Source organism: Silene latifolia, chromosome 11, assembly GCF_048544455.1.
Source record: "Silene latifolia isolate original U9 population chromosome 11, ASM4854445v1, whole genome shotgun sequence".
NCBI classification, from domain to species: Eukaryota; Viridiplantae; Streptophyta; class Magnoliopsida; order Caryophyllales; family Caryophyllaceae; genus Silene; species Silene latifolia.
Window position 1 is genome coordinate 166789909 of NC_133536.1, and position 60948 is coordinate 166850856.

Consider the following 60948-nt stretch of genomic DNA (forward strand, 5'->3'; position numbering starts at 1 on the left):
ATTTACGTTATAGTCCTATAATTTAAGGGTATTATACGGATATTACCCCTCAAGTGGTATCAGAGCGAGGCCACGTAAATTTTTCTATGTGATTTCATCAAACGAATTTGAATCGATAATTTTGTTTGCATAAAATTTCGTGCGGCTCAAAATTTTTTGGTCTCGGCAAATTTTTTTTGAAACCGTGTGGCCTTTTGTTCTCACGGCCTGTTTTATTTTTTTTGCCTTGAATTGCGAGCCTCACGGTTCTTGTATGATCAGACGATCTTTTGTTTTCAATCGTTCTTTGCATATTGTAATTTTAATCGATAATTATTGCAATATGTTAAAGATGTATCAATTGTAGTTTCAATTCTATACGGATTAGATTAAATTGCAATTGGGTTTTAACAAATCGTTTTGTTTTGTTAATTGTTGCTCACGTTTTTTAGCCGAGAAATTTTTTTTGTTCTTTTTGTCTCGGCATTCAGCAGCAGTAATAAAAAAAAAAAAAAAAAAAAATTGGGTACTGTTCACGTTCAGGCGTGAAGAAAAAAAAAAATTTTGTTTTGTTTTTTTTTTCGGCCATGTTTTATGCATAATACGTTTTTATGCATTCGCTTGATAGTGAAACGGTTCACTCACGTACCATTTGGTTATTTTAAAACGATTTAAAGTAACGGATTATCACGGATTAAAATTAAGTTGATTAAAGCGGTTTTGTCACATAATTTTAATCATTAAAGGTGGTTTGGATAAATTTAACATAATTACGGAATTATGTCACGAATAAATTTAATTTAGTTGATGCATTTTATATCGTTATTTTGAATGTTTTGAATGCTTTTAATTACGTATTTAATTTTTTTTTACAATCAGTTGTAACTTAGTGTGGCCTTAGTAGAACGTGTTACCGTAATGATGGAACACGGTCTTGGTTGTATTTTGAGATCTCGCATCTCCATTTTGTTTTTCTTTTATAATTACAGTTTTTATTTAGAATGTAAATAGGTATATATTTTGTAAATTTTAATTGTAATTTTGAGAAGACCAAAGATGGAGACCGGATGCTCACTCCCGCTGCATGAAAAAGATGGAACATCAAGACAAGCTTCTCGGGTCCAACGGTAGATTCCAAAGTTGTATTATGTTCTTTTTACTAGGATAGGCCACACTAGGAATTTTTATTTACGTTTTGCATTCATTTATTTATTTTATCATAACGATAGATTGCATCATATTCCGCCTAAAACCAAACCACCTAATAATTGCATGAAAACTGACTCATATAGAGGTCACGCGTTAGTTTTCTATGACATTCTTATGTCACACGATCAAGTTTAAGCCATCACCTAAGTTAATTCATTCACGTAATGCTAGTTATTCGTTCACTTAAAATGAATTAAAACTAAGTTGATGGGATCTTCCTCGTATAAACAAAAATTGAGAACAGTCTTTATAGGTCAAACTCCAATGAATCCCTTCTTCGTCGGTAGGCATAATATGACCCCTTCTACGTCGGGTAAGTTGGAACCGATTGACCTATTTTATCTCAACACTATGGTCACTCGTACGATCCTGTGATTATGGTGGACTATAGATAGGATTTACGGAAATCTATCGACCAAGAGTTTTTACGGAAGAACTAGCTAAACAGTTGGCTTATCAATTTACAGAAATTGAGTCTTGGGATCACTTGTATTATTCTTGAGGGAGATCAATTATGCAAGTGCAATGAGTCTACACGATTAAAATGAATTTTAATAGACTTAAATCACCTCGATGAGTTGCTTATTTCGTTTTTGTTTTTCTTTCTTTTTCAGCGTAGATCACGTTTTTTAAACTGCTAATAACATAATGGCTGGCATCCTCGATGACCCAATGCCAAGTGCCACGTGCCACATTGGACCGTGAGTCCTGGCTTCGGATCTTCATGAATCAGATGAATCAGTCCACTAGACTGAAGAATGATGGATCAAACTTCGCGGAATGGGAGGCGGCACTACGGAATGCTGCCACTGCTGACGGGAAGCTCAAGTATCTGACTGAGCCTCTCCCGCCAGCCCCAGGCCCCACGGCTCGAGTTAACGAGGTATCCACGTATAGCGACTTCGTCATGGAAGCGGGTGCGATTAAAAACGTACTCATTTTTGCAATGGAATCCAATTTACAGAAACGCTTCATAGCCCAAGGTGCAAACAAGATTTTCACCACGCTCACTAAGGAATTCTCGAAAGCACCGAGAATCGTGACCTATGAGCATACCACTCGCTTCTTTGATGCGAGACTTTAGAAGGGCCAACCGGTTAGCCCACACATTCTCAGCATGATTGAGAATGTCGAGAGACTGGAGGCGCTTGATTGTAAAATCAGCGAGAACATTGTGATTGACCGCATGCTTCATTCACTCCACGATGGTTTTGCGCTCTTTAGAGCCAATTACTATATGAATGATTTGAAGAAAAGTCCCCATGAACTGCACTCCCTTCTCGTACAGACCGAGAAGGACATGAAGTTCAGTGGGAGCATGAAACAAGATGTTCTCGTTGTGACAAACAAGGGCAAGGGTAAGGGCAAAGCTCAAGCGAGACCTAGCGAGGGCAAACCGAAGTTCAAGAAGTCGGTCGGGGTAAGAGTGGGCCTGGTGAGGCAAGTAACTCATCAGGCGCGACAAAGAGCAAAACCGAAAACATGGAATGCCATCATTGCCACAAGACTGGGCATTGGAGGCGTACATGTCCTGTTTATCATGAGGACATAAAAGCAGGTCGCGTTAAACCTGTTGGTATGTCTTCTTCCTCTTCTACTTTTATTCATATGATTGAGATTAACCACGCAAGTTACGGAACTTGGGTACTAGATACTGGTTGTGGTTCTCATCTGTGTAATCATGTGAAGGGGCTCCGAAACATCGAACCCCTCGTAAAGGGTGAGGTGGACCTGCGTGTCGGGAATGGAGCACGAGTGGCTGCCGTCTCGAGGGGAACATACGTGATCCAGCTTCCTAGCGGATTTGAGTTATTTTTATATAACTGCTATTATGTACCCAGTCTTTCTAAAAATATTATTTCAATTTCTGCACTTGACAAACTTGGTTTTTCATTTGTAATATAGAATAATTCTTGCATTTTCTCATTACACGATATGATTTATGGCAAGGCAGTCTCCATGAACGGAATTTATGTTTTAGATCAGACCACTGAAATATTACACGTAATGAATAAAAGGTTAAAGGTTGGTGACAAAGATCAAACGTATCTATGGCACTGCCGTATGGGACATATTAATGAGAAACGCGTAAAACAGCTCATAAAGAATGGAGCTATCTCGGCCTTTGATTTTCAATCATTTGGCACGTGTGAATCATGTCTCATCGGTAAGATGACTCGAATTTCCTTCAAAGGTGTTGGAATGCGCGCTGCTGACCTATTAGGACTCATACATACGGATGTATGTGGGCCTATGTAAATCACCGCACGAGAAGGCTATAGGTATTTCATCACTTTCACAGACGATTTAAGTAGATATGGCTATGTCTACTTAATGAAGCATAAAAGTGAATCCTTTGAGAAATTCAAAGAATATCGAAATAGGTACAGAACCTCTTTGGGTAGAAAGATTAAAACACTGCGTTCAGATCGTGGTGGCGAGTATCTTTCTCACGAGTTTGATCAACACCTTAAGGACCGTGGGATTGCCCTACGCTTAACTCCACCTGGAACACCTCGGTTGAATGGTGTGTCCGAACGGAGAAATCGAACACTACTTGATATGGTTCGATCCATGATGAGCCACACCGTGTTGCCGACTCATTGTGGGGTTATCTTTGTTGATCAGTTTGCTCTAATACTTAACCGAAGTCCGTCTAAAGCTGTTGACAAGACTCCATATGAACTATGGAAGGGAACGGTCCCTAACTTGTCCTTTATACGGGTTTGGGGCTGCGAGGCTTATGTCAAGTGGAGACACGAGGATAAGCTCGGCCCGCGATCGGTCAAGACATACTTTATAGGTTATCCTAAAGAAACACTTGGTCATTACTTCTATTCGCCAACCGAACAACGCGTTTTTGTTGCGGCTAATACGACATTCTTAGAGAAGGAATTTCTCGAGAATGCAAAGAGTGATAGAACCTTCGACCTGTCGGAGATTCAAGAACCAAATACCGAGCAACCATTGGAGGAACCAATTCCTTCAATCCCGGCTGCGGTAAATATTCCTGAGGAACCTTGGAGGTCGGGTAGAGTCTCTATTCCTCCGGACAGATACATTGGTATGGTCGAGGAACATGACATAGATGACATTCTACTCTTAACGAGTAGTGAACCCGCAACCTATAAAGGTGCCATGACTAGTTCTGACTCAAAGCTATGGCTTGAGGCCATGCAATCCGAGATGGACTCTATGTATGAGAACAACGTATGGGATCTTGTTGACTTACCTGCTAAGGTTCGTCCCCTTCAATGCAAATGGCTTTACAAGATAAAGCATTTTGTGGAAGGTCAACAAGATATCTATAAAGCACGACTAGTTGCTAAAGGTTTCACCCAAGTGCCAGGTCTGCACTACGATGAAATTTTTGCACCCGTAGTCATGTTGCGTTCCATTCGGATTATCTTAGCGATTGCCGCTTTTCATGACTATGAAATTTGGCGGATGGATGTGAAAACCGCCTTCTTAAACGGTTATTTGGAGGAAGAGTTGTACATGGTACAACCCGAAGGTTTCATCGATCCAGAACATCCTAAGAAAGTATGCAAGCTTAAGCGTTCTATTTATGGACTTAAGCAAGCATCTCGGAGTTGGAATCATCGCTTCGACCAAGTGATTAAAGAAAATGGATTTACTCGATCGGTCGAGGAACCATGTCTTTATATCAAGTCGAGTGGGAGCAAGATTGTCTTCCTAATATTGTATGTCGATGACATACTCCTGATTAGGAATGACATACCTCTCTTAACTTCGGTGAAAGTATGGTTGAAAAATCATTTCCGGATGAAAGATCCGGGTGAGGCACAAAGAATTCTAGGCATCCGTATCTATCGAGATAGATCACGACGGATGTTATCTCTCGATCGAGTCTTACATAGACAAGATCCTAGAGAGATTCAGCATGACTAACTCCAAAAGGGGTTTCTTCCTATGGCTCCGGGGTGCACTTGAGCAAGTCTCGGGCACCGAGACACACGGAAGAGAAAGAGCGCATGACACGGATTCCTTATGCCTCGGCTATAGGATCAATCATGTATGCCATGATATGCACACGTCCGGACGTGGCATATGCATTGAGTATGACAAGTCGATTCCAACAAAGATCCGGGTGAATCACATTGGATGGCTATCAAGAACATTCTTAAGTACCTACGGAGGACTAAAGATTGGGCATTGATTTATGGAGGCGATCAAAAGCTATGCGCAACCGATTCTGCAGATGCTAGCTTCCAAACGGATCGAGATGACTCAAAATCTCGATCGGATTCGTATTTACTCTTAATGGCGCTGCATCACCGGAAGAGTTCCAAACAAAGTGTTACAATTCTACGACGAGTCCGAGTACTATGCCGCGTCCGAAGGCGCAAAGGAAGCGATATGGATGCGTCAATTCTTACAAGGACTATCTGTAGTGCCTAGTTCGAATGACCCGATCACCATCTATTGCGACAATAGAGGTGCCATCTTCCAAGCTAAGGAGCCAAAGTCTAGCAACAAGTCTAGACATGTACAACGGAAAGCTCATCTAATCCGAGATTACGTGGAGCAAAAGGAAGTAGTGATAGAAAAGATTGCTACAGATGATAACATAGCAGATCCTCTCACTAAACCATTACGACAAGATAAGCATGAAGGGCACGTTAATTCCATGGGAATTAAACGTGTTCCTAAGTTGTAGTACTCTTTTATGGATTAGATTCATTCTCTTTTGTACTCTATACGACATCATCGTTTTGATATTTATATATTTTGTTTTTCATGTGGATTTGTACGACAATTTTGAACACCATAAAGTGAACTGAACAAACATTATATTTTTGGTCCTTAATTGCCCACGTGAGCTGATAACTCAAGGTAATTATTTTGTGACGTTGGTTGATGGTGGGTTCAACGAGCCATAAGTCAAACGTTTGACTGACCAATCACAGAGGCGAGTTATACGGATATCTCGTAGGACACAATTGTGACATCGACGTGGAGTCCTAAATGTTTTATAACATTCGGTGCCAGGTCGTGGATAGGACCTCCATGGTGATCCTAAGAGTCGATTCTTTTGACTATCGACTGTCTCTTGAGATTAAGGCATATTTTGGGTGACTTTGGTTTCTTTCTCACGGTCATCCGTAACAGGGGGCCAAGTAGATTTTTTCTGGGTCATTTCATGCTGTGCTTAGTTCGGAAGGAGTCGAGTTGAAGGAAATATTCAGCCTTTATCGGTACTCGATATTTCTCGGGGCCACTCGAGGAGTCAGAATCGAAATGCATGGCCATGCTCGAATACGAATTCGTTTTATCGGTTGAGTTACTCTCTAGTCGGGGAAACCACTCTAGATACAGATCGATTGTAAAATACGACCTTTGCGGATCCGGATCTGCAAATTGTTTTACATTGAGTGGGAGAAATTTTAAATGAATATGAGAATCGGTTATCGCGCATACACTTGTACGGACAAGTGGGAGTTTGTTGGAGCTGTGTCCTCCAGTTAGTGCGGATAACGTCATTGCACATACACTTGTACGGACAAGTGAGAGCTTGTTGGGGCTGGTGTCCTTTACAGTTAGTGCAAGGACTTATAAATCTCTAAAAGGATCAAAGGGTATACTTTTGTATTATAATCAGTTGGTCCACGTTTATCAATAACGGTTGGCTTGCTAGATAAGTTTGACGTTATTGTCATACAGATGGCGGTGATCAACTGGTCCCTAAAAGTCACACCTATAGGATACGTTTGAGAGATGTGACGGTATGAAAATACAGTCATGTTGATGCCAGAAAATTGACTAAGCAGTTAGTCCGAGTTATTTGACTAATAATTAGTCAAAATGCGATGTTGAGATATTTTATTTAATACGGATTAAATAAAATTGGCTAAGGCGAATTAAACAGTTAATTCGTAAATTAAATATTAACGATTATATTTAATTAATGTATATTGAATTAATTATACAATATTGTTTTTGTCGGACATGTATTAATAATTCAACTAATCCGTGTCATTAGTTGATGTTTTAATAACCGATAACCGATGACGATTTATAATAAAGACCGCGTCATATACATTTTAGCATCGGACCACGAGTTAAAATAAGGAGAAAATGAAAGCCCATTTCCTCCTCTTCCACTCGGTTTGGCCGAACCAAGCGAACAAAAGAGAGCTCTCTCTCTTTTGTAACCTAATTGTTATTCATTTGAAAAATCATTAGGGTTTTGAGAACATTGCCTCTCAAAAAAAATTCAGATCTCACATCGGAAAAAACTCACATAACAACTCTCTCAATATTGCAAGTCAATTAGAGAGTAATTCTAGCACAAGGGCATAGTCTCAGACGGTCTTGGGTGCAACGATTAGGAGGAAATCTACTTTGATTTCTGTTCATTACGCCGCACTACAAAGGACCCGAGGTTGATTCTTAATCTTTATCGTTTCATTGTTGTTTTTCGTTTATGACAATAAATTGCATATTAAATTTACGTTATAGTCCTATAATTTAAGGGTATTATACGGATATTACCCCTCACCCGATCTCTGGTAACCCATGTTCGCCGCACTGGTGCACTCATTTCTCTTGTGGCCTACACCGCCACAGTTAAAGCAGGTCATACCCCAACTACCACTACTACTACCACCGCCACGCCCGTATGAAGCCCCAGCACTAAACCCTGAACCAGAAGAATACACTCTAGCCTAATTGTGGTTGCCTTTCTTGTAGTTAGATTGGCCACCATCCTCGCTCTCAACCTTTCTTTTCTCAGTACCTCTCTCCCGGGCCATCTCTACCAACCTCTCAGCTCTCCCAGACCTCCCATAAGCTTCCTTAACATCAATAAGGACTCCCACGGGTAACTTATCCATTATCTTAGGGGTCAACCCCTTCTCGAACCTCGGAGCTAGGTTCTCCTCACTCAGTCCCATATCCTCAGCATATCTAGACTTCTCATTAAACTGCTTATAGTACTAAGCCACAGACATCTCAGAGGTCATCTTGAACCCATCAAACTCCTCCCTTGGCTTACTCCTCACATGTTCTGGCACGAACTCCCTCTTCATGGCTTTCCTAAACTCTTCCCAAGGAATAGCAGGCATCCCCTGCTTCTCGCACATCTCTCTAGCACTCACTTTCACCTTGTCCTACCACTCTCATGCTGCCTCCCTCAAGTAGAACGCAACTTGTTCTACCCTCATCTCATCCGGACAATGCACTAAATCCAGAATGTTCTCAATCTCTCTATGCCAATTGTCAAGAAGAATTGACTCCCCGGTCCCCTTATACTCTTTTGGGTTAAACCTTGCTATGTACAGGCTGATCTTAGAGTGATCAACCTCCTTATCCTTCTTCACTCTCTTAAGTGCCTCCGTAAGAGCATCTTGATGCTCCAACATCTTAACTATGTCATCCACGTTCATGCTCTCAGCTCTCGCATACAAGGCGGTTTTCTTTAGCGGCATCTTAAAACTATATAAGAAAAGGTAGATATAAACATACGTACTATAACTCAAAACACGAAAACAGCCTGCCCAGAACCCACTCGATCGAGTGCCCAAACCTACTCGATCGAGTGGAGGCCACTCGATCAAGTGCCCCACGTACTCGATCGAGTACCCCGACTCCAGACCCCAAACAAACCTTCTGATCTCTAACCCACTCGATCGAGCTGACAGGCCACTCGATCGAGTGCCTCCTACTCGATCGAGTGCCACTATGTACTCGATCGAGTACCCAAAAACACGGTCCTGATCATGGAAACGTCAAATACCCACTTGATAGAGTCAGACCCACTCGGTAGAGTACCTCACCCACTCGATCGAGTGCCCCCCACTCGATCGAGTCATGCAGACTCGTGAATACTACCCGCATGTTATCTCACATACCCCAACGTACTATGCATTCATATCATCTTAACATTATAACAACGACTATGCATGCAAATCTACATAATTCCTCATACAATCAACAAAAATAATCTACTTCATGTTATCTAGTGACACATTATAAACAGCTAACATGCCTTTCATTCAATTCCACATATAAAACACACCTCTTCAACTTTTAACCATACACCCAATCCTCCATTTCCAACATCCAATGATTCTCAACATATATCATTACGTACACACACAACCAAAAGATAACACACACGACTCCGACACATATCCCCCCATGTGACCGGTTCAAAACTGTAGGGCGAGTTCGCGACTTTAGGACGTCTCCCAAGCCTTTGCATTAGCTCCTACAACTTTTACCCCGGGTTCATTTTAATTGACTCCCTATGTTCATTAGATTCATTAGTTACAGGTTTTAGGATCGTCGCTCTGATACCATTTTGTAACACCCCCATACTCCAAGTGCCTTACCAGGACCACTCAGGTATAAAGTTGTTACCATGTCGGTTTCCCGAGGCAATGATAATCAAAAGACAATAAAGAAACAACGTTTAAATAGTATAAAGTTTAAAGTGAAATACAATCCAAAAACCAAACTGCCAAAAACTGTTTACATGTTCTTAAGCCAACTGTCTAAACAACTTAAACAAATGTCTGATAAACTACTCAAGCTACAGCGGAAGACTATATCATCTGAAGGTGACACATCCCAGCTGGCCCATATGTCTCGACTCATACCTGCTCAACAACTGATCACCATCCCCGAATGGATCACCACAGTTTTTAAAACAATAAAGCGGGGTCATTACTATTCACACAATCATACATATACAACTACTATAAGACAGAAACCAACATAACTCAACCATCACATAACCCAAACTCCACAATCAACTCCTCATCACCGACTACACACTAAAGTGTGTAGTCCTGCCAGAGCACCCGTCGCAACAGGTTACTCCACTCCGCCAGTGAGGGACCGTAGCCGTTCCCACCTAAGCCCCGCTCATACCATAGAGCGAATAACCCAAATCCATTAATGTGCACATCCCTTCTGTGGCGGGTTCCACGGAAGGCGAATAATGGGCGTGAAGCCACTCCCACAAGTGACCCCACTCAGCCAGGGACGCACCCTAATACCACAGACAGATACAATCAATCATAACTACCAGCAGTAAATAATTCCAACAACCGTCACAATGCTCGTATGATAATACTCAACAAACATAGATCACAACCAACACATATGTGAATAATACTGAGTAGGAAAACCCTACCTGGAATGCAAAACAATCAGACGATCTCAACAGCTGTTATCAAAAAGCCTCCTCTACGAATTCTCCTCCTAACATATGATCACATAATTACTAACAATCACAAAACCAACAAAAACCCCAAATCCCCAAATTAGGGTTTAAACAACTTTAATAAAATACTATAAAATCGGTACGCAGATCTTACCCTCGACGCAAGGATCACAAGGATGTAAAGAACGATAGATTCCGACCTCCCAAGCTCCGGGATTTGTCAATAATGCGAACGATGCGAAGAACGTAGTTTGAAATCTCTTTTGGAGTGATTAGGTTTGATAAAAGTGTATTATGAAAGTGACGGAAAGGTTTATATATTAATTCGCATTATTAACAAAACCCGACAAAACATTACCCGTAAACCGAGCCACTCGATCGAGTGCCCCCTACTCGATCGAGTACCAAGGCTACTCGATCGAGTACGCTACAGACAGAAACTGTTTTAAAAACTCAAAACACCCTTACTCGACGGAGTAGGGCCACTCGATATAGTACCCAGAGACTCATAAAACCGTAGTATTACACATACAACCAACCCATTACATACATGAATATTCGCATAAGTTGAAAATTAAATAATTGGTTTGATCTAGGAAATGAGGAGGACAGTTCGACTACAACCAATCTGTTTTCAGTGATTACACTCATCTATTTCGTCTTAATGGTGCCAGCCGCAAATCTTATCGATGGTGCAATTTGTTGTAAGTTTTACATAATTCATACAGTGGTCTCATTTGATAACTCAAAATTGGCTCATTTCAACATAAAACCCACGCTCAAAGCAGTCCCATTTCACGCCCCAAAACAGTCCTCATACACGCCCAAACAACCTAGGTAAGATCGTCTTAAGACAACTTTTTAAGCATGAAATGGACGGAATTTCTTACATACAGTCGACCCAATTCACACCTGCATATGTACATGACATGAGCTATCAAATTGACTCGAACCAACAACAAAATCAATCTCAAGGTCGAGTCCAAAACTGTCCCAGTGCAGCCCCCTTTTCACGGTTTCAACCACCATTTTTTTTGACACTGTCTTAAGACAAAGTTTTAAGCATTAAAATGATATTATTCATCCAATTAAATTACCCGACATAATTGCTCACTTCACCATGAATCCAAAGGTACCAACTTTTCTAAAAATGGATAAATAAACTTGTATAAAACCGACTCAAACGACACCACATGAACTCAGTCAGGACAAAATTTTTATGTTAAAAAAGAGTAAAAACACATTTAAGAAAGTATAAATTTCGACATAATATCGAGTAATCCCATCAACGTTACCTTTTTGCTCTTCAAAGAATGTATTTCCCACTCAAAACTACTCCGGGTTGTCCAATGGCACACCTACAAAGGAGAATGAGAAGAGGAAGCTAATACAACGAGAATTAGCAAATTTGGTCGAGAAATGAAGACGGGATCTGAGTTTTAGTGTCGCGTAAAAATGGAATCTATGGCTCCTGCGTATAATGCAATTGTTGTTGCTGCTTGCTGGGATTTTTCGAAAAGAAGAGAGAAAGGTAAAGTGGGTTAGGATTGGTCACTTGGTGAGTGTGAGAGTGAGACAAAGTTATTTATTTATGTGTAGAGTATAATGGGGTGTATATATATGTTGTCCAAATGTGGTTGGTCCGAGTAATCTAGTCTTAACCAGAGAAATGTGAAGGTTTTATAATAAACGGAAATATGTCTATAACTTAAGACGGAAATATTATTATTATTGCTATTAATATTATCCGACTACAAAAATTTATTTTTATATAAATAAGCTTATAAAAATATAGCTTTTGTTAAAATCAAGTTTAAAATAAAATTAATAAAATTAAATAATTTAGAAGTATAAAATAAAGTAATAGAATAGTTAAATAAATTATAAATGTCAAAACGAGAAATTCACGGGTGTTACAACAACACATGAACCTCAATGTTGAGAAGTTGACTCCTCCACCTACTATTCCCTACCAATTTCCTTACCTTGGTGACCAAGAAGAGAGTTGTCCAACAAGTGAAACTTATGAGATTCTGTTCCTCCTCCCACCTAGCTACCATTCCAAGTTTAAGGGTTCTAATTATCAAAAGGACCCAAGAGAGGGAGCCAAGGAGAGTAAGAGGAACCATGACAAGAAGTGTTGGAAAAGAAGTTGGGTGAACCTTGCTATGAAATGGTGTTACTTGTGCTTGTTTGAGGCTTTTGTTAAAGCTTTTGACCAGTTGCTTCGTGCCTTGAGTGACATGGATCACGCTACTTGGAAATTCAAGCAAGCAAAATTTTGGATGAGAGGTTTGGTGGAGTCCCTTAAGAACCATCGCATAGTATAAATTCTCTTCCTTTGCTTCATTTATTTATGTTTTGCTTGCATTAGCATTTAGTTTACTTAACCGAATACAAGTTAATCTAAATTAGCTATCTTTGCATTAATGTAGTGTAGTTTGCATTATCCTTTAAATTTAGCATATAGAATAATTCATGCATTACATTCATTAACCAAAAACCACTAAAAATTGAAAAATCAAAAAACTCTTCAAAAACATGTATTTTATTTCGAAATTTTCTCCACACATTTATTTCCATTGGAAATATGTAAATAAATAAGTGTGGGGAGGAAATTCCATCATTTAAAAATACCAAAAACATGTCATTTATTTTCAAATATTCAAAAAAAAAATCAAAAACATGTTCTTACATTTTGGAAAATTGAAAAAATCAACAAAAACATGTTATTTATTCTTCCTTTTCTCTCCCTATACTTTGTTCCATTGAGGACAATGTAAATTTCAAGTGTGGGGAGGGAAATATCCACTTTGTGCATATTGTTTATATTTGTATATATTTGCTTGTTAATTTGAGAAAAATACAAAATGCCTAAAAATTGAAAAAAATTTCAAAAATTTCAAAAAAATATTGCATTGTTTATACTGTATATATTGCATTTGTCCGAACCATTTTGATAGGCAATACATGAATCATCGGAGAAGACGCTTGGTAAAATTCTTCCAATCATTTCTCGTTTATCCTTCCTTTTCTTTTTGTACATAAACATGGAGGAGTACGGGATATGTGATGTGGGTGTTCCTTTTGGGAACCGTTTTGGATATGATTGTGTTGTTGGTGTGTTGTTAGGACTAGAAATTGTGTGAATTTAGACTAGAAATGTATATATGTGTTCACTCTTGCATTCACGTAGCTTGTTCATATGTTTAGTTGCATTTCATAAATGTTGCATCTTGTTTGTAAATTGTTGCTTAGGGGTCTAAATGTGGAGGGCACATGTTGCCAATGATGATAATTTGTTTTGCCCGTGTCATTTCCCTTTTGCTAGCTCGTATCTCTTGATGACACATGTTAGGGTTTTTGCTTGCAAAACCTGGAAGTCTAGCTTAACGACCAAGTTTCGACCACCTTGTGAGACCGTACTAGGCCCGAGACTTGACCTAAGTCCGACATAGCTACTAAAATGTGAGGATAGAGCCTCCATTTGGCAGGTCCATCAAACCAGTCCCGTTTAGGTTATCAGATTAGTTCTCCTTACGTGGTATGTCATGTCAAAACGCATAAGTATGGAACTCGTTCCTTGATTCTATAGAAGTGTCGATGTGCATGTTGAGACAATTTTGTTCAAATAAAGTAGCTTCTCATATCCAAATAAACTTATTTTTCACCCATTTGATCATCTTTCCCTTTTGTTTACCCAATTTGTGCCTAAGCCTTTTCATTTCATTTGTTAATAAAATAACTACATTCCATAAACATCTCACCTTTGTTGAGTATTCGTCTTTGTAGTTGTTTTAAGGAGTATAATTGGGAAGGAAATATGATTTTTATTGAGGTGAGCGGTTCGAAATATCACAAAAAGTGAAATGAAGCTTGATGGTTGGCCAATTTTGCAATTGTTTAAGAGGCTTACAAGCAAAAAGAAGAAAAGAAAAAAAATGAATGAAAATGGAGAAGAGAATCAAATAGAAAAAGAGAAAAATGAAATGAAAAAGAAAAAGAAAAGAATGTATATTTTTGTGTCAAATAAAGGGTTAGTAATTTGGAAATTGAGGTTGTTTTGCAGAGGATTGAGTAAGTTTTGGAGATGACAATCTTTCCCAAATTTTGTGGAAGAATTCATTTGCATGGGTTGAGTTTAGTGGTTTGGTTAAATGTGACGACTACTTAACCGATAGCCTCACATGTCTTAAAATGGTGCTTGCACCAAACCCTTTTCACCTAACCCAAGCCCCATTACAACCCGGTTGTCTCTCTTGTATGTGCATCAATTTGACATTTCTTTTGCGGATATTGGATGGAGTATCATATTAGAATGCGGGCATGCTTCGCAAGTCGAGTTAGGAGAGTGATTTTGGTTACATTTTGTCAGAAAAATCACCCCGTTCTTTCATTTGTGTGACTAGTGAAACCTGTGAGAGTCGGGCTTTGGTCTCCTTTTGATCAAAGGTTTGATAAGGAGTCGAATCTTGTGTGTGTCGTGTCAATCTTGGGAGTATAGCTACGTACTTCCCCTTTCCCGCCTAGAATTTGTTTCTAAGGCAACCCGTGTTGTCAAATTTTGGTTAATTGAGCTAGAATTAAGGAGTCAATACCTTGGTAGACCCGGAGACGGCATCCTCCACTAATGACACTCTTTGTTCGGTTTTTGAAAACAAAACGGCCGCTTAGATGAGGAAAGCGGTTTGGCTTTTTGTGATGCATCTTATATGTTTATTCATGCTTAAATGTTGGATGTGTCAAAATTTTCCACAAGCTCCCACTTGCCTTGCATCGGAATGCATACCTCATTGTGTTTTGGTGTGAGTTGAAGGGACAGAAAAGGCCCGTTAATTGCCTCTCATCGGATATTATTAGTTTAGCTAGTCTTTTATATTAGGGGTCTCGGTTTAGTTTAAATGAGCTTACTCGAGGACGAGTAAGGTTTAAGCGTGGAGAGATTTGTTGAGTCGTATTTTGGTTACATTTTGCCCCGCATTTATACCTAATTCCGACTCGATTTTGTGTGCTTAATTGTCTAATAAGCTCAATTAATTACTATTTTATAATAATTAGTCGTATTAGTTTATAATTAATAATTAATTGTATTTATGTATAATATTAGTATTAATATTATTATTATTATTATATTAATTTAATGTGCAGGCATGACGGGAAAGTGAGGCGGAAGAGCAAGACGAGATTATGAGAAGAAATGGCGGAGGCGAAAATAGGCTAAAGCATGGAAAAATAAACTAAGTAAAAAGCAGCTGCTAATTTCAGACGGTCTTTGCTGAGCTTTTACTACCACCTCCGGCCACCGTGGCAGCCACCACTCACCACCAATGACCTCCCCTTACGTCCACCATCACATTCCACCCACCCATGACCACCGTCTGCCATCACACCAGCCACCACGACCTCACCTTTCCCCCTAGCCATAAACGAACAAATAAAGCAAACAATGTTGTGACCATCTTAAGCCACTATCACCTCAGCCACCATGGACCACCAAGTCCACCACCATATCCCACCATCATGCCCACAGTGTCGACAACCCCTATCAGCCACCGACGGCCACCGTGAGTGGACCCAACATCCTCCACGACTTCCTCTTTGAAGCCCTCGCGCGCCTCCCTTGTTTTTCTATGCCGGCCCACCGGTAGCCATGATGGGTTAGATGTTGTCGGGTCTCCCAATCAAACACATTTATAATACTCAACAAACAACTAGTTAGTGGTAAGTCGAGGTCGATCCATGGGACGGTGTACTTTGGGTTCTAAGTCTATCTATCTCAATTTATGCTAGTGTCATAATTAATGGGGTTTGTAGTTGTGTTCTAAACTAATGAAAGTAATAAAGTAAAGCAAACAATAAACTAAGAGATGTAAACAATTGACTAAAAGCACTAGGATGTCATGGGGTCATAGGGGATTCATGGTGTTGATCATACAAACATGTTTACAAAGTTGCAAGCTATTAATGTTGTGGTGGAACCGAGTTGGTTTATGTCTTACGGTTCATAGGAAGAGTTGGGTCCCGGAGCCGAATCGATTAGATTGTACAACACCTACAAGTCGACTTAATTTCCTCCTAATCAACTTCTATGCATGGTCTAACAAGTCTCGAGTTGGTTTATATATTACAAGTCAAGTTGAGTAGATAAGAGATGGGTAAAAATGTAAGGATTCATAGGCTTAGCATTTCATCAAACATAACATGTGCATAGGTTTACATCACAACAAGCAAGCAATTTAATTATGAAAACATATTAGATTAAGCATGATTAATTCCATGTTTATTTCCCCTAATTACTCACTAATCCTAGTTAAGAGACTACTCACTTATTATCATGGTAAACAACATGTCATTAATGGTGTCAATCATCACAACAAGTGTAAACATGATAAGAGAATGAGGAAAATAAACAATAAAGAGTAAAGGGTAAAAGAATTATACCAAACTTGAGATGATTCCAAATAATAAAGCAAAGAATAAAAGAAGAGAACTTGATTGATTGATAAAGAGTTGTCAATTCTCCAATAATAACCCAATAATCTTCAATTACCCAATAATAAACTTGAATAATAAACTTGAACAATAATTAAGGAAAGATTAATGTGTAATTTGTGGAAAGATTAAAGAGTAATCTATTCTAATCTACTCCTAATCTAATCTGAGAGGGATTTCTAATATGGGAACTTGGTTAAGAGAGCTTGGTCCTTTGATTATTACAAATGGGGTATTTATAGTAGGGATTAGGTGCACAAATTAGGGTTACTAAGGGCTTAAATGATGATTAAGCCCTTGAGGAATCGCTCCTCTCAAGAAAAGATGCGGGTCTCCTTTTATCTAGTCTTTCAAAAATATGCGCATCCCGAGCGTCTAGGCAGTAGGGACGGTTGGCACTGGAGAGGAATCCGAGCGGCCAAGGGGTCGGGACGCTCGGATCACAAGGCTTCAAGACGAGTGTCTTGAGCACGGGACGCTCGGATAATAGGAAGGGAAGATGAGCGTCTTTGAAGGGGGGACGCTCGTCCTATAGCAGACGAGCGAATTAGGTCTCGGGAGAAGCGGATTGGCGGACAGCTTCTCTGTTTGAGCTCGGATTGTAAAACGGACGTCATTTTCTCATCCGGACTCCTATTAGAGTGATTCAAAAGCCTAGAACACTTGATTTTTCGACGCCGTTCCATCTAGAATACTTTCAGAGCCAAAGGGGCAACCCTTTGTTTGGTTCCGAGCAATTTCTTCTTGCATTGACTTCCTTCTCGTCATCCTTGCTTTTTAACCCTATGATCCTTCTATATACTCTTTATTCCTACATCCTTGGTCATCATTCTTGCCTCCTCTTCATACTAGTCCATCCAATATCATCAAAAAGCTTCCAAATATGTGCGAGAGACGAGAATTTCCGCCTAATTATCTTCCTTCCTACAAAACACACGAAATGCACTAGGAAAGCAAAATAGAAAGCATTTGACGGATAAAATGGGTATGGAATGTTATAATAGTATGCAAAATAGGCTGAATGAGGGGACTAAATGTGCGAAAATATTAGTCACATCAAGCCAAACACCAATTTTGCTCCTTTTTGTCAATGTCTCGCTACCGGCATAGGCACCGGCAGCCGACATACCGGCACGCAGCTCCCTTCTCAATATCTCGCATCGATTTTGGTTCTCCCTACCGGTTGCCTTGCTACCGGTCCACCGGCATACGACAACCATCATCAATTTCTGCTCCTCACTTCAATGTGCTCACTACCGGTGTCCAGGTCAGTGGCCGTCTGGCCGGCAGGCCCCCCTGCTATGTTTTTCCCCTGTTTTTGACAGGTAGGAGTATGTTGTGCGTGGATGAGTTTTGCTTTGGAGGATTAGTAGAGTGTTGACTATTATTATTATTATTATTATTATTATTATAGTTATTATTATTATTATTATTATTATTATTAGTTTAATAATATTATTATTCTTATTATTAGTTGGTAATGGTGGTAGTATTATACTAGTATAAAAGGGACTACACACAAGAGATCAATACACACCACCTTAGAATTGGACAACCAATTAGACTAGTTAGATTATTTTCCTTTCTAAATATTTTGTAGAACCCTAAATTTATTTTCCTTTCTCTCAATTTTCCTCTTAACCAAGTCGTAATCTTTACTCAAAAATTAATACAATTGTTCTCTTAGTTTATCCAAGTTCGTCATTCCATCAATTAAAGTTTCCATGTTGTTGGTATAATTCTCCCTCTTATTTCTCTCCTTTAATTTCATTTGTTTACATTTACCTTCCTTCAAGTTTTGTTTAATTATTTGTGTTTGATTTGTTCTCTTTTGTTGTTGGATTATAATTCTCCATCCCTTGTTCTTTTTCTTCGTGCTGGTAGTTGATATTTCTCACCCAAAGATTGAATCTTTGAGTTGTTGCTTGAGTCAAAGTTTGTCCCTTTTGCATTAATCATTTCTCATCTTAGCTTAATTTTGTTTGTTCATCATAGTTTTGTTGGTTCTATTGCTTGTTAAATTGTAGTATTTAATTTCATACTATGTCTATGGGTAAAGAATCCATCTTTACTAATTATCTTGTCTTACTAAAAATGATTAGCGAGTAATCCTTTAACTATGACTCGGTTTGACCCATGAGTAATTTACTTGATTGATACCCATTAAAAGGTAGTTGTTGGGGAGGATTAGTAAGGGTAGACTAGAGGGTTGATTTTGTGAAGTGGTCAATTTTGGGTAATGTTGGTTTGTGACCCTTGTCCACCAACGAAAGTTGGTTAGGTCGGGAATCGGGTACCCGGAAATTGGTCATATTGCTAACCTAGATTGAGACTGAAAGAGAGAACCAAGGGAGGGCAGCTCTAGACTAGCGTTCGAATTGGACCTTCGAGAGAAGGAGTTGGATGACCCGGAAAATGATGAGGGCTTGATGGACTTAGGAGATGCTAGGATACCTTAGAGAAGTGCACATTTATAGGGTAGTCGAGGCCTCTACCTTTGGATTCCGACCTCCAAGACCGAAAGGGAGGGGGGTTGGGAGAACTAGTGTCCTAATGCGAACCCGAGAGGGGGGTATTAGGCGAATTAGAGCCATCTCCTCTTTACATATCACCCCAATAACTAGCTAAGGGAATCATGATGATGAATTATGAATTGTTGGTGAAAATAGGGTCCTAGGCTTTTAACCTTTTTAATTACATCATTTTCATTTGATTTCTTTATTTCCATAATTAGTTCAATTGCATTTTAGTTTATTTAGTCTAGTTGATTAGCTAAATTTCCTTCTCAATTATTGTCGACTTAGCCAAACAAAAAGATTTAAAACGATTAATATTCTCCCATGCTCCTTGTGGATTCGACCCTCAATTAGTGCAATGAACTCGTTAACTTGCGAGGTTAAGATTTGATACCATCAGCATGAATAGGCTGGGAAGTTTCTGACGATGAATTATGAAAATGAAGGAAACAAAGTGTAAGAGAGTTCCCAGCCGGCCGTCGGTACATGCACGAGCTGGGAAGTCCCTGATTCAATTAATGAAAATTGTTGACAATTAATGTGAAAATGCTCCCAGCCGGTAGGCCGGCAGCCGGTCCACCAGCTGGGAAAGTATGACTTGAAAAAAAGAAGGAAAATGACGTGTGGAGGGGGGTCTGAGTCGTTAGGCCGGCACCCAGCCAGCCGGCTAGGAACACCTCTTTGAGGAACAAAATGATGAAAATGCAAGGAAGGGAGTCTCCTTGTCGGTAGGCCGACAGCCGGTCCACCGGCTGAGAGAACATTTAAGGAGGAAGTGAGAATGAGGGTGAGTTCCCAGCCGGGTGACCGGCGGCCGGTCTCTGCACCGGCTGGGAACACTCTGATTGTGTTGTTATTTTTTTTCAAAATATCCCTATCTCCCAGCTGGGGCACCGGCGGCCGATCGACCTGCCGGATGGGAGTCCTCTGCCAGTCATTAAACAACGAAAACAACACACAAGTCCTCATAAAATTTTGGCACTGTTCTCCCTCTAAACTCCTCATTTCTCTCTCAAATTTCCACCAAATCCCACCAAACATCAACCCAATCCCTCCCTTTCACTAACCCTCTCATTCCATCAACAATGGCACCAAAGAAAAGAGTTCTTAAGGGTAATTTGGCGTTTTAACAAGCAGAAATGGCGGCGGCGGCGATTTCCGATATGAGTCCCGATCCGGATTTTTCGGGACTCCAGTTTTGTTACGTCACAATGAAAAGTAAATTCGTTTTGTTTATAAAGTGTCCCCTTCACCCTATTAAATTTATTGATCGTAAATCAATGAGGGACCTAGGGTTAGACCACGTCACACTAGACTTATTTTAGGGAGTCGGGATGAAGAAAATGTATGACATCCATGAAAAACCTATGCCCGACTTACTTGGGAATTTTTGAGCTCCCTTAGGATTGATAAGCATAGAAAAGACGGAAAGGTGGCTTTTTTGCATTTCCGTCTTTTGAATAAGGATTAATCCCTTACCCTTCCCTCTTTTGTGGAGCATTTTGGGCTAGACCCGAGCCCACCTCACAAAGCACCGGAGAATTTTGGCCACGGTCTAATTTGGAAGGCCATCTCCATCTTGATGACCAAAAGGGGGTGAAGAGACCGGCTACTACTTGCCATAATGCCGCCATATGGATTTGGCCTCGTTACATGAGTTGGACCATCTTTGGGAGGGATGAACCTCCCAATTTTCGAACAGATGAATTAGAAATCCTTGGCTCCTACCTCCATTCCGACCCCGTGACCTTCAAAATATATGTGGCGCATCACTTTGCTCTTCACCTCAACAAATTGAGCAACTCACCGGCACAAGTGACCCCAATTGTCGTGGGTGGCCTCATCACCCACCTTGCCAAACGACTAATCCGGAAATTGAACTTGAACGGATGAACTACATCTCCAGGGAAACAGTGCTCACCAAAGACTATGTCCAATAATATATTAATTGGATCAAAAGGAACCTCAATGACCGGAATGAGTATTGGCAAATACGAGTCAATGGGGTGGACAAGAACTCAATTCCTCTTCCTAACCTACAAAAAATAAAAGTGGTGCCAAATTCACCGCACTACTTGCTAGAAATTTAAGCGGATGAAGACACCGCCACCCCCCCCCCCCAAACCCAAAACCCAAACCTTACCTATGGGCGTGAACGCTCGATCACCGCCCAACCCACCTTGCGTTATAATGCACCCTCGAATCCCTTCTTCTAAGGACCGTTCAAACAACCTTGGTCCTTTCAACAAGGCAAAGGGTCCTCAAGTCAACAACCACCGCAACATCCTCCACTACACCCCTCACTCATTGAGTTTATATAAAACATGAACTTGGGGATGCAAATGGCTGCAAGTGAGCGGCTTGCCATGCAACAATGATTGGACCGGATATACTTTTACCAATCGGTTGGTCAATTTCCCGTGTACATGACTATATGAGGAGGCAATACAAGCATCTTTCCGGCCCTCACCCTTATTAATACCTTGCCCAATATCGCAGGCATCCTACCGATAGGTCTTTTGTCTACGGCGATATCAACATCCGCCCGGACTATTTTAGTAAACCGATCTTTCCCACTCCGTCCTCCACTCAAGGAGAGGGGCATGACACACAATGTTTTGGAGGAACCCCCTCCATTTTCGATGAAGGCGGCAATGTTGGTGTCTCGGGAGCGGGGCGAGATGTGGATATAGACTTGACGGTGGAGGGGTATGATTTGGGCATCTCCTCTATGGCCATGAACACGGATAAATTTATCCGTGAGGCCGAGTTTGGAGATGGGCATAATGATGATGATGATGATGATGATGATGGCGCAGATTCCGACACCGAGGATGCTTAGTAATGATGGCTATCCTCACTCCCATTCCAATCCAAATGCAAGTATGATACCTTTAAGCCAAATCTCCCATGCACGTTTCATTTATGTATGCATTTAGTTAGTTGTAAAATATGTAGAATATTTATGCTATATAGTCGCATTAATTTTAAATATTTGTAAAATACGCCACATATAAGATTGCACTCATATAGACTATATTGCATCATATTTCAATTTTTGCATTTAGTTAAAGCATGCATTGCATTTTATTCAAAAAAGACAAAAAAATTTGAAAATTGAAAAATCACAAAAATATGTTTTTCCTTTTCAAAAATGTCTCCTAACCACATTTCATCCGTCATTGGATGTTGTAAATAATAAGTGTGGGGAGAAGGCCCAAAAAAAAGCAAGTTTTTGCTTTTAATAAAATCACAAAAACAACAAAAATATGTTTTTTTTTCATTTGAAAATTTTCAAAAATCCAAAAATATGTTATTTACTCTTCTGATTCTCTCCCTATACTTGGTTCCATTGGGGACAATAACTAATAAGTGCAGGGAGGGAAATATCTACTTCGTATATATTTATATTTGTTGTATATTTGTAAATAAATCTGTAAATTTCATAAAATTTCATAAATTTTCAAAAAAAAATAGAAAAACCTTCAAAAAGACAAAAAATATTGCATTATGTGTGTGTGTGTGTGTGTGTGTGCGTGTATGTGCGTGTGTGTGTGTGTGTGTGTGTGTGTGTGTGTGTGTGTGGCTAACAAAGTGGCATAGGTACATTGACTATCCAAGGCAAAAAGGAGACTAGAAGACCGCTTGGTATAGACGTTCTTATTTCTTTCTCCTTTTCCGTTCATTCACTTTTTATATTGTTGTATAATATGGAGGAGGTTCTTCTTTTCCGTTCATTCACTTTTTATATTGTTGTATAATATGGAGGAGGATGGGATTTTGTGCCTTGGATGTTTCCTCTGGGAACTTGTGGATTTTTTATGTTGACGTGTTGCTAGGATTAGTCAAACTTGTTGCACGTTTCAATTCATGTTTGTTTAATTTCCGCATGCATTTGTCCCGTGTATATATATGTGTCGGTTTTTAATTATAGTCTTGCAGTTAGTTTGTACATAAATGTTTTGCATAAAATGTGGTCAAGGGAGGGAAGTAAATACCCCAAGGATGAGTATATTCCAATTGTGCCTTCCCCCTCCCCGTGACTCGCACCCGTGACCACTTGGTTATTCATGGGAAAAGGAGTTTATCCAACGAGTCTAGACCGCCTTGTTAGACCATAGGCTAGACCTAGGTCTCGACCTAGCTACTCATATGTGAGAATTAGAGCCTCCTAGGGTCAGTGCATTCATACCCGACCCCCGTTTAGGATTGTGAGTAGGTCTCCTCGCGAGACGTGTTATGTCTAGACGCATAAGTGTGTCATTCTGTCCTTAGACCATGGGCTGCTTTATTTTTATGCACATCTTATGAAATGAATTTGTTTACATATACTTGAACCTCACATATCCTAAATAAGCCTTGTTTTGACCCTTGCATTAGTTCCCCTTTTGATTCACCCCTTTGAGCCTTAGCCTATTTCATTTGGCATAACCACAATACAAGCTAAATTCCATAAATGACCTTCCTTGATCAACAATAAGTCATGTTTATAGTAGTGAGCTAGGAAGTGTCTTGGGTCCTAGTTAGTGGATGACATATGCATTAATTTGGGTCGGAATATTGGTTTTTATTTGGCATTTTCACATAAATAAGAGGTTTTGAAAAAGAAATGAAAAACAAAAAGAAAATTAGAAAAGTTTTGAAAAATATCAAAAAGAGATAGTTTGTGATTATAAACACTTGTTTTAGAAATAGAGAAAGAGCAAGCAACACCCCTATTCATCATAGAAGGGGTAGAAAAAGCCGTTGCTAGAATAAGAGGCCCTATGATGTTTTTTCAAGTGAGTTGGGTTTACACAATTTTTGCATGAGTTTGGGATACAAATTCTTTGTTAGGGTTAGACGTTATTCTTATGTTGTAATAAAGGCCGAGATGGAAGGTTTGTATAAGGGTTTTGATATTTTTCCAATTTGAGTCGAGTTTATGAATTTTTGCATAGTTTTGGTAATTAAATCTATGTTATAGTATAGACGTGTCTCATTTGTTGTAATAAGAAGTGGAAAAAGCGGTATTTTAACTATTCTTGATTTGAACCTCACATACTCAAATGGTGCTTGCAACCATCCCGTTTTGCCCTTCTCCCTAGCCCCGTTACAACCCTTGTTTCATATTATGTGTATTATCCCATTTTTGCATCTCACTTGGTCATAGGATTGTCTTACACATTAGATTGTGAACACATTCTTATTACGAGTTATAGTAGGAGAGTGTTTCGGGTACTTTTTTTACAAAAAAACACTCGTTCTTTAAATGAGTGATGAGTGAAAACCATGAGGATGTCGTTGACCTAGGCCCTTTTAGTCATGGATCATTGGTTGAATCTTGTGTCGGTCTCGTAAATCTCGGAAGACTAGCTCCATTTTCCATTTCCCGACTCTTGAATTTGTTCTTGAGCTTTAGTAGTCACATTAGGGTTGCTTAAGCCACTCTTAGGGGGTTGGCACCTCCGTTGGAATTCTGAGACGGTTTTTCCCGATCAAGACCATGTTTTTGAGATGAAAACTCGACCACTTAGATGAGGAAAGTGGGCCCCTCTTGCCTTGCAATGAGGCACTTTATCTCATAAATGTCTCGTTGTGAGTTGAAGGGATGGAGAATGCCCATTAATTGCCTATCATCAGATATTATTAGCGTAGTTAGGTTATAGTTTAATAAGGGTATCATTTTTGCTCACTTACTTACTCGAAGACGAGTAATGATCAAGTGTGGGGAGGTTTGATATATGATTAATTTATACCATTTCTCCTCTTTATTCTCATGCATTTTGACTCCATTTGAGACGGTTTTGCGCGTCTTGCCTTGCATTTTGTATCTTGGTTCCCTAGTGTATGTGATCTTGTCCGTCTTGAAGGAATTGGGGCGGATATAGAGGAATTGGAGAAAGGGAGACGGATTGAGAAGATAGCATGGAGAAGAGAAGAAGAAATGCTGAGAAGAGGTTCCCAGCCGGTAGGCCAGCTGGGACCCCTCCACACTTGGCCAAGGAGCAGAATTGAAGGAAAGTTTACAGGGACCTCCCAGCTGCCCGGCCAACCAGCTGGGAATGCATGAAGAATAAAGGAAAAGAAGAAATGAAGAAGAAGTCACGGAAAGCTCCCAGCCGGCACCCCACCAGGTGGTCCACCGGCCGTGCACACGTGATGACTTTGTTTTATTTCAAAACGTACAGAGTATTCCCAGCCGGGTAGGGGACCGGTGGCCGGTCGACCGGCTGAGACACACTTCCGCTAATTTGACTTCCCTTTTAATTTTCAACCTAATTTCCATGTAAACTATAAATACCTCTTCCCTTAATAATTTTTACACACAACCTTAGATCTGAAATTATTTCCCTAATTTATGCAAATACTCTTAAGCAAGCTTTAATCTTTCCTTAATCAAACATTAATTACTTAATAAATTAGCTTAGAATTAGTTATTCTCAATTGTTTACATTTGGTATTGAGTTGTAATTTGAATATTGGTGAAGATTATTGCTCTATTAAATCCAAGATTGCAACTTTGTCTCTCAATTGATATAATTCTTCTTCTAGTTTTGTTTATCTTTCTATTGTTTACATATTTATGTTGCTTAATTAGTTTATCTTACAAACATGCTTTTCCTTATTTAATACATGTCAAAGCTTCCATCTTTTATGTTGTTTGTTACCAACATGTATGAGTAGTGCCTTACTAGGATGGAGGGGGATCTCATATAGAATTATAGGAGTGGATTATGACATAGGGAAATTGAAATCCTTGAGTTTATGCTTGTTGATTTTATCATGCACATAAGGTGTTTGTTAGAATGCTTGAGTGAGAATTTGTGCATTTGAACTATCTTTTTTACTTGTTGGGTGAGAACTTGACTAGTATATAGGAAACACATGATAAAATTATGGTTGGGTTAATTAAGTGAGGACTTAATCGATCTTAACTTAGGGGTTAGTCTCACATTGAAAGATTGGGTCTTTCCTTTGCTTATGCTCTTGGGTTTTATCGTTCTATGTGTATTCCCTTCCTTCTCTATATGAGTGAACCGGATATCCTAGTTCCTTTAATTATTGTTGTTCATCGCCTTAAGTATTTATTCGATTTCCTATTGTTTTCATCTATTTCCTTTAGTTAGTATTAAATCAACTCAATTTCTTATTTTGGGCTAAACTAGTAGTTTAACAAGCAATCCTAGAACCATAACACCGACTTTTGGGTTCGACTCTCACATCTACGACGGGCTTTCGTTATACTTGCAAGGTTACAAATATAAGATTTGTTTCACAACACAAGGCCACGAAAGCAGCCCGCAGCTTAAAGTTAACGAAGATTACCGATGGGTACTTGTCTACTTGAGAGACAAGCGGTTCTTCGCTTGATTGGCCTTCCTCCATAACGACATTAGCGCGGGTCCTCTTCTTAGGAGGTGCTCTTGGTTTCGGCACGCTGCAAAAATACAAGTTCAACAAGAATTTTTCGGAATTTATACCATAGTAGATGGAAATTTTCGGTTTATACACTTTTAAGACGGCGTTTTAAGACAGGTTTTTTTTTCTGTCAAAAGGTATGAAATATGAACTTAATAAAGCATTACCATTATCAGTCGAACCTTTAAGAACATCCTAGGAGTAATCTAAGTGACCAAAAATCAAAAATTTGGGCGGCAAACCCTAGAAATTTTCGGCATCAAATGGGGAGTTTTTGAGCATAGAAACTATCTTTTGCACTTTTGCATGCGTAAATCAACAAATAAGAGAAATTACTACTAAATAAACACCATACAAATATGAATATTTGAATTATAAGAGTTGAAAATTTTGAATTATGGGCAAAATTCTCAGTTGATTTGATTAAAAGTAAAGAGTTTTTCATAGTTGCTGATACCCGTCGTTGTGAGTACCAAAAATAATATTTATATTTCCTATTAAGACTAACAGAAGCTTGTGGTAACAGGGTCGCACCATAGGGAGGCGAATAGGCGAATGTAATTAATAATTGTCCAATTTAGTCTAAGGTAACGAATGTGGGGGTTGATTTGATTTGGTCTATAGCTAAAGGCAGTAAAGACAATAAACTAAATAAACGGATAAAATGGATAAAAGAAGGGTACTAGGATGGTCGGTTCACTATAGTTTCGGCGGCAGCAAACTAAGTAGGTCTAAATCAAACACATGAGGCGGGAAATAAGAGGTCCTCTCGGTCCACTCTTAACAGATAGCATCTTTCGATCTCGCTATAAGTCTCTAATATCACTAATACAGACTTTCGTCCTGCAAAGTGACTGATAATCTAAACTTTACCTATCTTTCGATCTCAGCATAGTTTAGTCATTTTAATTGGTGATCTAACAACTGTCCCTATCTCTCGATCTAATGGGTCAGTCATATCCTAAACATTCAACTAGTCGTGTGCACTCGATTCGTCGAATAAAGAATTAAAACAATTAAAACGAAGGTAAAAACCTCATGTGGCCAGTCGATCGACCAGGTATGGCGGTCGATCGACTGACTCACGATCTCAGTCCATGTTAATTCTACGCCGCCTAATCTATAGTTCCCCTACATCCTAGCACAAGCAATTTAGCTACTCATACTGAAATTAAAGGCAACAACAAAATTGGCTAAATAAACTACAGAATTCATGATTAATACGGAGAAATAAACAATTAACATAAGATGGCAATTCGGCTTTGGGGAAACTGATCTAGCAATTCTACAACTATGAATGAATGCAAAATAACTGAATAAAACCAGAGAATACCGTGTGAATTGCGAAGCAAAAGAACAAAGTCGAATGCCAAAGTGAATTGTATTCAATACCGAAATAATCCTTGAACCCTAATTAATATTCTAAAAACTGATGAAACTGAATGTAAAACTTGATAATTTTCTGAATGCTTAATCTGTAAACCTAGCTTACGTTATATAGAATACAACGTAGTTCCTATTCCAAAACCTAATGTATCATGGGCTTCAAGTTCCTCGATCTTTTAATTCTCATCTGATTAGCGGTGTGGTCGATCGACTATGGTGACCGGTCGATCGACTACATGTGCTGAACAGTAGTCTCTACATGTCATGGGTTGGTCGATCGACTGAAGGCAGTGGTCGATCGACTGAAGTAGCTGACACTTGACTTCTAACTTCTCGTGGATTTGTCTTTTGGGCCTTGAAATGCGCACCAAGCTCGTTCCTTAAGTGAATACTTCACGTCAAATGCAATGCAAGATACTCGGGGACGGATTTAGCTTGATTTCCGCTGAATTCTTCACATTTCTGCAATAATGTACAAAAACACGAAAATAGACGGAAATAGGGGAAATAGTAGCATAAACTACATAAATGAGCTCTGAAATGCGTGTAAAATAGGGTGTGAAACATCATATAAATGACACGCATCAAACTTCCCCAAACCAAACCCTTACTTGTCCCCAAGCAAGAACTAGACTCGATCTAATGACCTAATGGAACGAGTTCAATCTCAGAGCGAATTGCAAACTGTAAAGCCTAAACCATTTTAATGCAACAACCAACAATCAATTAGTAATGCGAATCATGCAACCGAGTTATGAAGTTGTTAAAAATTGTTGAACCGTTAACTATAGAGACTTATCAAATTGGACTCTCACGGGTCGCTCAAATCACAAAATGAATACGGGTGAGTATATGTAAAAGATAGAAAGAAGTAATATTGTAATGACTCTCACCTAACTACGACCTATAAGAATATGCCTGCAATCTAATATGAAAGTAATCTCTATGACCGTACATATGCATTCCAACCAACAAATGACCATGACACATGCCGAGGTAAATATGGATAATGTGAGGTATGGGTAATAAGAGGCAAAACATTTATGGAAAAGTGGAGGTACAGGTGATCAAGCTAGTACCCAAACGGAACCATATGGCAACATCCAACTTCTTGCTCAAAATCAATTGAAACGGTGCTAAAGCAAGCACAAATCTCACAATCTCCGGTATAAAAGCAATCAACCAACTCCCCATAAAATACTAACGCAACATGGGAGAAAAAATCGCCATAAAATAAAGACTTTGAATATGCGAATTGATTCCTTTCTTCTTTTTCTCGGATCCCAGTCGATCGACCAGAATTGGCAGTCGATCGACCATTTTGAACAGTACAAAACTCTTTTTTCCTTTCTTTTTCGAATCATTTTTCTTTCTTTTTTTTCTTATCTTCTTTCTTTGTTTTTTTTTTTTTCTTTTATTTTTCATCTTCCCATCAATATCTCAAAAGAGCATATGCCACCAAAAACAAAGTAACAATCCCAGAACGTAAACTACTAGCTTGACAAGGACAGGCTAAATGTAGGATGTAGTAACGGGACAAAAAGGCTGTTTTTGGCAGTGTGAAGCTTATGGGCAAAACGAATAAAGGGAAACCTCTACCACATGTGTCAACAAACCACAAACCGAATGCATACAGGTATTAAGCAGATTAAGTTCATATTTATGCACATTTATGTAACATGTCTCATAAGGAGTAACTACTCACATCCTAGATAAACTGGTCATGAATGTCACCAGTTATACGGCTCTAATTCTCAGAATATATAAGTAGTTTGCCAAAAATCTAAGTCAAGTCTCAAGCTCAGCAAATAATTAACGAAAACTCGTAAATATGCATAAGATTCTACTAATAACATGTCAATCAGCAAGGCTTAGGCAAAAACAGATGCAAATGCAATGTCATCATTGAAATACTACCGTTCCGACTCGACCTATATGCTAAAAATAAACGTGCAATTTGTTTGAATTTTTGAAATTTTTTCAAATTTTTTTTTTTTGAATTTTCTGTATATGTAAGAAATGAAATAAACGATGCAAAACAAAAATGTAAACGTGAATGCAAGCAAATGATATGCGACGCAAAAACCTTCCCCAAACCAAATCGCACAATGTCCCCATTGTGCAAAATCATGTAATGAAGAAAAGAGAAACGGGAATTTGCAAGAAAATAAATAAATACGACATGAAGTGGAAATCGGGAACTCACAAAACTTTAAGCGCAGCAAAAGAAACCTCCCCAAACCAGCGTAAGCTAGGAGGTTTCAGTAGCCAGCAGTGCTACTAATAAGTACCTGAAAAGACAAACAAAGTACCACGCATAAAATCGAGAAAGCAATAATGAATCGATATCATGTGCATAATTGAGAAAAACAGAAGAAATAAATAATATGACGGAAGATAAAGTGGAGTAGAAAACTCCCTTAATTCGTCGATCGACCAAACACAGAAGGGGAGAGGTCGTGAACAAGTACAGCAGTGGAGGGCGGTCGATCGACCACATCACTCAGTCGATCGACCAAGGTGAAAAGTACAGTAGCTCCTGGAAACTACAAACCAGTCGATCGACCACATAGCCCAGTCGATCGACTGAAAATACTGCTGTAACTTCTGATTTCTTCGTATTTGCTCAATAACTTGATCTCCTGAGGTCTAAAACCTTGTAAATGCACAATAATACGCGCCCAAATTTGCGCAAAACCCAAAGTAAAGTCTAAAGCACTTAAAACTTCCTAAACAAAATAATTAAATGCGAAGTCTCACGCACACAAAAGCAATAAAAAGAGTCTAAAAAGCAATAAAATGTTCGTAAAGCATGTGATCAACTAATAGTTGATCAAGAACGGCCACGGAATGGCCCACTTCGTCGGCTTCTGGCTACAAGAGATAGCCTCAACGGTGCTCATCTTCTCAGCTGCACCCTTCACAACTTCAGCATCCACAGAACTCAACGGGTCAACAGCTTCTATATCTCCCCAGTCAATGATCTCCTCTGGCTCATCAAAGTCCAAATCGGACTCTCTCACTTTGACCGGCTCGTCATCAACTTCCTCATCAGTGCCATAGCTAAGGCAACCAAGACCGCCTCGTGAAATGATTGGCTCCTTCACAGCTGGAGCAACATGCGGCTCTTCCTTCCCCAAACCAGCTCCTGCAATATCAAAAATAGACGAATCTTCTTCCAATTTGCTCCCAGTCTGGGGCGGAGGGGTTACGACAGGAATAGGAATAGAGATAGGGATATCAGGAAGCACAAAGTAGGATTTCTTTTCAGAAACCGTATTGCAAGTCACAGGCCACATGGGGTCTTTCTTCTTAGCAGGTTGGGCAAAAACAATGGAATGCTTCCCTACTTTGAAGGTCAAGGTTCCCGAGCCTACATCTATGACTGCACCAGCAGTGTGCAGAAATGGTCTACCCAATATAATAGGAATATGGGCATCCTCAGGCATATCAAGCACCACGAAGTCAATAGGGAAGAAGAACTTCCCTATTTGCACGGGAATGTCCTCTAAGACTCCTATTGGTTGGACCGCAGTTTGGTCAGCCATCTGTACTGTCATGTCGGTCACTGCAAACCTAGTCAATTTGAGCTTTCTAGCAAGACTCAAGGGCATTACACTTATACTGGCTCCTAAGTCACATAACGCCTTTTCGATAGAAAAGGTACCTATGCTACAAGGAACGGAGAAGCTACCTGGGTCTTCTAGTTTGTGAGGTGCAGTGTGGGTCAGATAAGAACACGACTCTTTAGTAAGTGCGACAATATGAACAGTTTCAAGTGACCGCTTTTTAGATAAAAGTTGTTTCATGAATTTAGTATAAGCGGGCACTTGGTTTACTAACTCGAGAAAAGGAACTTGTACATTCAAGCTACGAATAACTTTTTCAAATTCATTAAAAGATACCTGTTCCTTCGTCGGCACTAATCTCTCTGGATATGGGGCTGTAAGAAGTAACTTAGCCCTCTCTTCTAAATCACGCATGCCGGCATTGGTGGACTTAGGCTGGAAGTCCACAAATTTTTCCTTGTTGTAGCTCGAGCCCTCTTCAGACCGTCTCAAATGTGAGCCATTAATTGACATAGGGTCGAACTTCGGAACCGGGACTGACCCATTAGCACTCGGGTCTTGCCCCAATATTTTCGGGACTATCGTACCCCGAAACAAGTGATCCCTCAAATTATTAGGCATTGGAGGACGAAAAGGTTCACTATCAGCAGCGGCCTCAGTCGATCGACCAAGTTGGTCAGTCGAACGACTGAGTTCTACAGTTCCAGAAGCTGTTTCTTTGCGCGCTTCAGTCGATCGACCGAGTATGTCAGTCGATCGACTGATATACCTGGTAGACGCCTTTTTCTTTCCTTTGTTCGTTCCAGCTTTGTTTTGACTCGGTTCTGGCTTATCTTTTTCAGGGGCATCCTCAATCATAGCAGGCCCCTCCATGGTAGACCCGCTCCTCAAAGTGATGGCATTAAGGGTCTCCTTTTGGTCAGTTTGAGTCGGTAAGTGTCCCGGAGCTCGAGTGGTATTCTTGCTAGCCAATTGAGCAATTTGGCTCTCTAGCAGTTTCATCCCGGCCTCTCTAGCTTGGGACTCTTTTTGCAACATATTCTTCAACTCAGCAAACTCAGAATTTTGGGATTGTTGTTGCTGTGGCACATAGGGAGGTTTTTGGTACTGTTGTTGCTTATGAGGAGGCACATAAGTCTGCAGCTGCTGCTGCTGTGGAGGTTGAGTCGGATTCAAGACATTCTGGCTACTCCACCTCAAGTTGGGATGGACATTCGGCTCATAGTACGTGTTTGTCTGCCTGTAATGTTGAAAAGATGCACAAGACTCGAAGGGACTAGGACAATTTTCTAAAACATGTCCCTCAACTCCACATCTTCTACAGACGAAAGGACCGTCTGAAACAACATTCATATGATACATCCCTCCTTTTAAAGCTCCTCCCAACTCGTATTTGTCAAACCTCGCCGTGAGAGCCTCTAATGCAGCTATAGAAGGGGATTCAGCACTCCTCCTCTGATTGCCTCTCGAATTCCCATATTCAGCTTTATGGGTGGCTAAGTCATCAATGATCTTTCACCCCTTAGTCTCTCCCATATTCTCAGCAAATCGGCCATTGGCTGCAACATCCAAAATAGCCCTCTGATCGTCATACAGCCCGTTATAGAACTGATTGCAAAGACTCCATTTTTCGAACCCATGGTGCGGAATAGTTCGCACCAGCTTCTTGAAACGGACCCATGCTTCATGGAAGTTCTCATCAGGTCCATGTTTAAAGCTCGTAATCTGAGCTCTAATGGCATTCGTCTTCGAGGCAGAGAAGTATTTCTTGTAGAATGCCAGGGCCAAAGAATTCCAGTCGGTGATCCCATGAGCAGCTCGATCCAGATCTCTGTACCACTCCCTTGCAGCATCGCGGAGTGAGAATATAAACATAGTCTCCTTTATCTGGTCCTGGGTCACACCGGTCGGCGGGGGTATAGAGCAGCAATAATCAATAAATATCTCCATATGCTTGGCTGCATCTTCATTTGCAGCACCCCCGAACTGGTTTCTCTCAACCAAGTTGATATAGGAAGGCTTCGGTTAGAATTTCCTATCAGCTCCAGGTAATTCGAACCCCTTGTATAGATTTGCAGCTGTCGGCTCAGAGTGACTTGCTATGGTTGCTTCTTCAGCTATGACTGGAATTTCCGGAGATGTGACTGTCTCAGGTGAAGAAGTAGAAGCAGGAGATGTAGGTGGATCCTCCTCAAATAGAGCGTTCTCGTAGTAACTTGACAGAGTACTCAGCTCTTCCTCTGTCGGCAATACCCTTGATGATCGTCTCAACTCACGCAAGGATTTCTCAATCTCAGGATTGAACGGTACTAGTTCACCCCCCTGTGACCTGCGCATAGGAAGAAACTACAAAAAGAATATAAGAAAAGTTTAAGGAACGGATGTCCCTTAAACTAAGAAAGACTAAAAATAAGACAACTAAAAATTAGAACAATTGCCTCCCCGGCAACGGCGCCAAAATTTGATACCCGTCGTTGTGAGTACCAAAAATAATATTTATATTTCCTATTAAGACTAACAGAAGCTAGTGGTAACAGGGTCGAACCACAGGGAGGCGAATGTAATTAATAATTGTCCAATTTAGTCTAAGGTAACGATTGTGGGGGTTGATTTGATTTGGTCTATAACTAAAGGCGAAAAACAAATAAACTAAATAAACGGATAAAACAGATAAAAGAAGGGTACTAGGATGGTCGGTTCACTATATTTTCAGCGGCAGCAAACTAAGTAGGTCTAAATCAAACACATGAGGTGGGAAACAAGAGGTCCTCTCGGTCCACTCTTAACAGATAGCATCTTTCGATCTCACTATAAGTCCCTAATATCACTAACACTGACTTTCGTCCTGAAAAGTGACTGATAATCTAAACTTTACCTATCTTTCGATCTCAGCATAGTTTAGTCATTTTAATTGGTAATCTAACAACTGTCCCTATCTCTCGATCTAATGGGTCAGTCATTGATGTGACCATAATTAGCGCATATTTAACCCCCAAATTAGCCTTGTTCCCATGCTTTTTAGTGCATATTTGGGTCATTTATTGTCTTTAGTTCTTTGTTTTGCATATTCTTTGAGATTTTGATCCCTTGGTAGGAAAGGAGTGCAAATCTTGCATTTTCATGGCAAAACGAGACTAAATTGATTGAATTCAATGACCAAACATCAAGGAAAGACAAGATTAAAAGGCCTTTGTACATATGATAGTAGATGAGCAATGTTGAGAAAGGATCCTTGCATCCCCGAGGAAATCCCCAAGGATTTTATGAAGAAAAGGGAAGAAAAGAAGAAGAAACCGTGCTGAGCTACAATCCGGGCGGATTGTCCTGAATCCGCCCGTCCTCCACAAGCACAATCCATGCGTCTTCCTTCAAAGACGCCCGGGTTAGCAGCCACGGAATCCGCCTGGATTCCCATGAAGACGCCCGTCTTCCCCTGCCTGAATCCGCCCGTCCCGACACCAATACGCACGGATTCCAGTACAGCGAAATTTCGTCTTCTCCAAGCTAAAAAAGAAAGAATCCCTTCCTTCGAAAAATACCGGCTCCTCCCTCCTCAATCTAAAAAGTGTAATTACTAGTTTAGCCCTTAGTTAACCCTAATGCATCCACCTAATTTCCACTATAAATACCCCATTAGTCTAATTAGAAGAGCATGTTCTTCTTATCAATATTTAGAGTAGTTAATATCAATCAAATCTCTCTTTAGTATTGTAATCAACAATTAATCAAGTTCTAATACAAATTTTATTTCCTTAATCTCTCTTTTGTTCATCCTTTATTTTGGGTAATTGAAGATTATTTGGGTTATTATTGAGAGATTGACAACCTCTCAATCAAGCATCAAGTACTTCTTTTATTCTTTGCTTTATTATTGTAATCATTAGTAGGTATAATTCTCTTAATCCCTTTTTAATTATTGTTAATCACTTTCATTTATTCATCATGTTTCCTTTTGTTGGTATGATTGACAACCTTGCTAGCATGATCAACATGATAATGAGTGAGTAGTGACCTAGCTAGGGTTAATGGGTAATTAGGGGAAACCAACATGGGGAATGATTCATGCTTAAATTAATATGCTTTCATGGTTTATTTGCTTGCTTGTTTTTATCTCAACTCATGCACATGTTATGTTTGATGAAATGTGAGCCTATGAATCCTTGCATTTTTTTTACCCATCACCTATGTTTTCAATGAGACTTGTAAGACATAAACCAACTCGAGTCTCATTAGACCATGCATGTTGTTGAGTAGGGAAGACTAAGTCGACTTGTAGGTGTTGTACAATCTAATCGATTCGGCTCCGGGACCCTTACTTTCCTAGGATTGTAAGATATAACCCAACTCAATCCATCTCAACAATAATTGCTTGCTTATAATTTGAGAACATGTTTGTATGATCAATTCCCATGATTCCCTTATGACTCCATGACACCCTAGTGCTTTTTATTAATTGTTTACAACCCTTTCAATTCATCTTGCTTATTTATTTTCATTGCTATTTAGTTAGTGACCTTCTACATCAACCCAAATTGTGACATCCCTAAGACACCACTAGTTTCAATAGAAATCTCATCTCAATTCCCGTCCCTTGGGATCCGACCTTTACTTGCTTCTTTACTAATTGTAGAGTTGTTTGTGAAGCTATAAATTGTGTTTTGATTCGGACGTGACCCAACGACAACATCTAATAAATTGTGAACACGAAACGGACCGATCAAAAATGGCGCCGTTGCCTGGGACGGTGTTAACTTGATTTAGATTTTCTTAGATTGTTATTAGTTGTGTCTTTCTTTGCCTTGGGAAGTAAAACTCCTCAAGGTTTGTTCTAATTGTTTTCGAGTTGTTTGATATTTTGCATGTCTAGAAGGTCACAAGGTGATTTGTTACCTTTTGACCATGAAATTGAAAGGACCTTGACAAACAATAGGAGATTTGCTAGGAGAAATTTGAGAGATATTAGTGAGGTAGTGGATATTCAACCAACTATTGAGTTCATCAACCCTTTTGCAAGAGAAGGTGAGGAGAACTCAACACAAGATACCCCACAAAATCAACCTATAATGCCTAAATTTTCATCACATTCCGTACCCACCGAGGAGAACCTACCCAATGGTACTCCCACACCACAATATTTGACCGGAAATTTTATTGCCAAATCCGCCTTTATCCAATTAGTCGAAAGGAGCCAATTTGGGGGGATTCCTAGTGAAGACCCTCATTCTCAAATGGAAACCTTTTGTGACTATTGTGATGCGATTTCTCAAACCGGTGTAACTCAAGACCAAATTCGATGGGTCTTATTTCCTTTTTCCCTAATCGGCACCGCGAAACAATGGTTGAAGGGCCTTGATAAGGCCACTCTCGGAATAGATTCTTGGAAGAAGTTGGCTCTAACTTTCTACAAAAAGTTCTACCCACCTGAAAAGACTAACATGATAAGAGCTAAAATTACGGGTTTTAAGCAAAGGAATGAAGAATCTTTGTATGAAGCTTGGGAGCGGTTCAAGGGAATTTGTCGCTCATGTCCTCACCATGGACTTAGCGAGTGGTTCTTGGTACAACAATTTTGGAACGGTTTATATGAAGATTCAAGGAACATTCTCAACATGGGATCAAATGGAATGTTAACCGAAGTTGATGACAATCAAACATGGAACAAGATTGAGGAAATGGCGGTCCATAACTCACAATATAGTAGACCTCGCAAGGCTCCATTTTTCGAACCCATGGTGCGGAATAGTTCGCACCAGCTTCTTGAAACGGACCCATGCTTCATGGAAGTTCTCATCAGGTCCATGTTTAAAGCTCGTAATCTGAGCTCTAATGGCATTCGTCTTCGAGGCAGAGAAGTATTTCTTGTAGAATGCCAGGGCCAAAGAATTCCAGTCGGTGATCCCATGAGCAGCTCGATCCAGATCTCTGTACCACTCCCTTGCAGCATCGCGGAGTGAGAATATAAACATAGTCTCCTTTATCTGGTCCTGGGTCACACCGGTCGGCGGGGGTATAGAGCAGCAATAATCAATAAATATCTCCATATGCTTGGCTGCATCTTCATTTGCAGCACCCCCGAACTGGTTTCTCTCAACCAAGTTGATATAGGAAGGCTTCGGTTAGAATTTCCTATCAGCTCCAGGTAATTCGAACCCCTTGTATAGATTTGCAGCTGTCGGCTCAGAGTGACTTGCTATGGTTGCTTCTTCAGCTATGACTGGAATTTCCGGAGATGTGACTGTCTCAGGTGAAGAAGTAGAAGCAGGAGATGTAGGTGGATCCTCCTCAAATAGAGCGTTCTCGTAGTAACTTGACAGAGTACTCAGCTCTTCCTCTGTCGGCAATACCCTTGATGATCGTCTCAACTCACGCAAGGATTTCTCAATCTCAGGATTGAACGGTACTAGTTCACCCCCCTGTGACCTGCGCATAGGAAGAAACTACAAAAAGAATATAAGAAAAGTTTAAGGAACGGATGTCCCTTAAACTAAGAAAGACTAAAAATAAGACAACTAAAAATTAGAACAATTGCCTCCCCGGCAACGGCGCCAAAATTTGATACCCGTCGTTGTGAGTACCAAAAATAATATTTATATTTCCTATTAAGACTAACAGAAGCTAGTGGTAACAGGGTCGAACCACAGGGAGGCGAATGTAATTAATAATTGTCCAATTTAGTCTAAGGTAACGATTGTGGGGGTTGATTTGATTTGGTCTATAACTAAAGGCAGTAAAAGACAATAAACTAAATAAACGGATAAAACAGATAAAAGAAGGGTACTAGGATGGTCGGTTCACTATATTTTCAGCGGCAGCAAACTAAGTAGGTCTAAATCAAACACATGAGGTGGGAAACAAGAGGTCCTCTCGGTCCACTCTTAACAGATAGCATCTTTCGATCTCACTATAAGTCCCTAATATCACTAACACTGACTTTCGTCCTGAAAAGTGACTGATAATCTAAACTTTACCTATCTTTCGATCTCAGCATAGTTTAGTCATTTTAATTGGTAATCTAACAACTGTCCCTATCTCTCGATCTAATGGGTCAGTCATTGATGTGACCATAATTAGCGCATATTTAACCCCCAAATTAGCCTTGTTCCCATGCTTTTTAGTGCATATTTGGGTCATTTATTGTCTTTAGTTCTTTGTTTTGCATATTCTTTGAGATTTTGATCCCTTGGTAGGAAAGGAGTGCAAATCTTGCATTTTCATGGCAAAACGAGACTAAATTGATTGAATTCAATGACCAAACATCAAGGAAAGACAAGATTAAAAGGCCTTTGTACATATGATAGTAGATGAGCAATGTTGAGAAAGGATCCTTGCATCCCCGAGGAAATCCCCAAGGATTTTATGAAGAAAAGGGAAGAAAAGAAGAAGAAACCGTGCTGAGCTACAATCCGGGCGGATTGTCCTGAATCCGCCCGTCCTCCACAAGCACAATCCATGCGTCTTCCTTCAAAGACGCCCGGGTTAGCAGCCACGGAATCCGCCTGGATTCCCATGAAGACGCCCGTCTTCCCCTGCCTGAATCCGCCCGTCCCGACACCAATACGCACGGATTCCAAAGACAAAATAAATTTCGTCTTCTCCAAGCTAAAAAAGAAAGAATCCCTTCCTTCGAAAAATACCGGCTCCTCCCTCCTCAATCTAAAAAGTGTAATTACTAGTTTAGCCCTTAGTTAACCCTAATGCATCCACCTAATTTCCACTATAAATACCCCATTAGTCTAATTAGAAGAGCATGTTCTTCTTATCAATATTTAGAGTAGTTAATATCAATCAAATCTCTCTTTAGTATTGTAATCAACAATTAATCAAGTTCTAATACAAATTTTATTTCCTTAATCTCTCTTTTGTTCATCCTTTATTTTGGGTAATTGAAGATTATTTGGGTTATTATTGAGAGATTGACAACCTCTCAATCAAGCATCAAGTACTTCTTTTATTCTTTGCTTTATTATTGTAATCATTAGTAGGTATAATTCTCTTAATCCCTTTTTAATTATTGTTAATCACTTTCATTTATTCATCATGTTTCCTTTTGTTGGTATGATTGACAACCTTGCTAGCATGATCAACATGATAATGAGTGAGTAGTGACCTAGCTAGGGTTAATGGGTAATTAGGGAAACCAACATGGGGAATGATTCATGCTTAAATTAATATGCTTTCATGGTTTATTTGCTTGCTTGTTTTTATCTCAACTCATGCACATGTTATGTTTGATGAAATGTGAGCCTATGAATCCTTGCATTTTTTTACCCATCACCTATGTTTTCAATGAGACTTGTAAGACATAAACCAACTCGAGTCTCATTAGACCATGCATGTTGTTGAGTAGGGAAGACTAAGTCGACTTGTAGGTGTTGTACAATCTAATCGATTCGGCTCCGGGACCCTTACTTTCCTAGGATTGTAAGATATAACCCAACTCAATCCATCTCAACAATAATTGCTTGCTTATAATTTGAGAACATGTTTGTATGATCAATTCCCATGATTCCCTTATGACTCCATGACACCCTAGTGCTTTTTATTAATTGTTTACAACCCTTTCAATTCATCTTGCTTATTTATTTTCATTGCTATTTAGTTAGTGACCTTCTACATCAACCCAAATTGTGACATCCCTAAGACACCACTAGTTTCAATAGAAATCTCATCTCAATTCCCGTCCCTTGGGATCCGACCTTTACTTGCTTCTTTACTAATTGTAGAGTTGTTTGTGAAGCTATAAATTGTGTTTTGATTCGGACGTGACCCAACGACAACATCTAATAAATTGTGAACACGAAACGGACCGATCAAAAATGGCGCCGTTGCCGGGGACGGTGTTAACTTGATTTAGATTTTCTTACATTGTTATTAGTTGTGTCTTTCTTTGCCTTGGGGAAGTAAAACTCCTCAAGGTTTGTTCTAATTGTTTTCGAGTTGTTTGATATTTTGCATGTCTAGAAGGTCACAAGGTGATTTGTTACCTTTTGACCATGAAATTGAAAGGACCTTGACAAACAATAGGAGATTTGCTAGGAGAAATTTGAGAGATATTAGTGAGGTAGTGGATATTCAACCAACTATTGAGTTCATCAACCCTTTTGCAAGAGAAGGTGAGGAGAACTCAACACAAGATACCCCACAAAATCAACCTATAATGCCTAAATTTTCATCACATTCCGTACCCACCGAGGAGAACCTACCCAATGGTACTCCCACACCACAATATTTGACCGGAAATTTTATTGCCAAATCCGCCTTTATCCAATTAGTCGAAAGGAGCCAATTTGGGGGGATTCCTAGTGAAGACCCTCATTCTCAAATGGAAACCTTTTGTGACTATTGTGATGCGATTTCTCAAACCGGTGTAACTCAAGACCAAATTCGATGGGTCTTATTTCCTTTTTCCCTAATCGGCACCGCGAAACAATGGTTGAAGGGCCTTGATAAGGCCACTCTCGGAATAGATTCTTGGAAGAAGTTGGCTCTAACTTTCTACAAAAAGTTCTACCCACCTGAAAAGACTAACATGATAAGAGCTAAAATTACGGGTTTTAAGCAAAGGAATGAAGAATCTTTGTATGAAGCTTGGGAGCGGTTCAAGGGAATTTGTCGCTCATGTCCTCACCATGGACTTAGCGAGTGGTTCTTGGTACAACAATTTTGGAACGGTTTATATGAAGATTCAAGGAACATTCTCAACATGGGATCAAATGGAATGTTAACCGAAGTTGATGACAATCAAACATGGAACAAGATTGAGGAAATGGCGGTCCATAACTCACAATATAGTAGACCTCGCAAGGCTCCATTTTTCGAACCCATGGTGCGGAATAGTTCGCACCAGCTTCTTGAAACGGACCCATGCTTCATGGAAGTTCTCATCAGGTCCATGTTTAAAGCTCGTAATCTGAGCTCTAATGGCATTCGTCTTCGAGGCAGAGAAGTATTTCTTGTAGAATGCCAGGGCCAAAGAATTCCAGTCGGTGATCCCATGAGCAGCTCGATCCAGATCTCTGTACCACTCCCTTGCAGCATCGCGGAGTGAGAATATAAACATAGTCTCCTTTATCTGGTCCTGGGTCACACCGGTCGGCGGGGGTATAGAGCAGCAATAATCAATAAATATCTCCATATGCTTGGCTGCATCTTCATTTGCAGCACCCCCGAACTGGTTTCTCTCAACCAAGTTGATATAGGAAGGCTTCGGTTAGAATTTCCTATCAAGCTCCAGGTAATTCGAACCCCTTGTATAGATTTGCAGCTGTCGGCTCAGAGTGACTTGCTATGGTTGCTTCTTCAGCTATGACTGGAATTTCCGGAGATGTGACTGTCTCAGGTGAAGAAGTAGAAGCAGGAGATGTAGGTGGATCCTCCTCAAATAGAGCGTTCTCGTAGTAACTTGACAGAGTACTCAGCTCTTCCTCTGTCGGCAATACCCTTGATGATCGTCTCAACTCACGCAAGGATTTCTCAATCTCAGGATTGAACGGTACTAGTTCACCCCCCTGTGACCTGCGCATAGGAAGAAACTACAAAAAGAATATAAGAAAAGTTTAAGGAACGGATGTCCCTTAAACTAAGAAAGACTAAAAATAAGACAACTAAAAATTAGAACAATTGCCTCCCCGGCAACGGCGCCAAAATTTGATACCCGTCGTTGTGAGTACCAAAAATAATATTTATATTTCCTATTAAGACTAACAGAAGCTAGTGGTAACAGGGTCGAACCACAGGGAGGCGAATGTAATTAATAATTGTCCAATTTAGTCTAAGGTAACGATTGTGGGGGTTGATTTGATTTGGTCTATAACTAAAGGCAGTAAAAGACAATAAACTAAATAAACGGATAAAACAGATAAAAGAAGGGTACTAGGATGGTCGGTTCACTATATTTTCAAATGCGGCGAAAAACTAAGTAGGTCTAAATCAAACACGTGAGGCGGGAAACAAGAGGTCCTCTCGGTCCACTCTTAACAGATAGCATCTTTCGATCTCACTATAAGTCCCTAATATCACTAACACTGACTTTCGTCCTGAAAAGTGACTGATAATCTAAACTTTACCTATCTTTCGATCTCAGCATAGTTTAGTCATTTTAATTGGTAATCTAACAACTGTCCCTATCTCTCGATCTAATGGGTCAGTCATTGATGTGACCATAATTAGCGCATATTTAACCCCCAAATTAGCCTTGTTCCCATGCTTTTTAGTGCATATTTGGGTCATTTATTGTCTTTAGTTCTTTGTTTTGCATATTCTTTGAGATTTTGATCCCTTGGTAGGAAAGGAGTGCAAATCTTGCATTTTCATGGCAAAACGAGACTAAATTGATTGAATTCAATGACCAAACATCAAGGAAAGACAAGATTAAAAGGCCTTTGTACATATGATAGTAGATGAGCAATGTTGAGAAAGGATCCTTGCATCCCCGAGGAAATCCCCAAGGATTTTATGAAGAAAAGGGAAGAAAAGAAGAAGAAAAACCGTCTTTGAGCTACAATCCGAGCGGATTGTCCCGAATCCGCCCGTCCTCCACAAGCACAATCCATGCGTCTTCCTTCAAAGACGCCCGGGTTAGCAGCCACGGAATCCGCCGGATTCCCATGAAGACGCCCGTCTTCCCCGCTGAATCCGCCCGTCCCGACACCAATACGCACGGATTCCAAAGATCTGAAATTTCGTCTTCTCCAAGCTAAAAAGAAAGAATCCCTTCCTTCGAAAAATACCGCTCCTCCTCCTCAATCTAAAAAGTGTAATTACTAGTTTAGCCCTTAGTTAACCCTAATGCATCCACCTAATTTCCACTATAAATACCCCATTAGTCTAATTAGAAGAGCATGTTCTTCTTATCAATATTTAGAGTAGTTAATATCAATCAAATCTCTCTTTAGTATTGTAATCAACAATTAATCAAGTTCTAATACAAATTTTATTTCCTTAATCTCTCTTTTGTTCATCCTTTATTTTGGGTAATTGAAGATTATTTGGGTTATTATTGAGAGATTGACAACCTCTCAATCAAGCATCAAGTACTTCTTTTATTCTTTGCTTTATTATTGTAATCATTAGTAGGTATAATTCTCTTAATCCCTTTTTAATTATTGTTAATCACTTTCATTTATTCATCATGTTTCCTTTTGTTGGTATGATTGACAACCTTGCTAGCATGATCAACATGATAATGAGTGAGTAGTGACCTAGCTAGGGTTAATGGGTAATTAGGGGAAACCAACATGGGGAATGATTCATGCTTAAATTAATATGCTTTCATGGTTTATTTGCTTGCTTGTTTTTATCTCAACTCATGCACATGTTATGTTTGATGAAATGTGAGCCTATGAATCCTTGCATTTTTTTACCCATCACCTATGTTTTCAATGAGACTTGTAAGACATAAACCAACTCGAGTCTCATTAGACCATGCATGTTGTTGAGTAGGGAAGACTAAGTCGACTTGTAGGTGTTGTACAATCTAATCGATTCGGCTCCGGGACCCTTACTTTCCTAGGATTGTAAGATATAACCCAACTCAATCCATCTCAACAATAATTGCTTGCTTATAATTTGAGAACATGTTTGTATGATCAATTCCCATGATTCCCTTATGACTCCATGACACCCTAGTGCTTTTTATTAATTGTTTACAACCCTTTCAATTCATCTTGCTTATTTATTTTCATTGCTATTTAGTTAGTGACCTTCTACATCAACCCAAATTGTGACATCCCTAAGACACCACTAGTTTCAATAGAAATCTCATCTCAATTCCCGTCCCTTGGGATCCGACCTTTACTTGCTTCTTTACTAATTGTAGAGTTGTTTGTGAAGCTATAAATTGTGTTTTGATTCGGACGTGACCCAACGACAACATCTAATAAATTGTGAACACGAAACGGACCGATCAAAAATGGCGCCGTTGCCGGGACGGTGTTAACTTGATTTAGATTTTCTTACATTGTTATTAGTTGTGTCTTTCTTTGCCTTGGGGAAGTAAAACTCCTCAAGGTTTGTTCTAATTGTTTTCGAGTTGTTTGATATTTTGCATGTCTAGAAGGTCACAAGGTGATTTGTTACCTTTTGACCATGAAATTGAAAGGACCTTGACAAACAATAGGAGATTTGCTAGGAGAAATTTGAGAGATATTAGTGAGGTAGTGGATATTCAACCAACTATTGAGTTCATCAACCCTTTTGCAAGAGAAGGTGAGGAGAACTCAACACAAGATACCCCACAAAATCAACCTATAATGCCTAAATTTTCATCACATTCCGTACCCACCGAGGAGAACCTACCCAATGGTACTCCCACACCACAATATTTGACCGGAAATTTTATTGCCAAATCCGCCTTTATCCAATTAGTCGAAAGGAGCCAATTTGGGGGGATTCCTAGTGAAGACCCTCATTCTCAAATGGAAACCTTTTGTGACTATTGTGATGCGATTTCTCAAACCGGTGTAACTCAAGACCAAATTCGATGGGTCTTATTTCCTTTTTCCCTAATCGGCACCGCGAAACAATGGTTGAAGGGCCTTGATAAGGCCACTCTCGGAATAGATTCTTGGAAGAAGTTGGCTCTAACTTTCTACAAAAAGTTCTACCCACCTGAAAAGACTAACATGATAAGAGCTAAAATTACGGGTTTTAAGCAAAGGAATGAAGAATCTTTGTATGAAGCTTGGGAGCGGTTCAAGGGAATTTGTCGCTCATGTCCTCACCATGGACTTAGCGAGTGGTTCTTGGTACAACAATTTTGGAACGGTTTATATGAAGATTCAAGGAACATTCTCAACATGGGATCAAATGGAATGTTAACCGAAGTTGATGACAATCAAACATGGAACAAGATTGAGGAAATGGCGGTCCATAACTCACAATATAGTAGACCTCGCAAGGCTACTAGAGGAGGAAGGCATGAAGTGGACTCCGTTACTCAATTGGGTGCTCAACTTAGTGCTCACATTGACACAATCAATTTGAAGTTTGAACAAGCTATGGCTAGACTTGAAGAAGCCTCAAAATCACCAAAACATCATGTTAATGTCATGACGACATCCTCATCAATCCCAAGTGGGATATGTGAGAATTGTGGAACTTTGGGGCATGACCAAAGTGAATGTAGGGGAACAAATGAACAAGTGAATGCTTTCCAAGCATACAAGAGTGGTACCTCTTATTCCAACTATTACAATGAAAACACCAAGTTTCGTCCAAATCTCTCATACAAAAGCCAAAATGTTCAAAACCCTCAAACAACATACACCCCACCTCCCATGAGAAACCAAAATCAAAGACCCTTTTTCAACCAAAACCAAGGTTACCAAAATCAAAATCCATACAATCACCAAAATGACCAAGGTTTTGATGTTCAAAAAGCGGTCCTCCAAATGCAAAAGAATCAACAAGAGTTTTTCACTCAAATGCAAAAAGATAGTCAAGCAAAGGAAACCACCATCAACAACATTCTAGCTCACACCAAGATGTTGGAAACACAATTGACTCAACTAGCATCTTCAAGCTCACAAAGACAAAAGGGGCAATTACCACCTCAAAGCAATCCCCCAAGACATGAAACGGTTAGTGCCATTCACTTGAGAAGTGGTACAAGGTATGAAGCACCGAAGAAGCAAGTTGAGGATGAAGTTGTGGAAGCTAATGATAAGGAAGAAATTGTGCAAAACTCCAAAGATGGAGAATCATCAAAAGAAGAAATTTCAAAGAAAAATGAAGACAAGGCCAAGGAGAAGGAGCCCATTGTTATTAGACTTCCTTTTCCAAGTCGTCAAGCCAAGCCCAAATTTGATGACCAACTTGGAAAGTTTATGGAAATTGTGAAGAATTTGGAAGTCATGAAAGACATCCTCACAAAGAAGAAGTCGATCCGGAAACTTGCGACTATCGCCTTCACTAAGGTGAGTAGTGCAATACTTCAGAGAGTTCACCTCCAAAACTAAAGGATCCGGGACGCTTCTCAATACCGTGTACCATTGGCGACACCACGATCAACAAAGCCTTATGTGATCTAGGGGCTAGTGTGAGTGTTATGCCGTACTCGGTAAGTAAAAGGTTGGGGATGGGAGAGCTTAAATGCACCAATATCACACTCCAAATGGCCGATAGATCGACGACGACACCATTAGGGATATGGGAAGATGTCCCCATACGAATTGGGAAGTTTTTCATCCCGGTGGACTTTGTCATTGTTGATATGGAGGAAGATTCCAACATTCCAATCATTCTAGGAAGACCCTTCTTACACACCGCGGGTGCGGTGATTGATGTAAAACATGGTGAGCTCACTCTAGAAGTGGGAGATGAGAGTATAACTTTTAATCTTGATAAGACTATGAGAGCTCCCCGTTTACATGAACCGTGTTTTATGATCGATCATTATAGTCGGAAGGATGAAAGGAAGAAGTCGGAACTCCAATGGAAGAAGAAAATTGAAGATGCTCCATTCAAAGAGCAAGTGAATTGTGACAAAGAGAGCTTACAAAGCTCATCAAAGACAACCAACGAAGAAGATGGCCTCATTGGCCAAGAAAAAGAAATGGGAAAGTTGTCTCCATCAAATCAAGAGATTTTCAATGATCAACTTAATGAAGTATGTGGTCTTTGGGATGACGAATTTGAAGGGATTTTTAATCCCTACATTGGTAATGCCATCGATAAAGACCGACAACAAGGGCCAAGGTCTATTGAAGACCTCTATCATGATAATGAACAAGCGTTTGATTACTTTTTCAAGGTGTTGAGCAACATCAACAACACCTTGAACATGCCCCCTTGACATCTCATCAAGAATGAGAGTTTGGTGGAGTCCTCCCTAAACCACCATTTGTAAATATTTCTAACTCCCTAACTTGCATTTCAATTCTTATATTGCATTTTTGTCATTTTTGGATTTTTATACTTTGATCAAGATAATTATCATGTTTGAGAGAAGTGAGGGAGGGACTAATAATTTCAATTAATGTGTAGTGCTTTAGCTTAGTGTGGGGATGGCAATTGCCTAGGCTATCCATGCCTTAGTAGTGCACCCACAATGAAGAACACAAGATATGAAGAAGAATGGAAGAATGACAAGGGATATGCATTGTACACGGATGGAACTGAATCCGGGTACAAAGGGGTCGAATCCGAGCGGATTCAGGAGAATTCGCCCGTCTTCAAGCAATCCGGACGTATTTGGTAGAAGACGCACGTCCTGAATTGAGCTGAACTTTTGATATTTTTGACTGTCAGCGAATCCGGGCGTCCTGCATCCTAATCCGCCCGTCTTCAAAAATCCGCCCGTCCTGAAGGGAACACGCCCGTCTTCTTGGCTGAAGAAAACAAGAAAAATCCCTGTAAAGGAATCCGCCCGTCTTCGGCAGAAGACGCCCGTCCGTGTTTGCAAATCCGAGCGTCTTCACTGAAAGACGCCCGTCTTTAGGCGAGTTTTTCCCAACCCAGAAAAGGCAGAATCCGCCCGTCCCGAGCAGAATCCGCCCGTCTTACCCCTGCAGTTCAAAATTTTCGGGTTTTATAAACTCCCTCCCACCTTCATTTCTTCATTCCTTCATTCATAACACTACTCATAACCCTCAAAACCCTCATCCTCTCCATCACAAAAACAAAATTCCTCAACAACATTCACCAAAATCAAATCAAAACATCCTTTTAACAACAAATCAATCACTCCTTTTTCAACAAAAATCAAAACCAAGCACAAAATCTTCAACCTTTGAGTCGATTTTTGAATTCATAAAGGCAAAGCCTTTCATCTTTAAATCGATTTGGGTGTACTAGAAATTGAAGATTTTTCACTCCTTTCTTGGTTAATTCATCAATGGCAAGGACTAAGGGAGCAACAAAGGCAACAAAGGCAAAGGCACCAAAGGCAAAAACACTTTCATTAAGGCAAAAGACTCTTCAAGCAAAGAAAGCATTGGCTATGGTGGTAGCAAACCCAAACTTGGAAGTGCAACAACAACAACAACCTCCCATGGGAGCAACAACATCTACTACTCCGGAAATTGATCAACTTGCAAACTATCCGGAGAGGTTGATGATAACATTGATGAGGAAGCAAGTGAAGAAGGAGAAGAGGATGATGAGCAAGGTGAAGAAGAAGGTGAAGAAGCGAATGAAGAGGGAAGTGGCAATGAGACCACTTCTAATGAGGAAGATGATGATAGTGATGATATGATGGAAGATTAGCAAGCTTTGGAGGCTCCTACCCTCTCAAGGTTTGTCTATTTCTCTCTTTGTTTTATTTATTTTTCTTGATCATTGTTGGAGTATTCCTAGCACCATAGAGGACTAACACCTCGGCCCCATTGAGGTGTTCTCATTTTATTGTTCCCACCTTTCAAAATCCAAATTGACAAAATTAGTTTCATGCATTGCATAGTGTGTGCATGAACTACACTCATCCTTGGACATTAGCAATAATGTCTAGTTCGGTTTGGGGAAGTTAATGCATACACAACGGGAGGTAATCTAAATTATCCTCTCCGTCATAAACAAAAACCATGCATCATGTAGTGTAGATTAGTATAGCTTGCATTTAGTGTAGAAATCATGCATCATATTTGCATAATTTCCCATCATTTTGGCCATTGAGGACAATGCCCATATTAGTGTGGGGATGGGGAATTCTAACTTAACTTTTATTTAAAAATCCAAAAAATTGAAAAATTTCAAAAAAATTCATAAAAATTTGAAAATTGAAAAATCCAAAAACATGTTTATTCCTTTTGTAGTGTAGTTATATATATATTGTATATATTGTTGTATATATTGTGTTTGTTCTATCCTTGTTCACATTGATTGACTACGCCACATCCGAGACATGAGGATCATGAAGACCGCATGGTATGATCTTTCCAATCTCCTTTTTCCTCTTTATGTTAATGACTATGTGACTTTATTTTGATTGATGCGCTATAACAATGTGAATTTAGTACTTGCATTTAGTTTATATGTCATATTAGTTGATAGAATCACTTGCATTAGGATGTATATATTAGTTGCATCATGGCATATAGTTGAATTTAGATAAAACATTTTGAAAAGTGCCTAATTGAGAACTTTGACAAGAGCAACTAAGCCATTACAAATACTTTTTCAACTTAAGACTTTGTCTACTAGAATGGTAGTAAAACACCCTAGATAGTGTCATACTAGTGTCTTTTGACCCATGACCCAGAGCCTAGTCAAGGGTTTGCATGTGAGTCACCTATCCAACCCCGTGATGCGATGTGGACTTGGTTAACTTGTCTAGGTGACCTTGATTGACCTTGTGGTAAGGCAACCCAAAAATACTTTCTATCAATAAGTTTGAAGTGCTCATTTCAAAGAATTTTGTCATGTGGAAGTAATTTAATGCCAAGAAAACCTCAAATGTTATGAAATTTTGAAATGTTGAGAAATTTAGTTGTTTTGATGGAGGCATACCACTTCGATGTGCTTTGGAGCGGGATCAATTGAATTGGGCCCCCACACGGTTGTGAATTCAGCCGCCCAGAGACAGAGTGACTATCACCCCGAAAATCTATTGTCTAGAGGTTAACCGGTTGCCTAATAAGCGATTGGCGAAAGCAAAGAACACTAGCCCGGAAGGGACAAACCCCATCTTAAATTTTTGAAATATGAAAGTTAAATGAGGACAATTTTTGAATACCAGTCATATCCACCCTTGTTTATAAAGATTTGAGCATTTCATTCCCAAAAAGCCTTTTTGTCAAACCACTTTGTCGAGCTTGGGACGATCCATGACCTTTACTTTTGTAGAGAATTCGAGACTTGTCATGTCATATGCTACTAGCATCATAGGGATCATCATTCCACCACCATCCGATCGCTCTTGACGAAAGCATTTGGAAATTGAGGACGAAAGTAGTCTAGTTTAACACCACTTGGAGGTGATTTAGTGCCATCCTCTTAGCCTTAGTAATTTGTTGAACTAGTATTTATGAAGGATTATATGCTCTTAAATTTGTTCTCTTTTAGTTGCCTCCGCCGCTTGATGAGGAAGTGGCTATTCCTTTTGTAGATGCATCCATTATTCGTTTTTGTGTGTTTAATGTTTGGATGTGTCGCCATTTTGGCAAGACCTACCTTGCCTTGCAAGAAGGCATCCTACCTCATGGTTGTCTTGTTGTGAGTTGAAGGGGCGGAGTGAGACCCGCTAATTGTCTCATATCGGCTATGTTATTAGGTTAGTTTAAATAATGGTCCTAGTCTTTGTCACCTCTTTACTCGGGACGAGCAAATGTTCGATTTGGGGATATTTGATGTGACCATAGTTAGCGCATATTTAGCCCCCGAATTAGCCTTGTTCCCATGCTTTTTAGTACATATTTGGGTCATTTAATGTCTTTAGTTCTTTGTTTTGCATATTATTTGAGATTTTGATCCCTTGGTAGGAAAGAAGTGCAAATCTTGCATTTTTATGGCAAAACGAGACTAAATTAATTGAATTCAATGACCAAGCATCAAGGAAAGACAAGATTAGAAGGCCTTTGTACATATGATAGTAGATGAGCAATGTTGAGAAAGGATCCTTGCATCCCCGAGGAAATCCCCAAGGATTTTATGAAGAAAAGGGAAGAAAAGAAGAAGAAACCGTGCTGAGCTAGAATCTGAGCGGATTGTCCTGAATCCGCCCGTCTTCCACAAGCACAATCTGTGCGTCTTCCTTCAAAGACGCCCGGGTTAGCAGCCACGGAATCCGCCCGGATTCCCATGAAGACGCCCGTCTTCCCCTGCCTGAATCCGCCCGTCCCGACTCCAATACGCACGGATTCCAATACAGTGAAATTTCATCTTCTCCAAGCTACAAAGAAAGAAGCCCTTCCTTTGAAAAATACCGGCTTCTCCCTGCTCAATCTAAAAAGTGTAATTACTAGTTTAGCCCTTAGTTAACCCTAATGCATCCACCTAATTTCCACTATAAATACCCCATTAGTCTAATTAGAAGAGCATGTTCTTCTTATCAATATTTAGAGTAGTTAATATCAATCAAATCTCTCTTTAGTATTGTAATCAACAATTAATCAAGTTCTAATACAAGTTTTATTTCCTTAATCTCTCTTTTGTTCATCCTTTATTTTGGGTAATTGAAGATTATTTGGGTTATTATTGGGAGATTGACAACCTCTCAATCAAGCATCAAGTACTTCTTTTATTCTTTGCTTTATTATTGGAATCATTAGTAGGTATAATTCTCTTAATCCCTTTTTAATTATTGTTAATCACTTTCATTTATTCATCATGTTTCCTTTTGTTGGTATGATTGACAACCTTGCTAGCATGATCAATATGATAATGAGTGAGTAGTGATCTAGCTAGGGTTAATGGGTAATTAGGGGAAACCAACATGGGGAATGATTTATGCTTAAATTAATATGCTTTCATGGTTTATTTGCTTGCTTGTTTTGATCTCAACTCATGCACATGTTATGTTTCATGAAATGTGAGCCTATGAATCCTTGCATTTTTTTACCCATCACCTATCTTTTCAATGAGACTTGTAAGACATAAACCAACTCGAGTCTCATTAGACCATGCATGTTGTTGAGTAGGGAAGACTAAGTCGACTTGTAGGTGTTGTACAATCTAATCGATTCGGCTCCGGGACCCAAACTTTCCTAGGATTGTAAGATATAACCCAACTCAATCCATCACAATAATAATTTCTTGCTTATAATTTGAGAACATGTTTGTATGATCAATTCCCATGATTCCCCTATGACCCCATGACACCCTAGTGATTTTTATCAATTGTTTACAACCCTTTTAATTCATCTTGCTTATTTATTTTCATTGTTATTTAGTTAGTGACCTTCTACATCAACCCAAATTGTGACACCCCTAAGACACCACTAGTTTCAATAGAAATCTCATGTCAATTCCCGTCCCTTGGGATCCGACCTTTACTTGCCTCTTTACTAATTGTAGAGTTGTTTGTGAAGCTATAAATTGTGTTTTGATTCGGACGTGACCCAACGACAACATCTATTAAATTGTGAACACGAAACGGACCGATCAGTCATATCCTAAACATTCAACTAGTCGTGTGCACTCGATTCGTCGAATAAAGAATTAAAACAATTAAAACGAAGGTAAAAACCTCACGTGACCAGTCGATCGACCAGGTATGGCGGTCGATCGACTGACTCGCGATCTCAGTCCATGTTAATTCTACGCCGCCTAATCTATAGTTCCCCTACATCCTAGCACAAGCAATTTAGCTACTCATACTGAAATTAAAGGCAACAATAAAATTGGCTAAATAAACTACAGAATTCATGATTAATACGGAGAAATAAACAATTAACATAAGATGGCAATTCGGCTTTGGGGAAACTGATCTAACAATTATACAACTATGAATGAATGCAAAATAACTGAATAAAACTAGAGAATACTGTGTGAATTGCGAAGGAAAAGAACAAAGTCGAATGCCAAAGTGAATTGTATTCAATACCGAAATAATCCTTAAACCCTAATTAATATTCTAAAAACTGATGAAACTGAATGTAAAACTTGATAATTTTCTGAATGCTTAATCTGTAAACCTAGCTTACGTTATATAGAATACAACGTAGTTCCTATTCTAAAACCTAATGTATCATGGGCTTCAAGTTCCTCGATCTTTTAATTCTCGTCTGATTAGCGGTGTGGTCGATCGACTATGGTGACCGGTCGATCGACTACACGTGCTGAACAGTAGTCTCTGGATGTCGTGGGTTGGTCGATCGACTGAAGGCAGTGGTCGATCAACTGAAGTAGGTGACACTTGACTTCTAACTTTTCGTGGATTTGCCTTTTGGGCTTTGAAATGCGCACCAAGCTCGTTCCTTAAGTGAATACTTCACGTCAAATGAAATGCAAGATACTCGGGGACGGATTTAGCTTAATTTCCGCTGAATTCTTCACATTTCTGCAATAATGTACAAAAACACGAAAATAGACGGAAATAGGGGAAATAGTAGCATAAACTACATAAATGAGCTCTGAAATGCGTGTAAAATAGGGTATGAAACATCATATAAATGACACGCACATTACCTTAAGTCGGAAATAGAATAGAAAGAGTAAAAGCGAGAACAAATCCGAGGACAAAATTAGCACAAATCACCCAAGTTTTACGTTGAGAGAGAAAATTTGAGAAGTTTATGTATAGCAAGAAGAAGAACGAGGCATGGAAATAGAATAAGAGAAAGTTATAGGTTTCCGGAAAAAGAGTGTTGAACCGCGATAAGAAGTACTCGGTCGAGTACTAAACCTACTCGGTCGAGTACTTGGTCTACTCGGTCGAGTACTCATAATTGTGTTTTAAGCTAACTACTGACCTCTGAGTACTCGGTCGAGTGCCTATATACACGGTGGAGTTTCGCTTAGTCGGTCGAGTATCCAATGTACTCGACCTCGGTCGAGTATACCTGTACCGTAACGGAAATTGAAAATTTTATGAATAATTCCCCTGCAAAACAACAACATTGTTCGGAGTTCCACTCATTAGGAACTCGTCACGCTTAGACCTTACTTCTATCAAACATTAGACAACTTTTCAGCTATGCACCCCATGACGACTTACTTACACAACATATATCACATGTCAAAAAATTCCTTTAACAGAAACTAATCACGTCACATGCACACATGGCAAACTTGATTATGTCACCAACACCGTGTAAACGGTTCCATACACATACAAGTCTCTACCCCGTTCATGCACAAGTTACAGTGGCCACAAGCTAGATAACATGATGACTCGATTCCCCTTCACGTTCCGTAAGCAACATAACCATCAACACCTACTAAACCAACTACTCATAATCCCTGAATGGATCACCACAGTTTTGGAAACAACAATGGGGTCAGTCTACTGTATAACCAAGATAAGAATACACAATACAAACTATACAACCAATTCAGCTACAGTATCCATCTCCACACCATTAACAATCAACAACTGACTACACACTTAAATGTGTAGTCCTGCCAGATTACCCATCACAATAGGTAATTCTCACCGCCAGTCAGGGACGAAGCTAAGGTGAAATTAAGACCTGGGCTGATTTCGACTTCTTATATACAAGGAATTTTTGATTAGATAACTTACGAAACATACAAATTAATATGTATTTTCACGGAATTATTAAATTATACATTGGTTTTTTAAACGGACTTACTCCATATTTTATATATAAAGCGTAAATCGGTTAGACAAATCTAAAATATAAATGATAATAAAACTATTTTAAGACGGTATTATTATAAACTAAGGTGAGACGAAAGACATGAAACAATCACTATTGCAGTAATGGTAAAATTGTTTACTAAATTAGGACCATTCATGATGATAAAAATGGTTCCCTTACTTAGTTATAAAAAGAAATCCTAGTTGACGTTTTAAATATAATAGTTCAATTCGTCGAGGCGTTGAGTATATTCGACGCTAAATAATAAAACTATAAAAATAGAAAAATAAAAATAAAATCTGAAAAGTAGCGTTACAAGGAGTCGAACACGCATCTTTTGAGAGGTCTGAATTATTTAGGGAGGTATTTACCACTGTGCCACAACAGATTATTGCTATAATTACTGCCATTTATTATACTTATGCTTGAAAAGTTCACCCGGGCCGTGGCCCATCCGGCTAGGGTTGAGCTTCGTCTCTACCGCCAGTGGGGGACCGCAGCCATGCCCACCTAAGCACTGCTCTTCAAAACGAGAGCATAACCCATGTCCATTAATGTCCACATTTCCCTTGTGACGGGAACCACAAGGGGTGAATCAAGGGCGTGAAGCCATTCCCGATGACGACTCCACTCAGTCGAGGAGGCACCTCGAGAACCACAACAACCAAACAACCAAACCAAATCATCCAATATATCACAATCACAATGATCATATTAAGCATGCCAATAAATCAACCATCATCATCTTATATTCAATTAATCAGGCAACTGAGTAGGAAAAACCCTACCTTTTCGATATTCCATGAGAGTGCATCCATTATACAAGCCAAGCAAGACTCCAGATTGAATCCTAAAGGTAGCAACCATATCCTATTACTAAACTATTCAAGATCTACTGAAATATGACAACTAATCACAAACTCACCTTGAGACGCAAACCGATGCCGACGACGGCGACAACTCGACAGATGACTCCATGCATAACCCATGTCCCTTCTCGGAGAAGTGTTCAAGGCCACCCAAAATGTGTAGAATGAGATGAGAGAATTGAGAGAGAGATTAGGTTTAGGAAAAGAGAAAAGGAACCGTCGAAAATGATTTTCATTTAAGATTCCGCGTTTTACAATAACGCGCTGACCAACGAGGTACTCAATCGAGTATAGACATACTCGGCCGAGTACGCCTCACTCGGTCGAGTATCTTAACTACTCGACCGAGTGGCCACTGCTTGGTCGAGTAACGAGTTACAATGGTCAACTAATCTCCTGCCACCCTTAATAAGGCTCTCCTTTCGTCAAAAGATCAGTCAACGGGTCTCTAACAGATCGAGTATTACAGGTAGTTTGTCAACAAAGGCAACTCCGCACTAGAAGGATCCGACCACAAAGAGTAAGCAATGTGACACCAAAAGCTAGGGAATACGTGAGGAACCAAGGGGCCAATGGGATAAAGCCCAATAATCTTCCAGAAGACGTGTTTCTTCCTCTTATTTGAAGCCATGAAACTATTCGAACCCTCCGACTACCTCTAAAAATGAACCGTATTCGCCATTTTAACCTTCACACCAGATGAAGAAGAAACAAGAACCTCCTCCTTCACAAGCTTCTCTCGCGCCCTCTTTAACTACGTAGTTAGCTCCGATTTTCCAAGTCATCATCACAAGTATGGAGTTGTTGTCTTCTGAAGAATGTTGAGGATGTGATGCACGCTGAAGCTTCCTCTGAGAAGCTTTTACTCTTTCTCATGCCGTAAACTGTTGATTTCGAGCTCGACTCTAATCAACAACCATCTAAAACTTGTCAGCCATCTTATTAAAAAGAAACCGCTAGAGACGAAAAACCAAGAAATAATTGAATAAAATAATACTCACTCCATTCAAGACCAAATACAACATTCTTTTTTTTACACTATTCATGAACGAATAGAATCTTTACGATTCCTTGCAATATGTAAGACAAAATATGGTCATGTGTGATCCTATTTGATTCATCTATAAAAGTACAATAAGAATATCAAATTTTTAAATTTTTTTTATAATATAAAATTAAAGATATTTACGTCGTAATTTGTATCTTGGTAAGTGTGTAAAAAAAATGTTGTATTTGGTTTTGAATGAAGGGAGTATTAAATTACTAAAAAGTGAAATTAGTGGAAAGACCATAAAAAAAGGAAAAAGTAAAAAATAAAAAAAATAGGTTGGATGCGAACCGTCACGCCCATACCTTGGTCCAATGTGACTGTTCCACTAATCTTATGCTTGGACATGGACTTTGAGCCGATGGTCTGGACTCATAATTGAAATAGTTACGTTTGGACCCCCGGTCTAAATGTGACTGTTTCACGTCCGGACCTAAGCTCGGACGTGAAATATTCAGGCCTGGCCTATGTTTGTGCGTTACTCGGGTTTAATTGGTACTCTAATTTTAATTGGCTAACTCTAATTACTAATCTATGAAAAAGTAACCATATTAATGAAAATGGTGCACAATTAAATCACTTACATAGTCAATTTGTTGTTAATTATGGTGGATTTGAAGTTTAGGCAAAGTCGATTTGTTATTGTCCACTGGAAATTTGAAGCTTTGAAAGCGGTTTTGAATTTTAATTTAGTGAGATGTTAGTATTTTGGGGTTTAATTAAAGGAAAGATAAGGTTGGGGCAAAATGAGTAGCTAACTTTATCGATGAAGTAAATTTTCGATAATAAATATCTATTACAAAAATATTGGAGAGGCGATTTCTCACTAAATTATTAAGAAACCAATTTTATAGTACCTCTCGTGTATTTTTCATACCCATATTATTATCGATTATGACTCAAAAAATCTCTTCTATTTGGTAGGTTTTCATAATAACTATATATATTTTATCATATATTGTAACTATTTTTATTAGTTTTATTTGAATAGTAAGCATCTACTTTATTAGTTTTTGTATCATTTTTTCACCAATTTATAATTAATCTCCCAATAAATTTATTGTGAGATCGTTAAGCACTATCTATTGGGCTTATCAGTGGATTCGTCTAATAAAAATAAAAAAGGGTTTTTCTACAAGGTAACCCCGTGTTTTCTCGAATCCTACATAATAACCCTATTTTTAATTTAACCCCATGTGGTAACCCTTTAGTCTATATAAACTAATAAGCATGACCTTTACTTTGTAATCTGTCAAATTTAAATGTTAAGTTGATGATGAGGCTATTTTCTTATGCTGACATGGAATCTCCCTCCTTTTTGCTTATTCTTTTGCTAAAACTTTTATGCTGGCCCTTCTATACTTCATTTTTCCTGTACTTCATTCTCCACTGCTCTTTTTTGAATTATTTCTTTTCCAACCTTTTTATTCAAGCAACCTTGATGATTAATATGATTGATTGAACATCTCTATCAAATTAAAGGAAAAGGAAGTAATAACTGATGAAATAGAAACCAACTGATGAAACAAGCATTTGAACACATTTTATATATTGGCAAAGTTGAGACATGTGTTTCATGCTCTTTCATCACAAAAAACAATCAAGGTATTCCCTCCCTCTTGCGAAAGCGGCAAAATAGCAGAGGTTTTTCTTCGAAGCAAAATAAATCATACAAAGTAGCTGATGAAACAATAAAAAAAAACAGTGATATTTCCTTCTTTTTGTTAATCTTCTTTGTTAGCATGCATTAGAAGCAGCCTTCCTCTTCCTTCCTTTACTTGGTTCTTGAGACTTGGTCTGTTGAGATGATGTACTTCCCATAACTGTTGCTTCTAAGTCATCCAATGTAGCAAAATTGGAAGTTGATGCTGTATTTAACATTTGCTTACCACGTTTCTTACTGAAATTTCCTTGAAGTTGTTGTCTTTCCCTTGCTGTGTATCCACCTTTGCAAGTTTTTGAATTATGTCCCAAGCACCCACACTTTTTGCACTTAATTGTTATAGACCTTTTACCCTTCCTTTGCTCCCCTGGCTCTCTTCTTCTATTTCTTGATGGTCTACCAATGGACCTCCTTAGTGTTGGAGGTTCCAAATAAGGGACATCAAAAACTTGCCACTGTGCTTTGTCAGGTATGGGGAGAATGGACAACTCATAGGTTTCTTTGTACCTCCTCACAGAGAACCAATCACTCACATAGTTGGCTGGATCCCTACCAGCTTCTAGTATTGCCCTAATGGCATGTTTACAAGGAATGCCACTTATTTGCCACACACCACATAAACAGGTCCTCAAAACCAAAGAGACGGGAAAGTAGAATTGACCATCACGAACCTCAAATCGACCATTCCCACTTGCAAAGTCATAACACAGTCTTGATTCTTTTTGCAGCTCTTTTAACCTTTGTAGTATGTTCGGACATACCCCTTCATCTTGCCATGACTGAGCTGCAGCTTGCCTCGAAGCATTCCTTACCATTGTCATTCTCCTAACACCTGTTAAATTGCAGCACTCGGTCGTCACTCACAGTTAGTTACCTTTCTTGTAAACATCTCATAAATGAATGAAAATAATTAAACTATGATGCCACTAACCTTCAAGTAAACTTATAACGGGATTTGTTCTATGCACCCCAAGAGTACTATTAAAACTCTCAACGAAATTGCTTGTGTTGTCTTCACAAGCCAGGTCTGGATTGAATTTGTGCTTAGTCCATTGTTCTTTGTCCCCCAAGTCAAGAAACCACCTTGCACATCCATTCCCTCCATGTTGAATAACTTTTTCCAAAGCTTTTTTGAATGTGTACTCTGATGTTGCATCCACAACCATCCAAAATAGCTTGTGCATTAGTATTCCAGGATACTCTTGCTTGAAATTTTTGCATAAATGTCGGGCACAAAACCTTCTGTATGCATCAGGCCAGACCATCTCCAAGGCTGGCTCAACACCCTAAGTATAAGGAACATAATGAGTAAGAAGCATTAATTAATGGGGAATATTAATGAATAATTAGTAAGAGCATTAATTAGTTACCTTTTGCCTATCAGAAATAATTGTCCAATTTGTCCTGCCACTCTCACTCACACATTGCTTTAAGAACATAAAGAAGTTAGACCAGCTGTCCTTATTTTCAGCTTCAACAACTCCAATTGCAACAGGAAACATTTCATTGTTCCCATCAAGGGCTACTGCAGATAACAATACACCACCATGATTTCCTTTGAGGTGTGCACCATCAACACCTATCAAACTTCTGCACCCTCTAATTAACCCCATGAACTGAGCATGAAAAGATATAAAGATGGACTTGAACTGCAAAGTCTTCTCTGGATTACCCATGTCAGTTCCACTACAGTGGGCAATACTACCATGGTTTGTCAATTTTATCATCTCACAATATTGACAAAGTAGTTTATAAGACTCATCATGTCCTCCATTAATTTCCCTCAATGCTATGTCCTTCATCTTGTATACTGAACTAGTGGCCATTTTCAATCCATATCTCTCCATTAGTAGGTCTTGAATTGAATTTGCAGAGATGATTGGGTTGGCCCTTATGTCTTCTATCATTTTCTTAGCCACCCAAACACATTGGCCATAGGGTTATTTGCCGAAACACCCACACATCCATGGTCGGGACTATTGATTGACTTAATGGCCCAAGTATTGCCATCGGGAAGGATTGAAGCATGTATCCTCCAACCACATTCTCAGCGTGGCACAAATAGTCGTGTATCTATTCCATTCAGATTTAACAACAACCAAATAAAAACCCTCTTGAACACAATAGTCTCTAAGAACATCTTTAAAATGCTCTTTATCCATAAATAGTTGCCAAGGCTTCAACTTAATAGCCCCAAACTGCTTGTTTTCATACAATTCACTATTTTTATATAGCTTCTCAGAATACCCTCCACCATCATCATCCCACTCGTGTTGATTATACGGGTTGTAACCATCGTCAGCATAATTTAAGGTTGGCAAACCCCCATCCTCTTCCTCTAGGTCTAGGTCTGACAAACTGTCATCTTGATCACCTCTATCTTCACTCGTTACCACTATGGCATTTGAGGCCCCTTTAATTTTAG

General features: G+C 39.4%; 1 protein-coding gene and 6 non-coding genes across 7 annotated transcripts; 3 read left to right on the forward strand and 4 right to left on the reverse strand.

The window, feature by feature from the left end:
- The first annotated feature begins 33378 nt into the window (after nucleotides 1-33378).
- LOC141615884 (small nucleolar RNA R71) lies at nucleotides 33379-33485 on the forward strand. Its single transcript, XR_012530273.1, has one exon. It is a non-coding gene; the product is annotated as a small nucleolar RNA R71 (small nucleolar RNA).
- A 3695-nt stretch (nucleotides 33486-37180) lies between these two features.
- Nucleotides 37181-37287, reverse strand: LOC141616531 (small nucleolar RNA R71). The gene has a single exon (XR_012530874.1). It is a non-coding gene; the product is annotated as a small nucleolar RNA R71 (small nucleolar RNA).
- A 182-nt stretch (nucleotides 37288-37469) lies between these two features.
- LOC141615886 (small nucleolar RNA R71) lies at nucleotides 37470-37576 on the forward strand. The gene has a single exon (XR_012530274.1). It is a non-coding gene; the product is annotated as a small nucleolar RNA R71 (small nucleolar RNA).
- Nucleotides 37577-41274: 3698 nt separating this feature from the next.
- Nucleotides 41275-41381, reverse strand: LOC141616532 (small nucleolar RNA R71). Its single transcript, XR_012530875.1, has one exon. It is a non-coding gene; the product is annotated as a small nucleolar RNA R71 (small nucleolar RNA).
- A 182-nt stretch (nucleotides 41382-41563) lies between these two features.
- On the forward strand, nucleotides 41564-41670 carry LOC141615887 (small nucleolar RNA R71). Its single transcript, XR_012530275.1, has one exon. It is a non-coding gene; the product is annotated as a small nucleolar RNA R71 (small nucleolar RNA).
- Nucleotides 41671-45367: 3697 nt separating this feature from the next.
- Nucleotides 45368-45474, reverse strand: LOC141616533 (small nucleolar RNA R71). Its single transcript, XR_012530876.1, has one exon. It is a non-coding gene; the product is annotated as a small nucleolar RNA R71 (small nucleolar RNA).
- A 13123-nt stretch (nucleotides 45475-58597) lies between these two features.
- On the reverse strand, nucleotides 58598-60430 carry LOC141614315 (uncharacterized). The gene is made up of 3 exons (XM_074433071.1): nucleotides 59894-60430; nucleotides 59455-59809; nucleotides 58598-59355 (listed from the first exon to the last, which is right to left on the reverse strand). Exons 1-3 carry the CDS (start codon nucleotides 60428-60430, stop codon nucleotides 58598-58600), a joined length of 1650 nt encoding a protein of 549 aa, XP_074289172.1.
- Nucleotides 60431-60948: the final 518 nt, after the last annotated feature.

Coding starts and splice junctions, on each gene's coding strand:
- LOC141614315 (XM_074433071.1), bottom strand. CDS start 60,430: ATGATAGAAGACATAAGGGCCAACCCAATCATCTCTGCAAATTCAATT. Junction 59,810..59,893: donor TTATTTCTGATAGGCAAAAG/GTAACTAATTAA, acceptor CCTTATACTTAG/GGTGTTGAGCCAGCCTTGGA. Junction 59,356..59,454: donor CGTTATAAGTTTACTTGAAG/GTTAGTGGCATC, acceptor GCAATTTAACAG/GTGTTAGGAGAATGACAATG.